Source organism: Rattus rattus, chromosome 16, assembly GCF_011064425.1.
Source record: "Rattus rattus isolate New Zealand chromosome 16, Rrattus_CSIRO_v1, whole genome shotgun sequence".
Lineage (NCBI taxonomy): Eukaryota > Metazoa > Chordata > Mammalia > Rodentia > Muridae > Rattus > Rattus rattus.
This window is the reverse complement of record NC_046169.1, coordinates 16,480,856-16,537,919: the sequence shown is the minus strand read 5'-3', so window position 1 is coordinate 16,537,919 and position 57,064 is coordinate 16,480,856. Positions and strand designations below refer to the sequence as shown.

Below are 57,064 nucleotides of genomic sequence, written 5' to 3'. Positions count from 1 at the left end.
TGCTCAGATGGCTGAGGTAAAACGATTTCAAGTTCAGACCAACTCAGGCAACTGAGGAAGACCTTATCCCAAAATGAAAAATGGTTTGTTGTTGTTGTTGTTTGTTGTTGTTGTTGTTGTTGTTGTTTCACGGCTTTGATTATGTATTTCTTTTTTCCTCCTCTCCCCCTTCCCTTCCCCCCCCGTGTGTGTGTGTGTGTGTGTGTGTGTGTGTGTGTGTGTGTGTGTGTGTGTTATGCAGGGCCTCTGATTGGCCTGGAGCTCTCCTAGTAGTCTAGGCTAGCAGGCCAGCGAAGCCCAGGGACCCACTCTCTCCTCCTCTTCTTGCCATCACTGGGATTACAGGAATGCACCACCACGTCCATCTTTTTCCATCATTCTGGACACTATACACACACACATATAAATACATACACACACATACACACATATACTCACATATACGTACACATGAATTTATATATATATATATGTATACATATATAAGATATACTTATCTTGTATACAAGATAAGTCCAGGTAGCCGGCAGTGGCTGGCTCATTTCAGAAATCCTTCTGGAATAAGCGTCCAGTACTGAGCATGGAGGAGAGAGGATGTCACCAGTGGACCAAAGCCGGGGCAGGGCCATTTATATTCTCATCGTATACTCTAAAACCACTAGGTGGGGCAAGCGAGATCTTATTGAAGCGTAAGTGGCCATCAGCAGGTTGTTAAGGGCAACAACCCATTGTTTTAGCTGCTCCTCCAGGTCATTCTGTTCCTGATAGCAAGTGACGTCACTGTTGGCAAATAGGCAGCACTTTAAGTAAGTCACCCAATAAATCAATAAATCGGTATCTAATAATTGCTCTTTTCTACCTAATTCTACTTTCAATCTCACACTAGAGAGACCAAGAACCTAGCAATCATTCAGTGCGTGAGAACAGTGTCTCAATGATCCTAATCTGACACCAAAGGCCCGACCCTCAGTCCATGTTGGAGTCCCAAGGAAGGCGCGGCTAACATTGGTGAAGGGTTGCCGCAGCAACGGAAACACAGAGTGGTCAGCAAGCAGGCAGAAAAGCAGTTTTCTTCTTCCGTGTCCTAGTCTGTGGGCTGCCAAGACACTGAAGCCAGGCCGTGGTGGCTCATGCCTTTAGTCCAGCACTTGTGGAGCAGATGCAGGTGGATCTATGGGAGTTGGGGCCAGCCTGGTCTACAGAGCAAGTTCCAGGACAGTTAGGGCAACACAGAGAAACCTTGTCTCAAAAAAAAAAAAAAAAAAAAAAAAAAAAAAAAAGAAAAAGAAAGAAAAAAGAAAAGAAAAGAAAAAGAGAACAAAGAAAGGAAGGAAGAAAGAGGGAAAAAGGAGAGAGCAAGCTTAGTACCAGCGTCCATCTGTCTCTGCCCACTGACTGTGGATGCCATAGGACCAGCTACCTCATGCCCCTGCTGCGCCACCTTCCCCACCATGATGGACTGTGCTCCCCGGAAGTATAAGCTAAAATAAACCCTTCTCCTCTGAGAGGCTTCTTGTCTGTATTTGTTATGGCAAAGAGAGAAAGGGACAGGATGTTGGTTGATAAATGGTCAGGTGCCGACTGTTTTCGCTGCTCTTCCTTGTACTAAAAAGCAAGACTGAAGCCCAGCGGATTAGTCCACACCTTTAATCCCAGCAGTCGGGGGCAGAGGAGAGCAGCTCTGTGTGAGTTCAAGGCCAGCCTGGTCTACAGAGTGAATTCCAAGACAGCCAGGGCTACATAGTGAAACGCTGTCTCAAAAGACAAAAACAAATGAAGCAACGAGTGGCTAAAAGTGCAGACAACCAGAGATCAGTTCCTGATACCCACATGGGTAGCTCACATCTGCTCATAAATCCAGTTCTAGGGAATCTGACACCTTCTTCTGGCCTACACACACACAATAGAATGAAATAAATCTTTTTAAGAAAAAAAAACCAGCAAAAGTAAGCCAGATGTAATGGCCCAGGCCTGTACGCCCAGCACCTGGGAAACTGAGGCACGAAAATTCTAAGTTCCAGGCTTGCCTGGGCAATTTAGCCCGTCTCAAAAAAAAGACAAACAACAAAACAAACTTCCCCCTCAAGTCTTAATAGATTTGATATAGAATTAATACGCCATCTCCAACAACCCCAGAAAGATACTTCACCCTTGTCTTCATAGCAACGGAGGCAGCTGTTGTGGAAGCCTCAAATCAGCATAGAGGCGTGGGGGTTCCCAGAGCAAGATTTCTGGTAAGGTTCTCTAGCAGTTCCCAATCGCGCCTGAAGAGGGCACTGTAGTCCAGGAGCTAAGTTCACCTCCCCCAAAATTCTTTTCCCGTTTGCTGACTCCTCCCATCTTGAGTATAGACACGTGAAAACACACACACACACACACACACACACACACACACACACACACACACTCCTAGCCAATTCCCTCCAGCCCCCAACTCCCCAGCCTACATGTAATTTCTCCTGCAGTGGACTACAAAGGCTTTCAGGCTGGAATCCAAATGTCTTGTTTTTGGAAACAATGAACGGCAGCCACACAGAATCAGAGCCGGGACGGGGTCCTGGTACTGCGTGTGACATCTGTGACTGGTTGCCTGCGTGGGTCTCTCCCCTAAGCATACTTTCCCACATGAAGCACCATGGGGAAGGAATCTGAGGAACAATTTGGAGTCACCCTTGTCCTCTGGCTGTGATACCTATCACTTCCCGGTCTGTTGACTCTCCTTCCAGCTGCAAGGAGAAGTCCTCAGAGCGACACCCATCATGGCATGAAAGGTGGTTGGACTCATAAGGGGTTTATGTCCTGAGGTAAGTGACTAATGCTACGGGGTACGGACAAACTGATCCACTAACCAGGGTTGCTCATTGCCAACCCCTAATGGGGAACCCCTCCATACTAGCTCCTGTTTCCTCAGTGGTGGCCCCAGCTCACTCAGTGCTTGTCCTGTCGGTTGGCAGCTGCCCACTAAGAGACAGCCTTGAATGGAGCCTGCTTATTGACCAGCGTGGGCAGGCATTGTGGCCTCAAGCCCAGAGGGGTCAAGAGGTCAGACAGGCCATGCGAGGCAGCACGTAGGGCCCAACCCCCTCCACCTCTGGCTTCCCAGATCTGATGCCTTGCTATCAGAAGGGGGGGGTAGGTAGAGCCAGGAAAGTTGGGGGTGCACACTCATGAAGATAGACAAGCCGGGAGTCTGGTTGGTGGTTTTGGCTGTTGCCAGTGGTATTTTTTAAAAGACACAAAACTTCAATCCCCTTCCCTCCCATGAAAGCTGAGAGTCAGTGGCCACTCTGTCTTCATGGCTCCGTGACCCTCTGTTGTCCAGTGCAGGGCCCGTGCTGTCTGGGGAAACCCTATGAGACCTAAAGAATCCATGTCTTGCCCCCTAAATTCTCCAGGCCCTGTGTTCTCCGTAGATGCCACAAAGATTGGAGCCCAAAGCTTGCCCTGTGTGTGTGGGTGGGTGGGGAGGTGGCTGGCGTGGATTACAGTTCCGGCAGGGCACTAGATGAGTTTGGCTGTCTCTGCCCCTGAGTTCTAAGTCAGTCTCTGGGAGCTGACTGCTCACTCACGTAGCATCAGGAAGCCCCAGCTTCCACGTCCAGCACCCCGTAAATAGGGCCAGGGCATTTGTAATCTCAGCACTCAAGAAATGGAAGCAGAAAGGTCATGAATTCAACGACGTCGTCCTTGACTACATAGCGAGTTCCAGGCCAGCCTGGGCTATGTGAGACCTTCCTGTCTCAACAAAAACTAAACAAATCCGAGCTGATTCTCTCAGTCTCTCCTGCTCTGGGGCCTCAGGCTCAGAATGGAGCTCTGGGAAGTTCTTCTGGCCCCCAGAATATCACTGCTGGTGCTGGAGTGTCCGTAGGACAGGCCGGTAAGAAGGCAACAACCCCGTTTGATGAGGGTCGGGAGTGGTGGAGGGTTGGCGTGACACAGTGACGGTGAGCGAGTTGGCAGGTACACGGCAGTGGCAGGTCACCTGTCCCCCCTCCTGCAAGCCTCCCCCGTGTACAGCTTCAGTTTCCCCCGGAGGAAGTTGGAGTAGACCCGGAAGAGCTTGCAGAAAGTATCCGCTGTGAGTGTTCGGAGTGGAGCGGCTTGGGTGGCGTCCGGAGGTGACATCAATTCCTTCTGTCAAGAGAGAATAGGATGTCACTGGACTGCTGAGGACTACAGATAAAACGTGACCTGCCACAGAATGGGAGGGGTGTGCAAAGAGAGACCTCAGTATTATGGCGGGGGTCACTCTCCACATTATTTATGATGATGTGGGTGTGAATGTATGCAGGTGCCCAGGGCATCCACAATACACCCCCAGATTTCCTGGGGGCGGGGGGAAGGCAGCTATGAGCCACCTGATACGGGTGCTGGGTATTGAACTCTGCAAGAGCAGCAAGCTCTCTTAAGCACCGAGCCATCTCCCAGCCCTGCCACCTGAATTTTCTGAGACAGCGTCTCTCCTAGAACCTGGAGCTCACAGACTGAGCAAGACTGGCGGACCAGTGAGTCCCCAGGAATCCTTATGCTTGTCTCCCCCAGCTCTCGGATTATGTGTACGTTCAACCTCACCTCACTTTTTTTAACAGAAATTCTGGAGATCAAACTTGTGTACATTTGCACAGAGAGCCATTCCCCGACTCATCTCCCCAGCCTGAGCTGTCAGTATTCTTTGTTTTAAACTTGATGTTACATTAATTCACTATTATATGGGTGGAAGTCAGAGGACTTTCAGCTTGTGGGTCCCAGGGATCGAACTCAGGGCATCAGGCTTAGCAGCAAGTTCCTTTCCCCACTGAGCGACCTCCCTGGCTCAGACCTCAATATTCTTTAACCGTTCTTGAGGCGTCCCGTAGAAGGGCAAGTAGCAGGGTTCACACAGACACTCACACTCACCTGAGCTCCCAGCACCCGAAGCAGTGAAGTGAGGCTACGTAGCCCACTGATGGCTTTGTCTATATGAAGCTGAAGACTCTCTGGTGGCTGGGAGGAATTGGCCTGCAGAGCCTGGGCCTGCAGGATGGCTTCGGAGAGCAGGGACAGGCCTTGCCAAACTTCTACAGCCTGTTCTTCCACCTAGGGGAGGCAAAGACTTAGAAACAGCCAGCCAGGGTCATCCTCAAGCAGTAAGGTTTGTTGAATGAATGAATGAATGAATGAATGAATGAATGAATGTGAGCTACTCTATCCCCTCAACTATTGTCTCTAACGTTCTTTCTCCCACTTTATCAAGATCTGAGAATGAGACCCACCAACCTCTAGGAACCAGGGGTGGAGGGGGGGTGAATGGACAGTCAGACAGACAGACAGATGGAGATGAGAACGGGGAACAGACACAGTGCAGCTCACCTTCATTCTTTTCCAAGCGTAGAAGTTGACTTTGGTATCTGGGACTGTAATATTCTCACTCAGCCTGGGACCTTCTGCACAACCCATCTAAAAGACACAGCCCTGGGTCAAGATGTCCAAGGGTTTCATTCCACCAAAAGCCACCAGACACCGTCTTTGAACTTTACCAGCATGCTTTGGGGGCTACTAGCTTTGCCATTCTTTTTTTTTTTTTTTTTTTTTTTTTTTTTTTTTCTTTTTTTTTTTTTTTTTTTTCGAGCTGGGGACTGAACCCAGGGCCTTGCGCCTCCTAGGCACCACTTCTTTGCCATTTTTATTTTAGATAGTTTCATGTAGCCCAGGTTGGCCTCACTACTTGATATGTAGCTGAGGATCACCCTGAATTTCTGACCCTCCCGCCTCCACCTCCCAAATACTGGGATTGTAGGTTTGTGCCACCTAAATGGTTCGTGCGGCACTGGGAATCGAACCTAGGCTTCTTGCACGCTAAAGCAAGCGCTCTACCAACTGGGCCACATCCCCTGCCCAGTTTTTTTCATTCCTGTGGGAGGACGGAAAGTGGTGTAAGGCTAAACATCTCATCTTGACCCTAAAGGTAGTTCCGGGAGGGAACCCAAATTTCCAGATCCCCTAGAACCAGTTTCTTTCTTTTGTGGGGCCAGAGCACTTACTGTGACATTTTCTGCCTCCTTGGCCTCCAAGATGTACCTCTCCAGAACTCGACTGTCGCAAATGAGGCGTGGGGGAGCGCAGAGGACTGGGAGGCCCAGAGGAATCAGTAGCAAGGATAGTAAAAACAGCAGGGTGGGACGTTCTGTAAGAAAGGCAGGCTGAGTGTGAGGAGGGAGGGGAGGGGAGGGGAGGGGAGGGGGCCGTGGGACTGCAGGGGCCGGTTTGCTCAGCGAGACCCCTCTGCCCTTCTAGTCTCTGCTGACCCCGACCTTGCAATTGCTTAGGCTCTGCCTGAGTGGCCTTCATTCAATCCCTCGGCGCTGCACACCCCACCCCCCAACCGACCGGCATCCAGTTCTCGGCCAAACTTCACTGTGGGTGCACGCCAGAGGCTGGCAGATCCAGGGAAGCTGGGACTCCTGAACGCAGGTAATTCTTTTAGCAGCTTTCCACCCACAGAGCAGCGCCTCATCTCCCTAAAACCCTAAACTTTGTCCCTGTTCTGGATCCCCCCGCCTTTTTGTCATTCACAGGGGGCTCCCCAAACCCCTTCGTGCACGTGGAGGCTGCCCCAACCCCCCTCTCTTCCTTGATCCTTGGAGAGTCGCAGGTCCTTGAATACGGCCGTTTCCTGGCCAATAGCTTTAGATGTAAATCCCTGCTCAAACAGGAGCCCTGGAGGTCACAGGTCCCTAGCCTGTGAGTACTCACCGGGCACCCCCATCTCCGCGCCTGGCTGCTGCGGCTCCTTAGCGACCCGGGGCTGGGCCAGTGTCCACGCTGCGAGTCTTCATCCTTAGAAGTTTTGTGGGGCCAGATCACCCCACTAGCCTGGAAGAAGGTGGTCACCGTCCAGGGGGCGCGGGCAGAGTGGGGACGCGGTGGCCCTGGCCAAGGGTCTGTTCGGGAACACAGTGAGACACAGCCACCGGCCGGGGTTGGTCCGGGGACACTGTGGCTCCGGCCGGGGGTCGGGGATGTTATCAGCATGTGTGCGTGCGCGGGTGGGGGTGGGGGTGAAGCTGTGTGTGCGTGAGGGGTCGCCAGAGGTGGGGGCCACCTGGGGTCAGAGCAAGGGGCAGGACGCCTGGGTCGGGTCCTTACTGGGGTAGAGCAGGCTGTTCCAGGCACACACGCTGTCAGGGGGGTCTTGGGAGGGGGGTGGTTCTGAGTTCCAGGAGGGTAGACCAGTGGGGTGCGCATCTGTGAGATGTGCGGGAAGGGAAGCGTGAGGCTGAGGTTAGGATAATTGACCTATGAAAAGCTGGGCACCAGAACACCTCCCCTGGGGGGCGTCCTTGTCTTGGGGCAGGGATTTAGATCAGAAACAGCTAGAGCTGGAGTCTAGAAGCAGCTCAGATACTTTTTCTTCTTACAATCTTAGACTTGTTCTAAGGGTCAGGGTTGACCCTGTTGAGGAATCGGACTCAGACAAGTGGAGTAATGAACATGGGCCTCCTCCCCTCCCTCTCCTCATTTTCTAGAACCCTAAAAACCCAGGAAGGTAACTTTCAGAACAGGAAGCCTGTGGTGCATTACAGAGGACACGTGGGCAGGTTGACAGTAGGTTCTTGCTTTTTGTCTTTTCAGTGCTGAGACGGGAACCCAGTGCTTTCTATTAGGCGAACACTGTAGCTAAACTCCCATTGAGCTGTGGGATTCTAGGCCGGTGCTCTACCACTGAGACACGCCCCCAGCCCCTCACTGGGGGATTCTAGGCAGGGGCTCTACCACTGAGCCATGCCCCCAGCCCCTCACTGGGGGATTCTAGGCAGGGGCTCTACCACCGAGCCACGCCCCCAGCCCCTCACTACCTCTGGGCCACGCCCCCAGCCCCTCACTGGGGGATTCTAGGCAGGGGCTCTACCACTGAGCCACACCCTCAGCCCCTCACTGGGGGATTCTAGGCAGGGGTTCTACAGACAAGTTTGGTCTCCAGGACCAATGTCTATTTTGTGCAGGATAAAACAAGATATGTTTTAATCTTCTTCAAGATCATATACAGCAAGACAGGTTCTGAACATGGCAGGCAATGTATCAGAACTGGAGTGTGCAGATCCGAGGTGTAAGAGCTGAGGGTGAACAAGCTCATATCCAACCAGGGAAGTTAAGGCAGATGGGATGGCAGAAATCACTGAGCTCAGACTTGAGGATTGAGCAGTTTGGGTGGAACATAATTCTATGGGATATGGAGTGGGGTGGGGGGCTGAGGGGAGTGTGGAATGAGGGGATCAGACCAGAGTGCTCTTAGGGAGGAACCAGGTTGTAAAATAGCCGTGAATGCTATTCTAAATAACTTGGATTTAAGAGAGAGGGAGAGGGAGAGAGAGAGCTTCAGTCATCTCAGCACTTAGGAGGCTGGGGGCAGCCAGTGCTACATAGTGAAACTATCTCAAAAGATAAAGGAAGGGCTGAAGAGATGGCTCAGTGGTTAAGAGCACATGTTACTCTTGTTGAGGACCCAGGTTCGAGTCCCAGCACCCACATGGTGGTTCACAACCATCCATAACTCCAGTTCTAAGAAATCTGATGCCCTCTTCTGACCTCTTTGAGCACTGGGAATATGCCCTCTTCTGGACTCCAAAGATACTGTGCACATGTGCTGCACAGATGTCTGAGTAAAAATGCATACGTATAAAATCAAAATAAGTAATCTTTCACTTATAACATGTATGTATACTATAGACATATTACATGTTACACAAATATATATAAGAATAAGGGGAAGGAGCCGAGGAGATGATTTAGTCAGTAAATGTTTGCTTCATATGTACGGGGATCTGATCTAGATTCCCCAGCCCACACACTAAAGCTGGGCATAAATCAGGAGGCGATGGTGCACACCTTCAATACCAATACTCGGGAGGCAGGGGCAGGTGGCTCTCTAGGAGTTCGAGGCCAGCCTGGTCTACAGAGCGAGTTACAAGATGGCTGGAGCTACACCGAGAAACCCTGTCTCCAAAAAAACCAAAATCAAAGCAACAATAAAAAGCATGCTGGAAGGCGCTGATAGCAATCCCAGTGTTTGGGGGGTAGAGGCAGGAGGATTCCTGAGCTCACTGGACAGCTTATATAACCAAATCAGTAGGGTTGGGGATTTAGCTCAGTGGTAGAGCGCTTGCCTAGCAAGCACAAGGCCCTGGGTTCGGTTCCCAGCTCCGAAAAAAGAAAAAAAAAAAAAAAGAAAAGAAAAGAAAATAACCAAATCAGTAACTTCTGTTCACTAAAACTCAAAAACTAAGTGGAGGGACCAATGAGGCGATGACTCAGACCTGGAGACATGGCCTGAGACCCACGCAGTGGACGAAGAGACTCAACCACTGCAAGCTGGTCCTGACCTCCACATGTGTGCCGTGTAGAACTCACACACGCAGATGCACGTGGAATTAATTAACAATTAATTAATTAATGCAAGAAAAATGAAATGGAGAAGCAACTGAGTAAAATGTCTGAAAGTCAAACTCTGGCCTCCACTCTTGCACCACATGCATGTATACACACTCACATACACACACATACATACATACACACACATACACACATGCATACACATACATATAGACATACACACATACACACATACACATATGTACATACATACACATACATACACATACATATGTATACGCACACATACATACACACATATATATACAGACATACACATACATACACACACATACATATGTATACGCACACATACATACACACATATATATACAGACATACACACACATATAGACATACACACATACATACAGACAGACAGACACACATATACATACAGACACACACATAAACACATAAATACAAGTGCAAGGCCCTGTGTTTGGTCCCCAACTCCAAAAAAAAAACACATAAATACACACACATACATACACAACATACACACATACATACAGATATAACATACACACATACATATATATACACATAAATACACATATACACATACATACTCATACATACATACTCATACATACACATTCATACACACATACATATATACACACACATACATATATACATACACATTCATACACACATACATATATACATACACATTCATACACACATACATATATACACACACATACATACAGACATAACATACACACATACATATTATACACACATAAACACACACACCTACACATGCTCATACATACATACACACACACACACACACACACACACCGACTAAGGAGGTGTGCCCAGAAGTGGCAGCTGCCTCTTCAGTCCATGGGCAGTCGGGGTTGCCAGTCCATCATTTCTGACGTTCTGATGTGCTGGAGGAAGAAGGGAGCCATGGGATTCATCTGGGGAGGGGCACAATCAGGACAAGCTGTAGAAACATGAAGAGGGAGACAGGAGGCCAAGCTGGCTGGTGAGCTAACTGGAAGTCAGATGAACCTTAACCTGACTCTTCTGACTCTGCACGGTCGTCTGTCACCTTGGGTCTTTTCAGGGTGTCTTCCTGAAACTGCTGTCCAGGCCTGGCGCCCAACTCTGTTCTCCAACTGTGGCCCAGCTGTGAGGGATGCAAAACGAACACACGTACACACACGTCCGCATGTGAGCTCAGCCCCGACCACCGCACCCCTCCCTACAGGCTGCTCTTTCCAGGGCCCCTGACTCCTGCGTCACAGCTCTGACCTATCCACTGGAGAGAGGGCCAGGGACAGATGGGGGCAGGGACAACATGGCCTGACATGGCCTGAATCTTAGAAGGAGGAGCCTTTTGGGCTGTAGAACCTGTCCCTTCTCTGTCACTAACTTCAGAGAACCCTGGGAGAGGGCCAGGCCCAGCAGCTTCGATATGCTGGAGGCAGGAGGATTGGGCAGCCTGTCCCCTGAGGCCTTGGAGAGAGAGCTGCCATTGTATTTGTGGGGAGTGAGGCAGTGAGCAAGTCTAAGCCCCCTGAGTGCTAAGGGGCTCTGGGGACCCAACATCAGGGTCTGGGAGAGGCAAGAAGGATCAGGAGTTCAGGGCTATCTTCTGATACATAGCGAATTGGAGGCCAGCCTGGGCTACCTGAGTCCCTCTCTCAAAAAGAGAAAGAATGTTTGTTTTCCCATGAATATTCTCACATACGTCATGACCCCAAGCCAGAGTCTTTTACTTTCTTTCTGGTTGTTGTTGTTTCTTGAGTGATAAGGTCTCCTATATCTCAGGCTGGGCCTGAACTCTTTATGTACCCGAGGGCGACCTTGAACTTGTGGCCATCCCTGCCTTCTCCTCCTAAATCCTAGCATTCTAGTCCTGCACTGTCGCACCTGCTTTCTACCACGCCAAGGATCAAACCTGGGATACAATCCAGGCAAGCACTCTGTCAACTGAGTCACATCCCCAGATCCCTTGAGCAGGAACCTGCGAGGATTCCCCACTCCCCAGAAGTAAGACCTGCTGTATCCAGTCGTGCTCTTTCCTTTTAATTAAACTTATTTATTCAGTACGTGTGCGTGTGCATGGGCATGCTCATGTATGCCACAGCATGGGTGGGGAGATCAGAGGACAAGACCTCCACGTATAAGAGTGGGACCCAAGAATTGAACACGGATCATTAGACTTAGCAGCAAGCACCCTCACCAGCTGAACTATCTCACCAGCCACACGCTATGGCCTCCCATCTACACTTTGTGGGGTCTTTTTAGCTGCTGCTTCCACCTGGCTTGCCCTCCCCACTCTGACTCCCTCTTTTCTTCGAATCTCAAGCCCAAGCGCTCTCTCCTCCACCAAGCCTTTCTCGACACCCCAGCAGGAAGTTGCCATTGCTGTGTGCTGGTGTTAACTGTTGCTATCTCAGGGCCAGCGGCTATGGCGAAGTTGAGAATCTGTCAAAGTTGAACACTGCTCAGCTCCAGGAGTTGCTTACTCATAAAATGTCCCTGCTGGGGGTAGACCCCTCTGCGTGTGCCCTGATACAGAGAAGAGAATAGAGGATGGTACGGGGAAGGTCTCATGCATCTCTGTGCCTGCCCCCACACCAGCTCGGGTCTTAGCGACAGTCACTACTCAGTTGGGGGTTGTGTTCTATGATCCCTGCCAGGCCCTTTGAACAGATGGTGGGAGACAGAGAGAGAGAAAGAGAGAGAGAGAGAGAGAGAGAGAGAGAGAGAGAGAGAGAGAGAGAGTAGACTATACCTAGCCACCCTTGCTCACTGGGCTCTCGGGCTGGAGAAGTTGCTATTAATTTCAGAGCAGGTGACCTATGAACTGGGCTCTATAGATATCGCAGAGATGAAACCCACGATGGAGCTAGAAGCAGACTGTACTCTATGGGTCCCAAACGAGGGGAGCAAATTTACAACCCCCATGAGCTGTTGCAAACCTCAGGCAGCACGGAGCCCCAGCTGACTAAAGTTGGGCTGAGGGGGTTGGGGGAGGGCTCTGGGCTGTCCGTAACCAGTTTCCAAGCAGTGGCTTCTCAACTTTGGGAGTCAAGCCAACGGCCTAGGAGACCTTCTGTGCTGGAAAGTGAGCTGGCTGGGCGGGGAGAGGGCTGGAAGAGTGTTTTGAGGAGAGACTTTTGGCCTTTGGAGACCTGGAAGGAAGGAAGAATGCTGGAGAAGGGATTTCTGTCCGTTGACAGCCCGGGATAGTGGCGCACATCTGTAATTTTAGCTATTCGGGAGGCTAAAGAGAATTGAGTTCCAGGCCAGCCTGTACTTATAGCAAGACCCATCTCAAATAGAAAAGAAAGGTTAGCCAGTTGGTGGTGGCTTATGCCTTTAGTCCCAGCATTCGGGAGGCAGAGGCAGGTAGATCTCTGAGAGTTCAAGGCCAGCCTGGTCTACAAAGCAAGTTCCAAGACAACCAGGGCTAGACAGAGAACCCCTGTCTTGAAAGAAAGGGGAGGGGGACAGAGAAAAAGAGAAAAGAGGCTGGGGAGATGGCTCAGTGGGTGAAGCGTTGCTGCAGAAGTATGAGGTCCTGATTTTAAGCCCCAGCATACAACACACTGGATGCAGGAGCCTGTCCTTGCAGCCTCAGTATTAGGAAGCTAGAGGCAGGCCGATTGCTGGAGTTCACTGACCAGCTAGCCTAGCCCAGCCCAGGTCCCAGTGACAGACTCTCGAAAAACACACACAGTGGACAGTTCCTGAGGAATGACGCCTGAAGTTGACCTCTGTCCTCCATGCATAGGCGCACATACCCCCTTCCCCCACACACAAAAAGAAATAAGAAGGGGGAAAAAAAAAACAGGCATAGTGGTAGCCTGAACTACATGAGGGCCTGTCTTCGAGGTAGGGTAAGTAAGAAATTAAATCTACATTTTTCCCCCTTCCTATTAGAGGTCACCCAACCAAGTGTAACTCTTTTGGCAGACCCGGTACCTAATACTCTTACCTACAACAAGCAGATGTTCGATAAGGGTTATAAATGCTAAACAGGTGTCCAGTGGCTAGCAAGATGGCTCAGTGGGTAGAGACGCTTGCCGCCAAGGCTGACAACCTAAGTTCAATCCCCAATCCCCAGGACCCACACCGTGGAGAGAGAGAACAGAGTCCCTCAAATTGTTCTCTGACCTCTACAACACACGTGTGTGTGTGTGCGTGTGTGTGTGTGTGTGTGTGTGTGTGTGTGTATACAAATGTGCAATTATAGATAAATTTTTAACTATGAATTAGTTGAAGAATACATGTTTATCCTGACACACAGTCTTTTCAAATTTTTGAGACAGGGTCTCTAAAATGCTCAAGCTGTCTCGTAATTTACTATGTAGCCCAGGTTAGACATGAACTTGTAACAAACAGTGCTCCTGCCTCAGCCTCCTGAGTAGCTGGGACTGTGAGCTTGAGCCTTGGGGATATGTCTCTACAGGAAGAAATCATCCTTGTTCACCGCGGGCCCTGTAACTGTTCAATGAAAGAAGGAGACACTGCTGTGCTGAGACAGACTTTCTACTCCTGGGCCATGCTGACTGCTTAAGCTTTGATGGAAGTCAAAGGGAACAGCGAAGGTGTCGGCCTCCCTGAAGACGCCTGTGAAAGGCGCCGATCCCCCGGGCTTCCTGGCCTCATACTCCATACAGACCACCATAGACACGGAAACCTTGCTCATAGCTGTTTGTTGTGCCGTCCCCCCGCCCCCCCCACGCCGCACCTCCCCAGCCAAGTTCTCAAACAGGAAATCCCCAGGGTCTGGTCTGCCTTCAGTAGCATCATCGAAGGCTACATGTGCGGACAGTGACCCAGGGAAGCCCTAACTGCGAGCAGTGTGGAAACACGGACTAGAAACAACAAACCGAGGCTGTGTGAGACTGAGCGCTGCCAAGACAAACCGAACGGGCGTACGAGGGATGCGAGAACGGCTGCCTGCCACCAGCCCCGCTGGGCTCTAGCCAGGAGAGCAGAGTCAAGAACACATACGTGCAGGGAGACACAGCTGCAGCCCGGCTTCCTAAGGGCTCTACATCTGCTCCTGGGAGCTTCCGAGGCAAGGAAGCCCCGAAGAAGTTGATGGAGGGCCAGCCAACCAAGCTGGTGGCACAGGCCTATGGTCCTAGCACTTATGAAGTGAAGGCAGGGGAATAGTATGTCTGAGATCAGTCACCCTGGATAATGTATCGAGAAACCCTGTCTCCAAAGGAGAGCGAAAGAGGTGGAGAGATGGCCCAGCAGTTAAGAGCGCGTACTGCTGCTGGAGAGATGGTGAACACCTTTTTTTTTTTTTTTTTTTTTTTTTTTTTTTTTTTTCAGAGCTGGGGACCGAACCCAGGGCCTTGCACTTCCTAGGCAAGCGCTCTACCACTGAGCTAAATCCCCAACCCCGGTGAACACCTTTGATCCCAGCACTCAGGAGGCAGAGGTAGGCAGATCTCTGAGTTTGAGGCCAGTCTGGTTTACAGAGTGAGCTCCAGTGCAGCCAGGGCTACACAGAGAGACCCTGTCCTGAAAAACAAAACAAAAAGCAAAGAATACAAACTGCTCTTACAGAATTCGATTAGCATCAGCTAGCTCACCACCACCCATGATTCCAGTTCCAGGGGACGTAACACCTCTAGCCTCTGAGGGCACTTGTGTGCATAAACTCACACAAAGACATATACAATATTAAAAATAAATTAGAGTCCTTTTTAAAAAAAATAATAAAACCAAGTGATATGGTGCATACTTGCAAGCCCAGCACTTGGAAAGGTGAGGCAGGAGGATTAACATGTGTTCAGGACTAGCCTGGACTGCATAATGAGTTTCAGGCCAGCCTGTATTACATCCTGAGATCCTGTCAGGAAGGAAGGAAAGAAGGAAGGAAGGAAAGAAGGAAGGAAGGAAGGAAGGAAGGAAGGAAGGAAGGAATAGAGGTCTGAGGAAATGGCTCAGTCAGTAAAGTGCTTGCTACCTAATGTGGGAAACCGAGTTCTACCTCTAGTACTCACATCAAAGAGCTGGGCATAGAGGTGTGTGTGTGTGTGTGTGTGTGTGTGTGTGTGTGTGTGTGTACAACCCAATTGCTGAGGTGGCTGAAGCAGGAGACCCTCTGGGCTTGCTGTCTGTCAACATAGCCAAGTCAGTGAGTCCCAAGTAAAATGGAGAGGCCCTGTCTCAAAAAGCAAAGTGGCCAGCACTTGGGAGAAACAGACAAGCAGAGCTCTGTGAGTTCGAGGACAGCCTGGTGAATGAAGAGAGTTCAAGCCGGGGAGGCTGGTGAGACCTTGTCCCAGAAAGAAACAAAGGCAGAAAGGAAGGAAGGGATGGATAGAAGGAGGGAGGAAAGAGAGAGAGGGAGAGGGGTTGGGGATTTAGCTCAGTGGTAGAGCGCTTGCCTAGCAAGCGCAAGGCCCTGGGTTCGGTCCCCAGCTCCAAAAACAATAAAAAAATAAATAAATAAAAAAGAGAGAGAGGGAGAGAGAGAGGAAAGAAAGGAGGGTCTGTGGTGTCTTGTTGAAAAACACTCTCTGGCCTTCACATGCACAGAAACACATGTTCATGTGCACTTTCACATACATGACTAGGAACACACAGATACTACTATGAACAACAATAAACAAGGTTAATGGAGAGGGCTGTCACAATAGAAATGACATCGGCCTGTTTCCTTCATCTCCACAGTCACCCTGTATCCCTCTTGGCCCACAATGTACCTTGCCTGTTCATAGATCCCTCTCTTGTACCTCTGCCCAGGAGATCTTCTCTCCTTTCTTCTGCCCATGAAACTCCTATTCATCCTTCAGTACCCAAGTCAAAGGTTAAAGCATGTTGGTCCCACAGAGAACTTAATCTTTCTATTCCCTCAGGATCACATTGTAGAGGCTGATATCCCTTACATATCTCATCTGTCCACAAGAGATGCATTCCGTGTACACCCTCTCAGCTACAGAGTGAGCTATGTCATAAGCAGAAGCCGTGGGAAGGGATTTTGGCCAACTAGGACTGAGTTTTCGATGCCACACCATGATAATTGAAGTAAGATTCCGTTCCCGACTTTTAGGAGCTATTAAACTCTTGTGACCTCAAACAATAATAAAAGATGCAGTCTACAGCCTGAACTGCGTCATGATTTCAGGCCAGCCTGGATGACATTATCTCTTTGTGTACATAGTGGTCCTTGATATCTGAAAGGAATGGATGTGGGGATCCCGAGAATCCCAAACACGGGATACTCAAGTCCCTGATATAAAACTGTACAAGTGTGAGCATGTACTTTGCAGTCCCAGTACCCACGACTCTAAGGCAGGAGGATCTTGATGTGAAGCCAGCCTGATCTACCAACAAGACTCTACCTCAATTAAAACTCTAAGCAATCAATTAACTAATTAATTAAATTCAGGTGTGGTAGTATATTTCTAGCACTTGGGAGGCAAAGGTTTGAGGAGAGTCCACAAGTCTGGGATTGGCCTGAGCTAACATAGTTTATTCCAGGCCAAGCCAGGGCTACATCACAGGACCGAACACAAACAAGCAAACAGGCTGGGAAGCTGATGCAGTAGATGCACCACTTACTGTGTGAGCATGGGGACCAGAGATTGGGGCGTCAGAACCCACATAAATGTCGGGCAGATGAAGTTGCCCACTGGCAATCCCAGTACTCAGACATAGACAGGGATGCCTGGGAACAAGGTGGCCATCTTTACTAGCTGGAATTAGCAAGCTCTGGGTAGAGAGACAAAGCCTCAATAAAGAAAGTGGAGGGGTTGGGGATTTAGCTCAGTGGTAGAGCGCTTGCCTAGCAAGCGCAAGGCCCTGGGTTTGGTCCCCAGCTCCGGAAAAAAAAAAAAAAAAAAAAGAAAGTGGAGAGTAAGTAAGGAAAACATCCAGTGTCAACCTCAGGCCTGCACACTGATGCACACCTCCCACACATGTGCCTGCGTTCATTCAAATGTGCATGCACACTGCCCACTTTCACACAAACCCCCATAAACCCATATGTACATGACCAAATGAATTCGTACAGGGATCTCCTGGAACCTATGGCCACCTCTCACCTCTAGACTTCTTAAAATACAGACCACTATGTAGCTGATCGATGTGCTGTGTTGCTTAGGGGATAATGGTAAGAAAACAACAGGTGGATAGGTTTGCTTGGACAGCGTCTCGCTATGTAGTCCTGGCTGGGCTGGAAACATTCTATGTAGAGCAGGCCGGTCTTCAACTCACAGAAGTCTACCTGCTTCTGCCTCCTGAGTGTAGGGATGAAGATTCTGTAGTACCATAGCTGGAAGGTTGGTTCGTTTTTGAAGATTGGCTTTGTTTTAAATTATGTGTATGTCTGTGTACGGGTATGCGGGAGTAGGTGCAAGTTCTATGGAGGTATGGGAGGGCCTCAGATCCCCGGAAACTGGAGTTACAGACAGTTGTGAGCCACTCAACACGGGCGCTGGGTAGTGCTCGAGTCACCTGCAAGAACAGTGCTCGCTGCCAGTCACTGGGCCATCCCTCCAGCACATCGCCACATTAGGTATTGAGCCAAGAGTTCCAGGAATGAGCTGCACAACTATGCTTCCCCTGTTGTTGTTGTCTGTGTACAAATAGATGGGTTTCGCTGTGGCAGTTTCTTTATAGCTTATCAATAGATATCGAGAGGGGATCTCATTTATCCCAGCCTAGCCTTAAACTCACCGTGGAACCCAGGATAAGCTTTAGGACCTGATCTCCTGCTCCTACGTTCCAAGGGTTGCTATTACAGGTTGTGATACCATGTTCCATTGATGAGATGCTGGGGATAAAACCTAGGGCTTTGCCTGTGGTAGACCAGAACTCCAGCACTGAGCTACGTCTCCAGCCTTTTCCTGTGATGGTTTTATACATACATACCTATGCTGTCTTCTCATCCACCCTCCCCCATTGCCCTCCCTGATGCTCCCTCTCTTCTTGCTGACTCCTTCCTCACCAAACAACTTCATGTATGTATGTATGTATGTATGTATGTATGTATGTATGTATGTTCTTTATTAATTTAATATATTAGTATCCATATATTTATGTTCTCTCCTTTTATTCCCCTTTAACCTTCCTGGCACCCACAGGAGGGCTGAGGGAGCAGAGACGGGGGATGCCTGAAGCTTGATGGCCAGCTCAACGGCATTGATAAGTTATTGGTTTAGTGAGACCCTGTCTCAAAAGTAAGATAAAGAGTGACTGAAGAAGATACAGAACATCAACTTCTGTCCTTCACACACACAAACACACACACACACACACACGTATGCACGCTCGCACGCACATAAGCACGCACACACTAATAAATAAATAAATCTGCACTCTATATATGGAGGGAAAACACGTGCTTTTTTTTCTGAGTCTGGCTTTTTCCACTCACTGATCTCTTGCTCCCTCCACGTTCCTGCAAATGTCATAATTTCATTTTTCTTTACAGTCAAGTAAAATCCTATTATGTATGTCATATTCTCCCTCTTCGTTTTTTTTTTTTTTTTCTTCTTCTTTTTTCGGAGCTGGGGATCGAACCCGGGGCCTTGCGCTTGCTAGGCAAGCGCTCTACACATGAGCTAAATCCCAAATTCTCCCTCTTTTAAGACATGTTTAAATCTCAGTTTGTGTGTGCGTTCATGTGTGGGCTCATAGCCTCTGCTCAAAGAGGTCAACTTGTAGGAGTCTGTCCTTCGTCAAGCTTGGAGGCGAGAGCCTTTGCCATCTGACCTACCCTGGACCACGTTTGCTTTATCCCCTCAGTTATGGCTAGACACCTATGCTGGTGTTGTGTCTTGGCTACTGTGCGTAGTGCGGCGACAGACATGGATGGGTAGGAGTCCCTGGTGGATACTGATTACAGCCCTTTGAGTATATGCCAAGGCCGGGTCACGTGGTAGTTGTGGTTGTTCCTTCAGCTTTTGGAGAACTCTCCATACTGATTCCCATCGTGGCTGTGCCAGTTCACCCCCCCCCCACCCTCACCAACCATGTTTTAGGGTTCCTCTTTCCCCTACATCCTTCCCAGTATTTAAGTTTGTTTGCTTGACAGCCATCCTGACTAGAATGTAATGCATTTTTAATTAGCATTTCCTGATAGCTAAGGGTGGTTTTTTTTTTTCAAATATTTATTGTCCAAGCTATTACTTTGCACTCGCTCCCCGCCCCTCTCGGTGAGAGAGTGGTGCACATCTCCAGACGCAGGCTGAGCTCTATGAGTTTAAGGCCAGCCTGGTCTTACAGAGCGAGTTCCAAGACAGCTAGGGCTGCACAAAGAAACCCTGTCTCCAAAAAATAAAATTATATCTGTATGTGGTTTGTTTGTGAGTATTACCTGTGCATCATGAGAGTGCCTGGAGCCCACGGAGGCCAAAAGAGGATGCTGGATGCCCTGGCACTGCAGGAGCCATGTGGGTTCTGGGAATTGAACTGGGGTCTGGAAAAACAGCTGGTGTTTTTGACCACCGAACCCATCTCTCCAGTCCCTGCTTTGAGTACTTTCTATTCAGCTTTAATGATTTATCTTCTGTGATCTGCGGAGATCTTTGTAATTCTAGGCATCAATCTCCTGTCAGATGCATGGGTGGCAAAGGTTTTCTCCAAGTGTATAGCGTCTCTTCACTCTGCCGGTTTGCTTTTGAGACAGAGTCTCGCTCTGGAGCTCAAACTGACCTTGAATTAGCCCAGAGGTGTGTCTGCTAGGCGATTTTTAGATCGCAGCAAGCTGGCGAGAAAGATTACACAGCTGAACCAGGTCGATCTCAGACTCTACACTACAGAGGCCAGAAACATACAGGCTCTTCAGAAGCAGGAAGTGTGACAGTCAAGACTGTCCGTTCGAGAGCTGAGGTGCAGTTCAGCAACAATAGACTTAGTGTACAAAGGCCCTAGGTTTAACTCCAGCAAAAAAAAAAAAAAAAGCTGTCAGTTCAGGGAAGCTTAATCCTTAGAAGGCTAGTCTTCATCTTAAAAGGAAAAAAAAAAAAAGTTTTAATGTGTTTGTGAGTACGGGTACATGTGTTAACAGTACACATGTAAGTCACCTTCCACTTTGAGACAGGGTTTTTTGTTAATGTTCGTGCCGGAGCAGCCAGCCCACAAGCTACAGAGGATTCTCCTGTCTCTGCCGCCCATCTCACTGTAGAACCATGGTAATTAGATTCACATGCTACAGTGCCTAGCATAAAATGAGTTCTGGGTATCAAATACTCATGGTTGTTTGACAAATAAGTGCCTTTCCTATTGAGCCACCTCCCCAATCCTCATAATTCTTGGGGTTCCTAGGGATTGAACCTGGGGCCTAAACCGATGCTAGGCAACTAGGTAACACAATTCCCTCGCTAAATTAGATCCACAATCCTTCACCTTGAAAACTTTTTTCCCAAGCCTGGGAACTATGAGAGACAACCCAGCTGGAGCTGGCTCAGTAGATGAGCTAGATGAGTCTGCTCTCTAACCTTCCTGAGTGCACACTGTAACAAGTTAAGCTTCTGTGTTACACTCAACAAACTCCTTATTTGTCATATTGTGGTCTAAGGTGGGTTCCTTTCCTGTGGCCTAAATATTTGCAAAGTTTCCTACCCCATTCAAGTACACACAGGAAGTACCATTCCTATTCAAGCACACTAGGAAGAAGAGGCCATTCGAAGCCCGGTACCAACACAACAATATTTTATTATATGGGACAAGGAAGATTCGCTTCTTGGGCTCTCCGTTTTCAGTTCTCTACGCTGAGATAACAAGCTCTGATAAGCGGTCCACGACAGAACTCAGAACAAGAGCCATATGAACCTCTAGAAACCTCAACCACGTGAAGCCTGGATGTGTGTGCACAAAGGACTTGGTGGATGAAAAGTCAGCTTGATTTCAGTTACTTGGGCGTGACCCTGAAGACTCGGATGTGGATGGCTGAGTTGTTCCTGATCCTAGTCAGTGGCTCTCGAGAGTCAGTCTCTGGCTCCAACTCATCCACCAGCTCCACCGTGGAGGTATTAGCAGCCACCTGTAGGGACCCAAAGCTGCCTGCCTGCAGCTGCAGGGCGATGTTGATGGCGCGGTTGATGGCCAGGCCCAAGCCATGAATGTAGATTTCAGTGCATGCGTTCTGCCCCCTAGTGCCTCCGTCCAGCAGCTTTTGGCAGCGAGCTAGCTGAGCCTTAAAATCAGTCTTCATGTTGACATAAATATCATTGGGCCTCCGCGGCAAGCGGTGGGGAAGTCGTTTCCGAAGGGTGTACTCCACGGGGTCCAGCTCAGCCTCGATGGCACCGCGGGGTTCTCTGTTTTCTGCCATGCTCTGAGTCCTGGCATGGAGAAGGAACGAGATTCAGGAAGAATGACAGAATCCTTTCTTGCCCAGCTTTCTAAGGGTGCAACCAGAAGGGGGCGCCCTCAACGCCCTCTTCCTTCCTAGCGTCTCAATCCCTTCCACTTCCGCTTTCTCCACTCCCAGTTTTAATTCATTCATCACGTGGCTCCCATTCCCGGCGTTTCCACGCCTACCTTCTTCCCTCCACAGTGCCCTTCACTCGTGTGAACCTCGCCGACCGATCCAAGTGAACCCCGCTGCCCACGATATGCAGAAGAATAAAGAATCGGAACAGGAACGCCGGGCAGTCTCTCCAGCAAGGGCTACACACTGCGCACGCGTGTCCCCGCTCCAAGCCGGAACCCATAAGCTTGTGGCCTTCTGGGCCTCCGTTCTCTCCGCCCCTTTTCTCGTGCGCGTGTGCGAGGGAATAAGTCTCGCGAGATTTGCGAATTCGAAGCGTTCTATTCTTGAGCGCTTGAAAGGGCGGGACTAGCTAGCAGAGGCGGGACTTATTGACAGAGGCGGGACCAAGAGGGGCGTGGTGTGGATCACTCAGTTTTCCCCTCCCCTGGAGGGGCGGGACTCATGGATCTAGGCGGGAAGCAGGGTTGGTAGAAAGGGTTCGGAACTTCAGCCCCGGGTCAGCCTAGGAGCTGGGATCGCCCAGGGGCCGGAAGTCTGTAATCACTTCAGAGCAGTGGAATTGACAGCTGACCTCCCGCCCGAGGTCCTGTCAGATCCGGAAGCCGACAAATCGAAGGGATCGAGTTAAGGCCGGATGTCCACAATGGGCTCCTCCCTCTGCAAGGGACCCACATTAGGTGCCAAGCGTTTGCAGCTTCCCGCCACACCTCTTAACTGTTTTCTCCCGCCGCACTCAAGCTGCTCCCCCACGACCGGCAATCATGACCAGCCGCTCCCTGGTGGAAGGGACAAGAACTGCAGTATTTGGGTTCCTAACCCCTTAAAGTTAGTGAGGACTGGATCTCTGCCCACATTGTTAAAGCCTTTGGACAGTTCCCTGCAGATGTGAGTGAGACCTGTATTTCGGACCTCGTCCTATAGCTCCAGACCACGTATGTAGGCAGAATCTGACTGAAGGCTGGAAAGAGAACTGTGCACCCTGCTGTATAGCCAACCTTGAAGTTGATTCCCCTGCCTCCACCTTGTGAGTGTCAAGATTATCGACCACTCACCCAACTGAGCTACAACCCATAATTCTTGGGATTTCGGTTAAAGTGGAAGGTTTAACATTTTAGACCTCCGTTCGCTCCAAGTTGATCTCTATATTTAATGAACATTTTAGGGGAACCTCAGGAAGAGTTGCACATATAAACCAAAATATCTTTTTTGTGGTGGGGAGGATAGGGTTTAACTATGTAGCTCAGGCTAGCCTAAAACTCATGCTCCTGCCTTGGCCTGCTAGTGTTGCAGGTGTGCATGACTGCACCATATTAATGTGTTTATCCTAAAACTTGTGGCAAATAAATAGACTGAATTTAATAATTCTGTATTGTTGTTGGACTCATAATCATCTCAGCAATTAAGAGCACTTGCTGCTCTTCAAAATGACTCCCAAAGGACCTAAGTTTGGTTCCCAGTACCCATGTTGGGTGGCTAACAGTCATCTGTAACTCCAGCTTCAGGAGAGCTGATGCCCTCTTCTGCCCAGACACAACAGGGCATATATATATATATATATATATATATATTACTTTTACAGCTATGGCTATTGTGTGTACAGTGATTCAATGCAGGGAACATACTATGGCACGTTGTGGAGTCGATTCCTCAACTTTTACATGGGTTCTGAGGATCAAAGGCTCTCATGGTAAGCACTTGACACTCTGAACCATCTTGCCAGCCCCTTAAGACTTACCATGTAAATACAGTCATTAAGAAAAGTGTGCTGTTGGCAGATGTCTAGATACGAAAAATCAATAAAATAGAGAAGTCAGAACCACACAAGTACAACCAAGATTGGAGAAAGGGTCTCACAGCCAGGCTGGCATGGAATCAGTGAGAGTGCCCTTGCAGGTCTGATCGCCTACCTTCAGCTGCCAGATATGGGAATCACAGGAGAGGCCAGCCGGGCTGATTTATGCAGTGCTGGGGAAGGAGCCCAGGGCTTCGTGCTTGCTACCATTTGAGTTATAGCTCCAGCCAATTCATTTTCTTGACAGAAATGCAAACATAGCACAATGCAAAAAAGACTGTGTATCAAGTGCCTGAAACAGACCAGGGAAAGAAAAGGGTCTTAAGACCACAGCGTGGCCAGTGGCTCTGAGTATGAAACTGTTAGCTATAAACCAACTGGAGAAAATGTAAGGGAAATTTTCAGGAGGCTAGTCAGGCAACAAGTTCAGAGACAGGGCCGGGGTGGAGTGGGAAATAAACTGTCATTTATCAAAATTTCAAGGCTGGAGGGTCTACAGGTAAAACTACCCACTGTGAAGCCTAAGGATCTGAGGTGGGTCCTGGGGTCCACACAATAGAAGAGGAAAGTGTACTCCCAGAAGCTGTCCTCTGACCTCCATGCATGAACACTCCCCAAACACACTCAAAATAAATACATTTAAAAATCGCAGAAACCTTTAAGGCTGGGCACGAAGACCCATACTGTAATACAAGCAAGCACTTAGGAGACTATGGCAGGAGGATTGTCATGGGTTTGAAGCCAGTTTAAGTTAGAGAGCTCCAGACTACACTGTAAGACCCTGTCTCAAAAATAAAACCTTTATGAAAGACCAAACTAGTATGAAAACAGGATGCACAAAGCTGCACTTGGTACACAGGAGGTCCAGGCATGGGAGGTGGAGGTCAAAGGCCAGCTTGGGTAAAAACCTGTCTAGAGGGGTTGGATCTCAATGGGTCAAGGGTTATTCTGTACAAGACCCCCAATTGAGGCTGGTCCCCAGGACCTAAAGAAGAGACATAACACCACATTTGTCCTCTGACCTCCAAACAGTGATGTGTGGAACATGTATGCTGCCACCCACCATAACCATACGCACATGCACACATAATAATAGTAATATAATTATTAATATAAAGGGGGAGAAGGTAAAAGAAGCAATGGGATTATATTTGCAAATCATATATTTTAATAAAAAGATTTGTATTTAAAAACTTGGAACTGAAGAGTTGGAATCCAAGTACCAAGGTACCTGTAAACCCAGCTTTCTGAAGGCTTAGGTACCAGGGACATGACTCATGAAAGCAAAACACACATGTACATGCACACGCACACGTCTCAACAAGTAAAGAGAGAAAACAACCCAGCTGGCAGTACTGACCCACGCCTGTAATCCCAGCACTCCAGAGGCAGAGGCAGATGGATCTCTGAGTTCCAGGCCAGTCTGGTCTACACAGTGAGTTCCAGGACAGCCAAGGATACACAGAAAAACCTTGTCCAGAAAAAGAAAGAAAAGAAGGAAGGAAAACAGAAAGACAGGAAGGAAGGAAGGAAAGAAGGAAGGAAAGAAGGAAGGAAAGAAGGAAGGACTCAATTACAAAATAGACAGACATTCTGAACATTTCAGCAGGGGCACAGGATGATAAGTACCTCACAAGATGTTCAATATGATTAGCCATTAGGGAAATGCACATTAAAACCACAGTGATGTGAGGAGCTGGAGATATGACTCTGTTGGTAGAGTGCCTGCCCAGTGTACAGAAAACCTTGCATTTTACCCCTAGCAAGGCATAAACCAGAAACCTGGGCACCTGTAATCCCAGCACTCAGTTGGTAGAGGCAGGGGGGATACGAAGATGAAGTTCATTCTCACCTACACAGTAAGTTTGAGGCTCTGCTTTGAAATGAAATTAAGCAAGAAAGAAGTAAATAAGTCTTGACAATATCACGTACAGATGAAAATGCAGAAAAATCAGGATCTCACTTGTTAGATTTCTAGAAATTGTTCAGGCATTTATTGTGAAACTTTTCCCTCAAAATTGAACAATCTTAGAAGGAGGCTTTTTAAGACTCAGGAAACATAGAAGGCTCAGAAAGTTCCTGAAACTAACAGAATTCATAGGAGATGGATCTTGGAAAAGCTAGTTCTCAGTCCTACCCCCAGTACACAGTAGATAGATAGATAGATGATAGATAGATAGATAGATAGATAGATAGATAGATAGATAGAGAGCAATAGATAGAGATAGAGATATATATTTCTCCACAAGTCCCACAAGGAGCTTCAAGGATGCAGATTTTGTGAGTTAGCACCCATTGCAAGGTAGCCCTTCCAGTGTTACAGTTGCCTTTGAGTCCTTCATGATCTTTCAAGTAACCCTAAGAAATTCATTGGTTCTCCAGGTTGAACTTTGGAAGAATTGTTTGGTTTGTGGGTGAATAGACATTTGTGTGTATCTCTATAGGAGAAGTTATCCAGGTATCATTCTAGAAAATACTCCTATAGTTTCCCCTAAATGACTCAAGAAGAGCACTTCTGACCATTTAAATGATTTTACAGCATGGCGGTATACTCCTGTAATACCAGCATGCAGACAGGAGGATTTCAAGAGGTGGGCCAGCCTGGGCTGAGCAATAAGGCCCTGTCTCAAAACCAAAACAAACCAACAACAGAAAAACTGTACAAGGCTGGGGATGTAGCAAAGCATGCTGTCCAAGCCCCAGGACTGCAAGACAACAGCAGTACCTCAGACAAATAAAGGGTGATAGGGATGTCCACGGTAGTTCTGTATTGAAGAGCCCACAGTTGGAAAAGCCAGATGCCTTTCAGGTAATGAATAATAAAAGAACAGACTGTGGATTGTCCACCCACGGAATATTACTCGGCAACATGACTTGCACCGAGGAATCCTCTTGAGCTATGAGAACACCAGTTGTTAATGCGGCTGGGAGCATGGCTCAGTTGACACCGGCCGAGCACGCTAAGTCCTGAGTTTGATCCCCGGGATCCACATGAAATCTCTAACCGAGCATGGGAGTGTGTCTTGTAACCCTGGTGATGGCGAGGTCCGAAGTGGAGACAGGAATTTCCCTGCACCTCAGGATCACACACCCAGGCTTAAACATGGCAATGGCTAGACTTGGTGGGTCGAAGAACTTGAAGGTCCGTTGTTATATTCCATCATTTGTAATGAACAGTTTTCAATGCAATGGTGCACGTGTAACGGCAGCATCGATGAGGCTGGAGCCGGGACTGCCACTAGTTCAAGGCCAGTCAGCGATACCTTACAGCACCCAGGCCCAAGGAACTAAGGCAGCGAACAAAAAACAAACCAACCAACCATACCAAACACGTCACCACCACCACAAACAACCCCTCCCCCACAAAATAATAAGGACGGTTTGTAAATGAGCTCTCCATGCCCCAGGCTGTGTGTGCCTTTGCAGGGTCTCTACAATCCTATTTTACAAGCTGTTCTACAACCATAAGGTGGTTCCTGCCTGTAATCCCAAGACTCAGACAGCAGAAACAGAAGGGTTCCTGTGGATTTAGGGCCAGCTACATACAGAGACACCTTGTCTCAAGAAAACTGAAAACCGGGGTTGGGGATTTAGCTCAGTGGTAGAGCGCTTGCCTAGGAAGCACAAGGCCCTGGGTTCGGTCCCCAGCTCCGAAAAAAAGAAAAAAAAAAGACAAAGAAAAAAAGAAAACTGAAAACCAATTATTGGGGACTTATCTCAGTGGTACAGTCCTTGTTTAGTACACCTGAGGCCCTGGGTTCAATCCCCACCACTGCCAAAAAGAAAACAAGTGTGTGTGTGTGTGTGTGTGTGTGTGTGTGTGTGTGTGTGTGTGTGTATACTCAGCATATATATTTACATATATTTACAAGCTGTTCTACAACCATAAAGTGGTTCCTGCCTGTAATCCCAAGACTCAGACAGCGGAAACAGAAGGGTTCCTGTGGATTTAGGGCCCACTCCTGCCAGTTGTCCTGTGTGACCTCTTCATGTGTGTTGTAACCGGTTCATGCATGCATACCCACAGATACCCACATATACGCACATATAAACATAACTAGCTTTACCATGGAAACAAAGATCTCAACCAAAGTTTAATTTTCATCCTTTTCCACTAGATTTCTTCTCCCATCACTGGGCACAGCTATATACTACAGTCCATGTCTGTCCACTTTTACCACGATCAATCCACTTTTCTTAAACTAACAACCCATCAGACATGTCTTTCCATCTCTAAGTCTGGCACCAACACTCTGTGTGTGTGGTGTTTTCTTGAATTCTTGCACGAGCTAGGCAAGCACTCTTGAGTCGCATCCCCAGCCCCTCACGGGGTAATTGTTCTACCGCTGAGCTACATCAGTGCCCCCAATGAAAGCTTTAGATAAAACTATCATGGCGCTAGCCCAGCGGTTCTTAACCTTCCCAATGATGAGACCCTTTAATACCACCTTGTGTTGTGGTGACCTCCCAACCATGGAGATTTTATTTCATTGCTACTTCATAACTGTAATTTTGCTACTGTCATAAATCATAATGTAAATAATGGGATTTTTCCCATGGTCTTTTGGGGTCCAGACCCACAAGTCTAGGGCCACTGGGCTACAGGCTGGGTTAGCCATTAAGATTACATACTGTGCTGGGCAGAGGTGGCATAAGCCTTTGATCCCAGCACATGGGAAGCAGAGGCAGGTGGATCTCTGAGTTTCAACACAATCAGCGCTACACAGAGAAACCCTATCTCAAAGCAAAACAAAATAAAGAAGTGTGTACTGTAAACCGAGGACCTAAGTTTAGTTTCCAGCGCACTTGTCAGGAAGTTCATAACTGATTGTAACTCCAGGGGATGGGACGCCCTCTTTTGGCTTCCTTGGACACCTGCACTCATGTGCACAGACCCTTACACCGTCACCCACGTTTGCAGAATTACATTTTTAAAAATTGTTTTTACGAAGAAGAAAAGGGACCCCTGTGTCGACTCCATCTTTGCTTTGGCTTGGGGTAAAATTATATGAACCTTTTGTGCGGTTTTGCTTTTTTTTTTTTTTTTTTTGGCAAGGTCTTACGTTGCCTGGAACTCCTGCCCCTCGTCTCCTACCTGCCCCTCGTCTCCTACCTCCTAACCACCAAAGCTGCAGGAGTGCATCACCACACCTCGGGCCCTTCTTGCATGGAAAGCACTGGACACAGCAGCTAATGGCACTTCCCTGAAACAGTGGTCAAAACTGCGTGGGGGCAGGGTGGGTGGGTGGGGCAAGGAGTTACATACTGGTAGTGGAGTGGCAGGAAGGCAAGGGCAAGAAGGTGACCAACATTTACAGGCTAGTGAGTTCAAAGGCCACCCTGGCTACAGGGGCTGAGACTGTTTAAAAAACAAGGCACAGGGAGGCAGAGGCAGGCAGTTCTCTGAGTTCAAGGCTAACCTCGGCTACATAGGCCAGTCAAGGTTAGTGAGTCTGGAAAAGAAAGGAAGAAAGAAAAAAAGGAAGGAAGGAAGGAAGGAAGAAAGGAAGGAAGGAAGACAGAAGAAAAGAAAAGAAGAAAAGAAAAAGAAAACCCCCCACAACAGAATACAAGAAGGAAGAATGGAAGGTTGGGAGTGGGGGGTGGGGGTGAGTACACAGACTTCCAAAGAAAACCATGAAGGTTTTACATACTGAGTTCATCAGTCTTGAGGGGACGTCATTCTTAAATCTGCTTTTGAATTTCTTAAAAACCCTTTCAGAGGCAATAATTTGTAACCAAGGCTGCCCTTGAACTCCCGACCCTTCTGTGTCTACCTCCCAAGTGCTGGGATTATAACACGCACCACCTTCAACTTTCTCTGATTTATATTTCGAGACCATGTCTCATTCAGGTAGCCCAGGCTACTCTAGAAACTGTTCCTAAGGGCTGGAGTGCAGAATGTACTTCTCTTGGCATGTTCATTTGCTCGGTTGGAGACGGTTTTACTCTGTAGCCCGGGCTGGCTTTGAATAACTGATCCTCCTGCCTCTACTTCTCACCCTACCAGAAATTCTTACAGCCTAAAGAACCGCACGCTGTTTGGGGACAATTCTGGATTTGACTCTGTTCTGTCTAACCCGGGCGAGCTCCCTGGAAGAAGCGGGACTTGGCCAGGAGAGGGCGGGGAGCGGGGGAAGTGGGGGGACTCCCCCCACACCAAGCCTCAGGTTGCACAGGCACCCCGTCACGTGACGGGTTGTGGAGGGGGCTCCCGGGTCACGTGCCTGGGGGGAAACCTTGCATTAGGTTGCGGGCTGCAGTGGAGAGCTGTGGGAGGCGAGGGTCGTGGCGGGTCGCAGTCCAAGAGCGAGGTGGCAGTGGGAGCCGCGGCCGGCCGCGGTGGCGTTGGAGGGGGCGGCCCCGCGTCCGTGTCACGTGGTACAAGGCGGGCAGCCATCTTGCTACAAACACAAACAGAGAGGAGCGGCCGCCGCGGGAGCGCCAGCGCCCCCCCAGTCCCCCCCTTGCCGCCGCCGTCCCGGCCCGCCGCGCGCCACCCGCCCGTCACCGCCACCACCGCGCCCGGGTCACCAACGCCCCGGGGGACCGGGAACCTCGCGCCCCCGGTAAGCTCTGCGAGCACCGGAGCAGGCCCGCCCCCGACGCCAGCGGCGGCCGCCCGGGAGCCTTTGCGGGCAGAAGCCGGAGCCACGGCGCGCGGGCCCTCCTCCTTATACACCTCGGTTGCCGGCGCGCCAGCCCTCCCTCCGACCCGACCCTCCCCTCCCTCTCTGGAGCGGCCCCGCGGCCTCGGCTCGGGTCTCGTCGTCTCTGGTGGGGGTTGGGGGAGGCCCCTGCTTGCCCCACTCTGTTCCTCGGGGCGGGAGGACGGGGAGGGAGAGGGGGGACGGTGGCGGTCCGCGCGCGCCCCGCGCACCTGGCGCCCCTCCCTGAAGGGCACGCCGTCCTCCCGGCCCGTGCTTTCCCGCACCCCCCGCGCTCAGTCCGAAGTAACGGTCGCGTCTCTGGGGTCCCCTGCAAGCTCCCCGAAATGTCCCGCTCGGGCCCGGCCTCTCTGCTGTGTGGCGTGTGCGCACCCCGACCTCCCCTTTTGGCGGTGTCCCCTCTTTCCCCCCACCCCCACCCCGCTACGTGCCAAGCACGATTCTGGTCGCCGAACCGGGGCCTGGCGGGGGCTTGCAGGTCCAAGCGGTCCACCACTTTCGCCAACATGGTAGCTTTATTCTGCCCGAGCACCTCTTCTTGGGTCTTCACCTCGGTTTCTTGCGTTTTTAAGCGGCCACCTAAGTGCTTGGTCATCGATGTCCCTTTTCCCTCCTCAGTTGTCCGGCCGCGTGAGACACCTGTCTGTGTCTGAACTGGGGCTCTTGGGCATCCCTGACCAGGGTTCCTAGTCCGTATGTCCCAGCTAATTGGGACAGCTGCAGGTCACTGCCTCTCACAGTTTGTCTAGAATTCTTGTTAATTTTTCAAGATGAAAGACCCTCTGTGTCCCCTCTTAGACCTAATAGTTACTACAGTTCCCAAGCAGCTTGCAGTGCTGAGCCTGGGAGATGCTAAATAAATAGTTGGTGGCCAAATCTCTCCTCCACCCACCCTTCTTCTCCTCCCGACGCCCTGCTCATACGCTCCCCTTCAGGAAAAGCCCAATCCCAGCAGTCACCGACCCTCTAAGCTGGCAAACCACTTTTCTATCCAAATCCCCAACCCTTCTAGGACCAGTGTCTGGTTGGCTGTAGCACCTACCCATTCCACTACTCCCCTTCATACCCAGGCGAGCCACCCTCCAGCCCAGCTCAACTTTTATTTCATAGTTGTACATCAGTATCCCAAGTTTGGGGAGAATTTGAGGAAGAACTTGGCTTATCTTTCCTCTCCATTGATTGGGGATCCTGGGGGGGGGGCCGTGAGGGGCGGCTTGAATCCCACATGAGGATTCTAGTAAACTTTTATGGTATGTTGTTCACCCTTATTGACTGGCTTTGTCAGCTAGTGGATGCAAATTAGTGGTTTGTAGGGATAATGAGTAAGGGATCTCAAGTTTACCCTAGCCTTTGACCTCTGTTTTGGCATTGAGATAGCCCCAACGGTGAGATGGCCCAGCCAGACAAGGTACTTGGTTTGCAAGCCTGTTGACCAAGAACACACTTCAGGGTGGGAATAGAAAACAGACTCCACAGAGTTGCCCTCTGACCCTGCATGTGCCCCCCTCAGCACCATACAATTACAGTAAAGAGAAGATGAAAAACAGCTCAGCTTTAGCAGAGAGGGTGACCCCAAAGTTTGAAAAAAGGACTCTGGTGGTTAAAGCACTTCAGGAAGCATGAGGGCCAGAATTTGGATCTCTAGAGCCACTCAAGTGTTAGGTCACCACAGAGCCATCCCAGGAAGACAGGGAACCCCTCTTACAGGAGGGTTAGCTAGACCAGCCAATGGTGTATTCTGCCTCAGCAAAGAGACCCCGCCTCTATAAATAAGGTGAGAAGCAACTGAAGACACTTGGCATTCACCTCAGGCCTCTGCATTCGTGCATATATGTGTGTGCATATGAATCCACATACATACATGCACATCATACTCACACACAAAACATAAAAGTTCTGAGAAAAGTCTTGGCTTGCAAGCCCACGCCTACCCAAACATTGAGAAAGCAGAGGGCTGCTGTGTGTCTGAGGCCAGCCTCGGGTACAGCAGGAGATGCACAAACCTCAGCCCCAAGGTCTAAGAAGGAATCAGAAACAACTTGAGACTCAACATAGGAAGCCTGAACACTCAGGGTAACTCCTGCCGCCTTACACATCTCTCCCGTCTTGGGTGGTGTCAAGGGTGTCAGGGTGCCCCGTCAGGGGAGCTGTAACTTTATTTTTTATGTTCTGGAGTCCCCGGCTGGGCAAACTGGCAGAAGGGATCAAATGAGGTAAGGCGTGAAAATACTTTGAAAACTGTGAAGTCGGTTCATAGTTGCCAAGCGCTGCTCGTCAGCGTGGCTCCCAAGTTGAGCAGGGGTAGCTGCTGCCCCACAGCTGATGGGGGCCTGTAACCCTTCCTCCTGCCACTACACATGGAGGGAGAATATTTATATATGTGCATATGTCTGTATAAATGTACACACGTGTGTATCTGCTCGAGTTTGGGGCATTTGGGGTGTTGGCTCTGTTAACCATGGTACAGGAAGTCGCCAAGTTACATTGCTTTAGGTTGGAACAAAGTTTGAGAGGACAGAGCAAGGAGGTGTTGCCCCTGATTGTGGCCAGCTTGTGCTTGGAGTTCTGAGCACCACAGCAGCAGCCCAGGGCCCTCTAAGGAGGCTGCCAGCTCCTAGGTCCAGCCTGTGCCTCCAGCAGGGGTCAGTCTTTGAGTAGCAAGGGAACTCAGGTCCTAGGGAAGTTGAGGGGTAGGCTGTGGGGGAGAGGGGGTCTTGCAAAGCAGAGAGAAAGGCTGAGATACAAACTAGGGTTGGCCTGGGAGGGAAAGACTGGTACTTAGCCTAGGTAGTCAGTAAAAGGGGGTGGGGAGGCTGCGGCCCCCAGCCCTGCTGCTGCCCATGGGTTTTCTTCATTGAGCCTCAGATGCTTAGCTTTGAGGAGCTGGGATGGGCAAACTTCGGCTTTGATTTTTTTTCCCCCCTCATTTTTAAATGACAGTGTGTGTGTACACAGGCACGTCCCATGATGTTTGGTGGGGGGACACAGGTTGGAGGAGTTGGTTCTCTCCTTCCACAGTGTGGGTCCTAAGGATCAAACTCAGGTCATTAGGCTTGGCCACAAGCATCCTTATCAGCTGAACCATTTCACCGGGATGATGCTGTGGGGTTTTTAATCTATTCTTTTCCCCAGGACTTCCTTTCTGGCAGGACTTTGACTTTTCTCACGGGACAGTGTGAGAGGGAACCCTTTCCTTGCTGCTGAGCCATGGGAGCTCGCGCATGGCTTCTCTACTTTGAGCACTGCAGTGTCTCCCCCTGGGCTTGTAGGTAGCGGGAGTTTCTCAGTTTTGTCACCGTGGGCATCTCAGTTCACTGTCTGCACCTGGCCACATGCCTGCCAACAGGCGCTCCCCGTACTACCTGCCTCGTTCAAAGTGCTGGGGACAGAGCCCAAGGCCTGTGCACACCAGGCAAGCACTCTTCAACTGAGCCAACCATGTGTATGCTTTGTGTGGGGCTGTCCTGTGGCTTGTGAGCTAGCCCACAGCATCCCTGGTCTCTGCCTGCTCCAAGCCAATAGCATCCTAACATTCAGCCAGATCTCTCGGCCGCCATTGTCCATACTCCTCAGGGAGCAGGGAGCATTATCCTCAGCCAAGAGCCCTTGGCTTCAGGCAGCCCACAGGTCAGAGACCTACTTGTGGCATGTGAGGAAACCACACAGTAGACTGCCTGCTGCTTTCTGGGTCCCTTCAGTGTGAGGAAGAAGCCCAGTGCTACCCAGGTCCTGGCATTGGGCCTTTTCTCTGGCTGGTTTGTAGCCTGGGAGCTTCCCCACATTCCCTTGGGCCTTGTCCTGCCTCTGCAGTGGCTCCATGTTAGGGCTGCCTACGCTTCTTTCCCCTTTTCTTTTTGTAAATTAAGGGTGTCATCACTGTCATCATTCTGTCCACCACTACCCCACCCCTGCTTAGTGCATTGGGGGGCACACATGCGCCATGGCATGCATGTGGAGGTCTCAGGGTAAGTGGGTTCTCTCCTTCCACCATGTGGATTCTAAGGGATCAAATCCAGGAGGTCAGGCTTGGCAGCAAGTGTCCTCACCAGGCTGAGCCGTGTTGCCAACCCACCTTCCTTACTCTTTCCAACCAGGGCAGCTTCATGAAGGAGGGTACCCAAAGGTGAGGGTGGGACACCCCATTGATGGGTCCTACCGGGCAGCCTTTCCACATGGTCAGTGTCTGGTCCACTGGAAGAAATTAACTGAGAAGGTTCCAGATTGTCCCTTTGGAGGTTTGAGGGGCATGTGGGTTCTTTGTTTGGGGATAGGGAAAGTGCAAGCATGAACTGTACCCCCACAGTGGCTTTTCCCCTAAAGTTTTGACATACTCACAAGTGCAGGTAACTGTGTAAAGACCACAGGTTGGTGTGATTTCTCTTTTGGTGTCTAACTTGCTGCCTTTTTAAATCTGTGTGAGTGCGTGTGCGCGCGCACGTGTGCATATGGTGGTCAGAGGTCAACCTTGGATGTTAGCCCTTCTACCTTGTTTGAGACGGGGTTTCTTGAAGGTTTCATTCATCTGATTGACTGGTCCATGAGCTCCTAGGGATCCTCCTGTCCCTGTCTCCCCTCTTCCTGTAGAAACACTGCCTGTCTTTACCTGGGGTCTGGGGATCTGAACTCTGGTCCTCACGGTTGTGCAGCATGTACTTTAGCCACTGAGCCATCTCCAGCCATCCACTTAAGCGTCCCCAGGATGCTCCTCTCTGCCTCGCTGGTGCTAGGGATATGAGCAGGAAGGCTTGGCTTCTACCTGTGTTGGGGCTTGAACTCAGGTCCTTCTGTTTGTGCAGCAAGCACTTTTCTGACTGAGCCATCTACCCTGCCCTACAAAACTTTTTGTTGTGGTGGGGTTTTGTTGTTGTTGTTTGTTTTTTAAAATAAATGCTGAGGGTTGAAGCCCAGGGCTTGCACATGCTAAGTAAGCTTTGTTAAATGATTGTTGGTGTGATGGCTCAGTGGTTAGGTGCATGTCATACTCCTGCAACTTCCTACTCCCATGTCAGGGACTCATAGCCACCCGTAACCCTAGCTCCAGGGGATCCGACACACATCGTCATCAATGCCTGCCACCTCCAAACGCATATATGTAATAAAGCTAAAATGGTCAGTGAAAGCCAGGCATGGTAGTGCATGCCCATAATCCCAGCATGCAGGAGGCTGAGGCAGAAGGATTCTCTAGAAACAAGAAGTAAAATCTACCACTTTAGGCATTAAAATCTTTTTGATATTTCCTTTTTTAAAAAATAAAAGTGCCTTGGTGTTTTACCTGCAACTATGTCTGTGTGAGGGAGTTGGATTCCCTGGAACTGGAGTTACTGGACATTTGTGAGCCGCCATGTGGGTACTGGGAATTGAACCCGGATCCTCTGGAGGAGTAGCTAGTGCTCTTAACCATTGAGGCCTCTCTCCAGACCCACTTTAGTCATTGTTTAGGTGCGTGGTTCTGTCATGTTAATACATCTGTAGTGTTACACAGCTGGGGTGTGTGTGTGTGTGTGTGTGTGTGTGTGTGTGTGTGTGTGTCCACACCCTTCTGGGCCCAGCTCAAAGCTAGACCCAGTCAGTGTTTGCAGGCAGCCCCATCCACCTCAACTCCAGGTCTTTGACTCTGCCGTGCCCCAACCCCCAGCTACCCTATGAGAAACATTCTACAGGGGTTTTCTTTCTTGGGGTCCAGTCCTCTGTCCCCCTCCTTCCTGCTGGGAACTGAACACAGGTCCTTTAGACAAGCAGCAAGCGCTCTCATCTGTTGAGCCATCTCTCCAGCCCCAGGTCCCTTTTTTTGCACAAACCAGGGTCTTGTGCGTGCTAGACAGGTGTCTGGCACCTGAGGGACCTCTCCAGGTCCTTTAGGGTGTTTGGTTTGTTTGTCCTTGGGGCAGGGAGCTTAAATATCTGATCCTTGCACACCGCCACATGTGGTTTATGCAGTGGGAAGGTGAAACTCAGGGCTTTGTACATGCTAGGCAAGGCCCCTGGCTGCTTAGCGACGTCTCCAGCCCCAGACTTTGACTGTCCGTGCATGACTTAGCATTGTGTCCCCGAGGGCTGCCTGTCCCCAGATCCCCTCAGTGGTAGTAGGGAAATATGTGATTGTGGAGGCCTCCTGAACATAGTGCAGCTATGGGGGTCAGGGGAGGGCAGCTCTGTGCAACCTGGGCCAGTCCAGGCTCTTGTAGTTAAGACACTTACCTCGCTGTGCCTTTGGGATGCTGTGATTCTGGATTACCCCATTGTTCACCATGGGGTCTTGGTTTAGTTACAGAGGAGACCCTCTTTCTCAGGCCCCTCTGGTGGACACTCTGTTCTTCTTTCCTCTAGACTCCTGGCATCCTGCAGCGGATGGGGACTGCAGAGGCACACTGGTCCAGCCTCCTGCTCAGCCAGTGATAAAAAAAACCCACGTACTCCCCCTGGATACTGCCTGCCCTTCCTCCTCTCCTCTGCCCTTGCTGGATGAACCCCTTCCTGAGAGTCTCCTACCCAGGCCCCTAGAGGAACCTTCCCCTGTTGCTGCCACTGCCGCCTCACTAGCCACTGGAGACTGAACTTGCCTCTTCCCGTATGGTGAGGGAGCCTCCCCCCACCAGCCGCTGTCCGACCACTCTGGTGCCAGCTTGACCTTTCTGTCTGAGGAGCAGTTCTAGATGGAGGAGAAGGACTTTAGGACTTGGTTCCCATTTAGTAGATGAGCCTCGGACACTGGGGCCACACCCACCTGCTCTGAGCCTGCCATGAGTGGAGTGCCCGGGACTGGGAGTCCTGTCTGCTCTCATTTGTTTTGTGTTTTGTTTGGTTTGGGCTGAGACCCAGTCCCCTAAGATAGATGCATTAGGGAAGTCAGCTTGTTCCAAGACTCGTCATACTGCTCTACAGAATGTACCATTCCTCTATAGGACATAGGTGGCCCCAGTGCCTTCCTGTTTTATTTTTTGAGACGGGGTCTGATATAGCCCAGGCTGGCCCTGAACTCGTATGTAGCCAGAAACAACCTTAAATTTCTGAACCTTATGCCCCTTCTCCCAAGTGTTTGGGATCAAAGGTGGGTGCTACATTCCGTGTCGGTGTGGTGCTGGAGACCGAGTCTAGGGCTCGGGTTTGATGAGTAAGTGTCTCCCCAGCAGCCGAGCTATATCCCCGTCCACTTACTGTTTCTGAAACAAGGTCCTACTCTGTGTTGTCCCAGGTTGGCCATGAACTTGCAATCCTCCTGCCTCTGCCTCCTGAGTGCTGGGATTGCGAACATGGGCATTATAAAACAGGCGTTAAGTGCCTGTTTTGTGCTGAAAGTCCTCACTGTATTCTGGGCACAGGTTACCTCAGCCAGCCCATGCGAGCACTGCTGACCAGTGACCGCCTTGTACCTCTCTCTGGAGGTCACCGTACTCAGCAGCTGTGGGCCAGAGGTTGGGAGGCCGTCTGACTCACTGGCATAACCGCCCTCCTTCTCTTCTTCTCCCTAAGGATCTTTCCCAGATGTGAAGGTTTCTCCCAGGCACTTCTGAGGCTAGAGCTAGTTGCTTGGGGATTCCCCCCCAGCCCAGGCCCTGCTAGACAAGAGCCTTGTTTCACGGACAGGACTGTCAGGTGAGTGCTGGGCCACCAGAGGGCGTCCCACTGAGCTTCCTTGTTCCCTCACTTCCCTGACTCAGCTTTGCTTAACTCATGGTGTGAGTGAGTTCAATGCCAAAATGGCTCACCATCTAGATGGAGGACTGTCACTGGCCCAGCAAAGTGCTGGCACCATGACTGATCTGCAACAGCTTACTCATGACCCTGCCTGTGGTCCTACAGGTATTTGGACAGTACACGCCTGGTCCTCTCTCCTCCATTCATCCTTGACCTGTGAGAAGCATCCGATCTCCACGATGGCAGCGGAGACACTCAACTTTGGGCCTGAGTGGTGGGTCGCTTAAGCTCCAGCCCATGGGAAAAGCTGGTGTAGAGGGGAAGGACCATGTGATCTTTGTCTCCCCTTTTCCTTTCTGTGCCTGCGTTAGGCTGAGAGCCCTTTCCAGTGGTGGCAGCGTGGCCTCTCCACCCCCATCCCCTGCCATGCCCAAGTACAAGCTGGCAGATTACCGCTATGGGCGAGAGGAGATGCTGGCCCTCTATGTCAAGGAGAACAAGGTGAGGTCTGGGGATTGAGCGCAGTTCCCTCGCCCAGTTGCCTTATCTGTGAGTCGCCTCTGAGGGGCTGATGATTTGGGCCTCCTGCCCCGTCCCAGGTTCCAGAGGAACTACAGGACAAGGAGTTTGCTGCAGTGTTACAGGAGGAGCCGCTGCAGCCCCTGGCTCTGGAGCCTCTCACTGAGGAGGAGCAGGTGGAGCTGGGCCGAGGGTGGAGGAGCGAGGGGCTGGGCTTGGGAAGATGGGGCTGACTGCGATGGGTCCTCACTGCCATTCCTGGCTCCCTCCTCAGAGAAACTTCTCCCTGTCGGTGAACAGTGTGGCTGTGCTGAGACTGATGGGAAAAGGGGCTGGGCCCCCTTTGGCTGCCACCTCCCGTGGCAGGGGCAGCACTCGGAGCCGAGGTAGAGGGTGACTCCTCATGTGCTTTAGGGGAGGAGGTGGCCAGAGTCAGAGTGGGCGATACTAAGAATATAGAGGGACACTTGTGGGTTCCAAACCCATTGTGAACCCTCTTCCTTCAGGGCGAGGCCGTGGTGACAGCTGCTTTTACCAAAGAAGCATTGAGGAAGGCGATGGGGCCTTTGGACGCAATCCTCGGGAGATCCAGCGAAGCCAGAGCTGGGACGACAGGTGGGGATGGCAAGATGGAGGAAGACAGGCAGAACAAAGGGGTACCACTGAACGGGCAGTGGAATGACTAGAGGGACCAGAGACGCCCACCAGGCCAGCCCTGATTAGAGCCTCTGGGTCTTGTTTACCTTTTTTTAAAGATTTATTTATTATATACACTGTAGCTGTCTTCAGACACCAGAAGAGGGCATCAGATCCTATTACAGATGGTTGTGAGCCACCATATGGTTGCTGGGATTTGAACTCAGGACCTCTGGAAGAGCAGTCAGTGCTCTTAACCACTGAACCATCTCTCCAACCTCCCTGCCTACCCTTTTCATTCTGGTTGTTTGGAGCCCTATTGTTTTCTCTCTAGCCTAGCAGCCCCTAGTCCCCTCAGGAGGGGATGATGATGTATGTGTTTTGACCAGCGCCTTTCTTCCACAGAGGTGAGAGGCGGTTTGAGAAGTCTGCAAGGAGGGATGGAGGTATGAGAGTACTGAATGTGGTGGCCAGTAGGGTAGGGAGGCAGCCGAGATGGGTTCCCAGGTAGAGTGTGGGAGAGAGACTGGAGTAAGCTATCTTGAGGCTCTTCCGTATTTACTGTTTGTCTCCCCTGTGCCAGTACGATCTGGCTTTGAGGAGGGAGGGGCTGGCCCGAGGAAGGAGCATGCGCGCTCAGACAGTGAGAATTGGCGCTCACTTCGAGAGGAGCAAGAGGATGATAGCAGCTGGAGACTTGGGGCAGGACCCCGGCGAGATGGTGATCGCTGGCGTTCCACCAGTCCTGGTAAGATGGGGGCAAGGTGGGGTTCAGGATATCTCGGTGATACTGGGGAAGGGGTGGACCTGCACGGGAGGAATGAGAAAATTCCAGAGGAAGCCATGCTAGTTGGGAAGGCCTGGTGAGCCAGAGAAGGTGGGTCTTGGTTTGGCTGAACACTGGAGCTTTTCCCCCCTTCTCTAACTTTCTTTCAGACGGTGGTCCCCGCTCTGCTGGCTGGCGGGAGCATGGAGAGCGGAGGCGCAAGTTTGATTTTGATTTGCGAGGGGAACGCGGAGGTTGTGGTGAAGAAGATGGGCGAGTTGGGGGAGGCAACTCACACCTCCGAAGATGCCGGGGGCTGGATGGCTTTGAAGATGACAAGGATGGGCTCCCAGAGTGGTGCCTGGATGATGAGGATGAGGAGATGGGTACTTTCGATGCCTCTGGAGCCTTCCTGCCTCTGAAGGTACCGTCTTGGACCAGTTGGGGTTGGCGGAAGCTGTCCTCCAGCCACCCTCCCACCGTGTCTGCTCTGCCCTTTCCCTCACAGAAGGGCCCCAAGGAACCTATTCCGGAGGAGCAAGAGCTTGATTTCCAGGGCCTGGAGGGAGAGGAAGAGGAACCATCAGAAGGGGTGGATGAAGAGGGGCCTGAGGCCGGTGAGCCTTTAGAGCGTTGCCGGATGAGCTCTGAGAATCTTGGGCTGGGGCAGGTTGGCAGAGAGATCTGTTACCACCTGTCTGTCCGTAAGGTCAGGCCACTCAGAAAGGTTAAGGCAGGGGCGGTGAGACAGCTTGGCATGTAAAAGGGCTTGCCGCCAAGCACCGTGATCGGAGTTCAATCCCTGGAACCCACATGATCATAAGGGAGAAGAACCAAGTTGTCCTCTAACCTGCAACACATGTCACATGTGCTGTGTGTGGAGAGGGTGCGAGGTGTTGGGGGGTCTTAGGGTCCGGTGTAGGAGAGCAACCTTTGTCAGGTGTGAACGGATGACTTCCGGAAGCACTGTGGACCCTGCAGGTGCCCACAGAGCCCCTCCTTACATGTGGGTCCTCCCATCTCTCACAGCAGAGCCGGGAGTCAGTGTGTTCAATGAAGACGGGTGTGTGGTTCTCCGCGTCTGTGCTCATGCTCAGTTAGGTGTTGACCAGGGTTAGAAGGATAGACTTACTGTCCAAGGCCATGGAGCCATGCACATGCTGACTCGTGTCCCCTGCAGTTTTACTTTGCCTGTGTATGTGGGCAGGTCAGGGGACACCGTGGGCATAGGTCCTTGCCTTTCACCTTGTTGAAGGTAGGGTCTCTGGGGGCGTTTTTGTGGCAGATCTCCGTCTCTTCCATGTTTCCATAGGAGAACTGGGATTACACAGACATGGTAGCTAGCACATGGGGCTTTTATATGGGTTCTTGGGATTTCACCCGAGGTCCTTATGCCTGGGAAGCAAGCACTTTTATGCGTCCAGCCGGCTCCGTGGCCCCAGCTCTTTTGCGTCTGCGTTCTAGTAATCATCTGTTTCTTCCAGGAGGGAAGGAAGCGACCCCATTGCCTCCTTCAGAGAAGTCGAGCTCCCCATCCTCACTGCCTGCCTTGGGCCCTCTCTGGACAGCGAATGAAGATGGTGAGGCAGTGGAGAAAGAGCTGCCCCCGGCTGAAGGTAGGCTGGCACGAGCTGTGCAGAAGGGAGTGACGGGGCGTGGCTGGTGAAGGGCAGTAGTGGCAACCGCCTGTTTTCCTAGAAGCTACAGGAGCCATCTTGTCCCTTCTCCACCCCTCCCTGCTTTCCCGTTTCTTCCCAGGAGACGAGATGAGGGGACTGCCTCTAAGTCCAAGAATCAGCTCCCCGCCTGCAGGCCCGCCTGCAGACCTAGAAGATGAAGAAGGCTTGAAGCACTTGCAACAGGTTTGGGGGTGCCTGTGCATGCTCGGGGCCTCCCCTCCAGGGCTGCAGAGCACTTTGTCCTATGTGTCCCAGATTTCTTTGACAGGGTTTCTGGCCTGCCCTCAAGCCCAGCCTCCTGAGGCAGCTCAGACTTGCCTTTCTTCCTGGACTTATAGGAGGCAGAGAAGCTGGTGGCCTCCCTGCAGGACAGCTCTCTGGAGGAGGAGCAGTTCACTGCTGCCATGCAGACCCAGGGCCTACGCCACTCCACAGCCGCCACTGCCCTTCCCCTCAGCCATGGCGCTGCCCGAAAGTGGTTCTACAAGGACCCACAGGGGGAGATCCAAGGTAGCAGCGGGTAGCAGACTGCTGGAACTCTGGTGCTCAGGCAGATCTCAGCGTGCCCTCTGACCATGCCGCGGCCACCTCCTAACCCTCTTGACGCCCTTGTTCCAGGCCCTTTCACGACCCAGGAGATGGCTGAGTGGTTCCAGGCTGGCTACTTCTCCATGTCCCTCTTAGTGAAGAGGGGCTGCGATGAGGGTTTCCAGCCTCTGGGAGAGGTGATCAAGATGTGGGGCCGTGTGCCCTTTGCCCCAGGGCCCTCGCCACCCCCGCTGCTGGTGAGCACTGTCTGCCTGGCAGGCTGCAGGGAAGGCCAGTGGGGGCAGCAGCAGGACCGCAGGCTTCCCCACCACCTTGCTTGCTGGGCATGCTCCTGCTGGGCTCCCTCACAGGCATGCTCTGGCCTCCCACAGGGGAACATGGATCAGGAGCGGCTGAAGAAGCAGCAGGAGCTGGCCGCGGCAGCCCTGTACCAGCAGCTGCAGCACCAGCACTTTCTGCAGCTGGTTGGCAGGTATGGGGAACCCGGGGGCTTGCTGTGGACAAGGCAGGGGCCCTGTGGGGCCCACTGTCTGAGCCCAGTATGTCTGTAGCCGCCAGCTCCCGCAGTGTGCGACACTCCGGGAAAAGGCAGCTATGGGGGACCTGACGCCGCCGCAGCAGCAGCTCACTACGTTCCTGCAGCAGCTCCAGGCTCTCAAAACCCCCAGGTCTGTCACAGTCCCAGCCCGTGTCTGAAGTGGTGTGTGTAAGAGTGTAAATTCGTGTGCTGGTGTGAGGTAGAGGAGGGCAGGCCACAAGAGAACGGTATCCTGAGGACCAGTGGTTTGTTTCTCAGAGGTGGGGACCAGAACCTGCTCCCGACAATGAGCCGGTCCTTGTCGGTGCCAGATTCAGGCCCCCTCTGGGACTTACATACCTCAGCTTCATCACAGTCAGGTGAGTGGCCACCCTGCCCCAGTCCACTTCTTGTTAACACCCTTGTCTCCTCAAGTCTCTGCTGCTGCCCCCACTCTTGTCTGGCCTGCCCCACAGTGGCCCAGCCTCAGACACCCAGAGGGGCAGTGCCCAAGCGCCCACAAGCTGCTGCAAACGGCAGGAAGTCAGGGGGCTCTAAAATGGACCCTGGACACCTAGGCAGGGAGGCTCATTTGGGGGCAGCTTCCTATCTGGGCCTCTGCAGTTGCCCTTTCTTTCCTGCCTGCCACAGGTGGTGAGGCCAGTCTTTGGGACATACCAATTAACTCTTCGACTCAGGGTCCAATTCTAGAACAACTCCAGCTGCAACACAAAGTAAGTAGTAGCAGGCTGACCTGGCAAAGGCTGGCTGAGGCAGGGGCAGCCTCCCTGTTGGCTAATGTCCCTGTCACCTCAGTTTCAAGAACGCAGAGAAGTGGAGCTCAGGGTGAAGCGGGAGGAGGAGGAGCGCAAACGCCGGGAGGAGAAGCGTCGCCAGCAGCAGCAGCAGGAGGAGCAGAAGCGGCGTCAGGAGGAGGAGGAGCTCTTTCGACGCAAGCAGGTTCAAGTCTTACCTGTCTCCTGGGCCTAGGCTGGGGCTGGAGCCAGTGGGCCACCCTCACCCACTGTCCCCACGCAGGTGCGGCAGCAGGAACTGTTGCTGAAGCTGCTACAGCAGCAGCAGGCGACAATGTCCCTGTGCCCCTGCACCCAGCTCCCCACCCCCACTCTGGGCTGGCCCTAGCCAAGCAGGGCCTGTCCATGAAGACTCTGCTGGAGCTGCAGATGGAAAGTGAGCGCCAACTGCACAAGCAGCCGGCACCACGGGAGCCTCTGCGGGCCCAGGCCCCCAACCACCGAGTGGTGAGCACCTGCCCCAGGGAGCCCCTCTGCTGCAGCTCCAGGAGCACTGTGGTTGGGGGGAGGTGTCCCTGAGCTCAGACGCCTAGAGCTGAAGACCTCTTCCTTTCATTATTGGAAGGATGGCCCCTCTCCTAGTCTTCACCTCATCCCCTCCCATTTACCCCCAAATGAGCCTCCCTGCCTAGGTGTCCAGGGTCCCATTTTAGAGCCCCCTGACTTCCTGCCGTTTACAGCAACTTGGGGGCTTGGGCACTGCCCCTCTGAACCAGTGGGTGTCTGAGGCTGGGCCACTGTGGGGCGGGCCAGACAAGAGTGGGGGCAGCAGCAGTGGCAACCTGGGACTCTGGGAAGACACTCTCAAGAGTGGCGGGGGCCTGGCCCGAAGCCTGGGCCTAAAGAACAGTCGGAGCAGCCCGTCTCTCAGGTTGGTGAGACCCCTGCTTAGCCCAGTTTGTCGGGGAAGAAGGGATGCTAAGGTCTGGGCTCATCTGTGGCCTCCAATTCCCCACCTGCCTCAGTGACTCCTACAGCCACCTGTCAGGTCGACCTGTTCGCAAAAAGACCGAAGAGGAAGAGAAGTTGCTGAAGCTGCTACAGGGCATCCCTCGGCCCCAGGATGGCTTCACCCAGTGGTGTGAGCAGATGCTGCACACTCTGAGCACCACAAGCAGCCTGGATGGTATGAGGTGCTCCTTGGCGGCCATGTTGGCACTAGGGACTCTAGACCTGTCCAGTACGCCTGACTGTCCCTTCTCCATAGTTCCCATGGCTGTAGCGATCCTCAAGGAGGTGGAGTCCCCTTATGATGTCCATGATTACATTCGTTCCTGCCTGGGGGACACGCTGGAAGCCAAAGAATTTGCCAAACAATTCCTGGAGCGGAGGGCCAAGCAGAAAGCCAGCCAACAGCGGCAGCAGCAGCAGCAGCAACAGCAGCAGCAGCAGCAGCAGCAACAGCAGCAGCAGGTAGAGTCTCGTGGGACGTGGGAAGGCAGGATATCCCGGACTCTCCTGACTGTTCTCTCGTGCCTCAGGAGGCCTGGCTGAGCAGCAGCTCCCTACAGACAGCCTTTCAGGCCAACCACAGCACCAAACTGGGCCCTGGGGAGGGCAGCAAGGCCAAGAGGCGGGCGCTGATGCTTCACTCTGACCCCAGCATCTTGGGTAAGTGTCGGGTGGGACTGGGAAGCTGTACTTTCCCTGCACAGGTCAACAGGACCTGGTGAGCTCACCCTCACTCTCCCGGCTTCAGGGTACTCCCTGCACGGCCCTTCCGGTGAGATCGAGAGCGTGGATGACTACTGACCAGCCTGTCCCACCAGCCCCCTGGGCTCTACACTCGGGTGGCGGCAGCATAGACCCTTGGGTCTCCGGCCTGCAGGCTCCCAACAAGGAGCAGAGGAGGAAGCAAGCGGGGCAGGGTCCCCAGCACTTGTTACAAACCACACGATGCACCTTAACTCACCCACCACGAGGCACTTTACAGATGGGGGAGGGGCTTTTTTTTCTCTTTAATTTTAAATCTTAGGAGAGACAAAAGTATCATTCAAAAGCTAGACGGTAGGCCCCTTCACCCCTTTGGGGATAATGGGTGTGACATTGGAAGGTCCACAGAGGTTTGGGGGTTCTTTTTGTTTTGTTTTGTTTTTATTTTTTATTTTTAGAAAAAAAGAAAAAATAATGAAAAAAAAAAGTTAGGCTGAAAGGAAAAAAAATCACACTGTTATTTTCGGCCAGTGGGTACCAGGCCCCATGGAACTGTCCTGGCTGGCTCCCCGGAGGCTGCACTTACTCTGCTGCCTGCCCCTAGAAGGTGGGTCATTGGGGTAACTGTCAGCTGGGTGCTGGCAGTCTGCACAGCGAGGCCCCTCCAGATGCCCCACCCGCTGGACCCGCTGCGGTCCGCTTCCTGGGGCAGGTACCATGGCAGGTGTCCTGGTCAGGGGCCAGAGTCGCCCCTTGCCTCAGCTGCTTTGGGAGGAACGTTGCACAAATTGGATGAGCTGCCTCAGCTCCCTCTTCCCCAAGCCCCCTCAACAGCCGTCCCACACCGGCTGAGGGGAGCTGGGGAAAGACCTGTCAGTGCCAGCCTGTCAGGTAGGCTCTGAACTCAGGCCTGCTGAGGGGCTGCCCCCCACTGCTGCCATTCCGGGGGACAGCCTGGGTGACACTGAAAGCCCCAGCTCCCTGCCTTTGCCACATGAATGTATTCTCTGGCCCCCAAGCCTGTCTCACCCCCTCTGAGAAGGGACACAGCCCTTCCTCCAGGAGCTGGAGACCACCACCTCCTTTTATCATGGCTGAGGCCTTGCTTGTGTGAGGGGAGGACCCTGAAGGAGTGGCTTGGGGCTGAACCTGTGGCGGAGGGCCTGGTGGGAGCGCCCTGATCTGCAGCCAGCGGTGTGGGAAGCAGACCACAGCTCTGTACCTGGACCCCTCCATTGACCAAATGGGAGAGGAGTTAGCAGCCCCTCTCCTTGATGTTTTCCATGTTGGGTGTAAGGCTAGAGGTTGAAAGCGCCTGTGTCCTGGGCTGGGGGCTGCCTTGCCTGTTGCTCACCGACTTCACTCCTAGTCCCCCCGCCTGGGCTTGTCTCCATCTTGTTTGGCTCCCCCCAACCCCCTTTTCGTTTTAATGTACTGTGTTAGTGAGCTCTCCCATCGGCCTCATTGCTCAGAATGCAGTATTAGGGCGAGCCTGTCACTGCCTCCTCCATGAATGTATTTGTATTTCTCTTTTCTGCCCTGGGGAAGTGGGGAGTGGCCCCAGGTTTCTTTCCCATCCATCCCCAGAGAGGTGACCTTCTGTTTTCCTTTCAACTTTTTTTTTTTTTCCTTTTCCTTTTTTTTTTTTTTTTTTTTTTTTTTTTTTTTTTTTTTTTTTTTTTTTTTTTTTTTTTGCACCAAAGTGGCAACTGGGTCAGTGTTGGGGATCAGGCTGGCTCTGGGTGGAGTCCCCTCCACCTGCTTCTCCCTGGCTTTGACAGTGTTAGCGTCTGTGAAAAGACAATATTCTCTCTAAAGCAATAAGGGGGTGATGGGCCAGGGGGAAATGTCTTGCTGCTGCTGGCCCCCCAGCTCCCCTTCCCTCTTGCCACTGTGGTGGCATTGGAGGGGTGGGAGAGACTCCTGTTGTGACTGAATGTAACCTACCCTGCCCCTGCCACAGCCAATGCAGGGGGAGGGGAACACTTGTCTCTTCCTACCCCTTCCCCCAGCTAAAGAGACTTTGAACTTGGGGGCCCATGAGCCTGGAGAGGCCTTAACCCTGTGAGGAAGTGTAGGGGGAGCCCTCTCCCACCCCATCCCCTCTGAGAGTGGTCAATGTTTACAAGCCCTGAGCCCCTAACCCAGGGACTCAGATGCTCCCCACCCCATCTTAATCCTTTCCCCATCCCAGTCTTACAGGGCCCTGCTGCTCCACCCTGGCCCCCTTGGGGTTCAGGGTAGTGTAGGTATCCTGTGTATCCCAGTTTACCCTACCTCTACCCTGTGTGACTTCCCTAATACCCACTCTTGTAAATACTCCCAATAAAACTTGGTGTGTTCTCCCAGTCTACCTTGTCTGCTGGCTTTTCCATGGTACTAAACTGGGGCAAGGGCAGTTGGGTGGGGTTGTATGCACCTGGGAAATGCTGGCCTTGGCCTTATGTAGAACAAGAATGGGGTACCCTCTGTCTAGCTTAGAAGAGCCTAACACTTGCCTGCCTGCTTTCTGGAGAGAAGGGGACAGCAAGCAAGAAGACTAAGGTACAGAGTTGGAAGTGGTTCCTTTATGGAAAAACTGAAAATATAATAAAAATTAAAATAAAACCAGTTAAAAAAGCCAGCCCCTGGAGTTTCCACCTCCTGCCTCTGGCCCTCCAGAGGGGTGAGGCCCTGGCCCCAGGGCAGCAAAGGGTGAGGGCTTTCCTGCCCTTCCTCTTCCCCCATTCCATCCCCGACTTTTATCTCCACAGTGGGGGCCCCCCCCGAGAGGAACCAAACCTGGGTATGGGAGCAGGACCCAAGGCCCTGTAGCCCAGGGAGGGAGGCTTGGCATGTGTGCCCAGCCCCAAAGCTCCGGGCCTGTAGTGTGGGCATGGGCAGGGCTGCTCCCTGCCTGGGCCCATCTGGGGTTGGGGAGGTTAGTTCCAGATCTTGAGGAAGGAGTCCCAGGAGCCTGTAGCCACAGCCATCCCATCATCTGTGACCCCAAGGCAGCTCACACGGTTATCATGGCCAGCGAGGACACCTGGAGAAGAGAAGGACGGTGAAGTAGTCTGGTCCACACTCCCCACCTCTACCTTCTGTGGGCCCCAAGTCCTCACCTGCACGGTCACCCTTCATGGCATCCCAGATGTTGCAGTTGAAGTCGTCATAGCCAGCGAGCAGCAGCCGGCCGCTGCGCGAGAAGGCAACCGAGGTGATGCCGCAGATGATGTTGTCGTGGGAATACATGAGCAGCTCCTGATCAGCCCGCAGGTCAAACAGGCGACATGTGGCATCATCTGATCCCGTGGTGAAGGCATAACCATTGGGGAAGAACTGCAAGATTTGGGCCAGAGATGAGGGTGTGGGGCAAGGCCAGGGCATGGGATAAGGGGGCAACCCACCGTGTTCCTGACTTACAGCCACAGCATTGATGTCCGATTCGTGACCTATGAATGTCTGTCGGCACATGGAATCCCGAACATCCCACAGCTTGATGGAGGCATCGCAGGCACCTGACACAAAGGTGCGGCCATCGGGGGCCAGGGACAGGGACATCACATCCCCACTGTGTCCAGCAAACCCCACTGTCTGCTGGCCTGTCTCAATGTCCCACAGGGCACTGGAGAGGCAACAGGAGGAAGGATCAGGGATGAACTGAAAGACAGAAGCCCTGGCTTTCCTACCACATGGAACCCAACCCTGACAGGGCCCTCTGGAAAGAGGGCCTGGAACCCGAAGAAGTGGGGGAGCCACTTAGCCACCACCCGGAGAGGAAGACTAGGACCTGCTGGGCCCTGGACCACCGGTAGGCAGGGAGCCCAGCCTGGCAGAGCCTCACCAGGTGGTGTCCCCAGAGCTGGTGATGATTTGGTTGTCGTCCAGGAAGCGGCAGCAGGAGAGGTACCCTTGGGAAAGGAGGCATGGTCAGGCGTGTTAGGGAGGACAGTGCGTCCCTCCCCCTCCCCGACCATCTCCCCGCCTCTTCTTCAGGCTCCACTCACCAGTATGGCCAGGCAGCTCTCTGCTGACCCTGACATTGCCCTCTCGGGTCTTGAGACTATAGATGGAGCAGATGTTGTCCAAACCCCCACAGGCCACGAAGTTCCCCGAGGGGGCGTAGGCACAGGTCATGACCCAGGAGGAGCGCAGAGGGATGGCGTGGACCTTGTTAGTGGTGTAGCTGTCCCAAATGATGAGCTTTCCGTCCTGGGAGGCGCTGACCAGCAGCCTGCTGGGCCAGTGGCGGGCAAGGCAGACAGCTCAGGGTGTGAAAGATGAGGCCCCTAACCCTTCCCAACTAGAGAAGCTCTGTAGAGGAATTCCCCAAATTCTCTCAGGACCCTGGCTCCCTGGTCTTCTAGGATACTGGGAATCAGTCTTCCTAAACTACAAAGGGTCTTCCTACCAGACCTCAGGGTCCCCCCACACCCTGTTCCATCATTCTGCCCATTACATAAAATCAACCTAGAACCTAGGGACACTAAAGCAGAGGCCACCCACACACACCTTGAGTCTGTCCCCCAGTGCATGGCATAGATCTTTGCCAGGTGTCCACGGAGGGTCCTCCGTGTTCTCATCTGAATTCGCCCCACTGGGTCCAGCCCAGCTGTGATCTGGAACAACCGAGAGACTGGGGTGGTACAAGGAGACCAAGCAACAGAAGGCCATCCAACACCCGCCATTCTTCAGTGCCCCAGGGTAGCTCTGTAGTCACCTCACCTGGGTCAGTGTGGAATCCCCGCATGCTTTTCTGGCGTCCTGTAAGTGATGGGCAGTGCAAGAGAGGGGGGAAGGAGAGAAGCGAGGGCAGAGGTGAGGAAAGAGTTAAAACAGGAGACAAGGGGAAGATGAGCAGGAGACATTTGGAGACTAGGATCCCATTTCTCCTCCCACCCTGCAACACACAAACACACACTGCCACAGGCAATTCACTCTGCTCAGGTCAAAGGGAAGCAGCACACTCAAGCCACGCCTGGCCGGCTCGGCCTCCCCATCACAGCCACCAGGCCCTCACCCGGATCTGGTTCCGGAGCTGCTCAGCCTCCTGTCTCAGTTGCTCCAGCTCACTCATGGCGCCGGGCCCGTGGGGCGGGGTTGGGGGCGGCTGGGGGCCGCGGGACGGGGGCTGGGGGAGGCAGCTCCTGGCCGCTGGCCCGAGGCCTGGGAGGGGGGGGAATGCAAGGCTGACGTCAGGCCCCAAGACGGCCCGGGAAGCAGCAGGGAAAGGCGGGGTGGAAGCGCACGGCCAGGAAAGGGTCTGCTGGGCAGGGGGAGCAGAGGATGTGGTACCCGGGGAAGGTTCGGGGTCTCCGGCACCCGAAAGACGTTGCCAAGGAACAAATGACTTCCCCAATCTTCCTCCCGGGCCCCCGGAAACAAAGTGGGAAGTGCAAGAGGAAGAGCAGGGGAAACCCCTCCCTCGGACAGCAGCCCGGGCGGGACACTTGGGCGGCAGGAACTGGGGATGGGGTGGGGGGGAGTCCCTTCGAAAACAGACCTGGCGTCCGCCCCAGCCCGCACAAGGCGCCGCCCTCCCAGCACCTAATTTTAAAAAGGGGCGGTGCCTGTTTAAATTCACCCCCACACACCGCACACCCTCCACACACACCCCCAGCTAAGACAGAGGTGGTGATGGGGGGGGGGAATGAGGGGAAAAGCTAGGCTGTTCGTGGGGTTGCCTAGGCAACCGTCACCCGGACTGAGAGCACCTCATTGGTGAAGTGCCCCCACCCTAGCCTCGTTTCCAAGGCAACCGCATCCGCGGCAGAGACCTGTAGGGTGGGTGACCCCACCCCCGGCCCCCATCGCCCCCGCCCGACCTAGTCTCCCGCCTCTTACCCAGAACCGGCCAGGGTGGCTGTTTACAGGATTTGGGAAAAGCCGATTGAGCACTAATAGGTTCGGGACGGCTCAACCCGGGATAATCCCCATTCCGGGCCGGCTGCACCCCATTAGCCGCTGGTCAGTGCGGAGAGCGGGAAGGCAAACCCCAAACCGCCAGCCCCTTCAGCACCGAGGTCGCCCGCCCCGCCGCGCCCGCACAAAGCCCGTGGGAGCCTCTCAGAAGTAATTAGGGCTCCGAAGAGAGGCCCCTGGTCCCGGGGCGCGTAGCTGCTCTCTCCCAGGCGCCGGCGAGCAGCCCCAGGCGGCTCGGCCCGATGCCCCTAGGCACCCCTAGAGCCCAGCTCTGCGCCCAGGAGCCCCCGAGGCCTAGCTGGCACCACTCCAGCCTCCGACGTCCTGCCTTCCCGGGACACCTGTGCGATCTGGACGTGATTATTGCACTCTGGCGACCCAGACGTCCCCCACCCAGCTCCCACTTCCCCCAGTCACTGGGCGTTCCTCTTCCCCGAAGATGTTTCCCCTCCATAAGTTCAGCTTTCTGCGCCAGTGCCAGAGGATGCCCCTCCAAAATGAAGTGGGAGGGGGGGGCAACGACACAGCTAGTACCCCACTCCAGCTGTGGACAAAAGCCCCTTTCTTCCAGCTGCCAGCAGCCCAGGTCTGGCCCCAATGACACAGGCAGAAGGAAAACAGGCCAGGAAGAAGACACTGGGTCGGGGACCACGCTCCCAGCCCTTGATCCCCATTACCCTCCAAGGTTCCCTCAGCAGCTCCTCGATTCTAGGGATAAAGCAACCATACCCCACAAACAAACAAAAAAGGTGCCACCGCCTCCGCAGGTGTGAGAGGAGACAAGAGAGGGTCCTCAGATCTAGCAGCTGGACGGCGCAGGCTGGTGCCGTGCTGCGAAGTGCAGTGGGCCAGGCCCTCCAGTTCGTAGGACCTCCATTTTGCCCAAAAGAAAGCTGGGTGAAGGGGACAGGCGACTAGGTGCCAGACCTGGGGTAGGGATTTATAAAAAGAATAAGGAGCTGAGATCTCCAGTTTAGGGTTCGGGACTGAGAAAACACTGCCAGAGCCTAAATCAAGGGACAGTAGGGTGGAGACGAAGACAAGGGTGGCCTTGAGGCCTTGGTCGTATCTCCTGGGATTCTGGAGTTCTGCAAGGCTAATGCAAGCAAGGGTGTGAAAGGAGTGGGCACGAGGCTTGTAACCCAAGGGCAGGCAGCAGGGTGGTGGTGGGGGAAAGGGGGCGGGACAGGACCTAGAAGAAACCCGGAATTTAGCCCCCCAACTATTAAGGGAGCAAGAGGCAGGCGGGGCTGGGATGGGGGTCTAAATTAGAAAAAAATTGCCACTGATACTGCAGGGAGCGCATGCATTATTGAAGCCGAGGGTCCCCCCCAGTTCCCCTTCCGGGTTTGGAAACGACCGGGCCAGAGGAAGGGAGGGGAGGTCTGGGGAGTTACGTCCGTTTCCCAAGAGCCAAACCCGGGAGACGGAAGGAACCGAGGCTTCCCCCTGCCACACACACACACCCGTGAGGATTTGGGGCTGGGGGAGATGAGGACTCCTTTTGTCAGCGGAGGTACCTGAGGTGGTGGGACTCTGCCAAGGGGTCGCTTGGAGGAGCGCGGGAGGTCCTGTCTTCCTCCGCGGCGGAGGCGGCAGCGGCGGCGACGCGGATGGATTTCCTCAGTCACCCCAACTCAACCGTCCAGCGCAGCTCTCCCCAGAGCGGAGGGATCCCGCCCGCCAGTGACGCGGCCGTCGCCGCCGCGCCCAGGGCCAGGCTGGACGAGACCAACTACCCAAGTTGTGGGGGGAAGCCTAGAGGCGAAAATACCACTCCAGAGGCAAAAACTGACTCAGCCACAATAAAAGCACAATTTCACCTTTTTCTAACTCATCAAAGATCACAATACATGGTTTACTTCCTGAAAAGGAGAAAGACATCCTCCCTAGGGACAGCAGAAGTGGTATAGGCATAAGGGAGGGTGAAAAAAAAAACTCCCGGTCACGTGATCGACCTCCTTCAACCCCCCGGATTGGGCGGCTCCAGACTGGAGGCAAGAAGGCCCAATTCTCGGCTTGTACACGCCCCCTCTGGTGAGGCCACGCCCTTCCCCGGAGGCGGAGCTTGAGAAGTCTTAAACCAGTGCAGGACAGCGCGGCAGGAAAAGACAGGGAGTAGTTTGGTGACCGCTAGAATCCCATAAAATGCAACTCAGAGGGAATTACGCCCATACGATTCTTCAAGCGCAGCACTGTGAGGGTTTTAAGCTCCCTAGACTACGCCTCATACCACTGCAATAAGAGTTCCTAGTTATTGATTTGCATACTTAAAGGGTTTTTGTTTTGTGATAGAGTATCATGAGCCCAGGATAACCCTAAACTGATAATCCTCCCGCTTGCACCTACCGAGTGCTGGAATTACAGGTACACACCCCTGTGCCTGATATATGCAGGGTGGAACTAGGGCTTCATGCATGTTAGGCAAACACTCTACCAACCGAACCACATCTCCCGCCAATATTTTTGTTTATTAATCTTCATGATACTGACTATGGACTCAGGCTGAAGAGTTGAGATACGATCTCAACTTTAATAACTTCAACCGTTGGGGTTGGGGATTTAGCTCAGTGGTAGAGCGCTTGCCTAGCAAGCGCAAAGGCCTGGGTTCGGTCCCCAGCTCTGAAAAAAAGAAAAAAGAAAAAGAAAAAAAAAATAACTTCAACCATTGAAGGAAACTACACTGTGGAGCACCCCACCAAGGGGGTACCCGGATTTCCATGTTTCAAAAAGTGTGTTGGGGGAGGGGGTTGGAGAGATGGCTCAGGCAACAGAGTGCTTACCATGCAAAAAAGAAAGACCTGAGTCTGATCCCAGAAAACCAAGTGAAAGAAAAGAAATCCAGGCACAGTGGTCTTGCCTATGCCCCCAACGCGTGCAAGGGTGGAAAGGTCCCTGAAAGCTTGCTGGTCAGCCTGTCTGACTCAGTCAGGGAGTTCAGGTGAGAGGTCTTGTCTCAAATATTAAAGCAGGAGCAGCTGGTTCAGCAGTTAAGAGCAGTTGAGAGAGGACCAGGGGTCGGTGGCCTGGCATGGTGGCTCATAACCCTCTGTAACTCCAGTTCCAGGGAATCAAATGCCTTCTTCTGATGCACCAGGTACGGACACATGCACACAAGCAGAAACGGAAAACATTCATACATGTAAACTAGACCTTGAAGGAATTAAGCCGCAAAGCAATTGAGGAAGATCCCATCCACCTCTGCCCACTTCAACCTCCTAGGCACCAGATGTGGTAGCCCACATTTGTAATGCCGGACCTCCATAACAGCACCCTGTCTAAAAAACACAGGACAGAAAGCAAAACGACACCAGCAATGCCACCTCGTTCACCTTCTCCTTTAATTGACACATCCCATGACTTATACAGATAATGGATTCAACATTACAATTTGGAAAAGACCTTATGCATAGTTTTACTCTAGTGTCCTCAAGGTACACAGGGCCAAAGTGACTTTCTTAAAGCCACATAAGTGAGCTAGCTGCCTAGAGCCAGTCTCTGCAGAGCTGCGTCCTCTCATCGCTCGTTTCGGTGTTAATGGGTTTCCCTGTTTTAGATCATCCAGCCAACGTTTACTGAGCCCCGGTAGTGTACAGACTCTGTCCTACTCACCAAGGGTGCAGCAGCTCACCTTGCAAAGAGCCTGTGGTCTACAGAGGAGAAAGAAGGCTGGCATGGAAATAAAACGAGTGCCAGTGCTCGGCTGCTTGGCTTTTATGAAGAAGCAACATAAGGAAGGGTTCATCTGGGCTCGCAGTTGGAGGGGATACAGTCCACCGTGGTGGCAAGAGCTTAATGGCAGGGGCATGAGGAATGGGTCACAGTTGCTTCCACACAGTCAGAGAACAGAGAGATAAACACTGGTGCTCGGCTGGCTTTCTCCTTTTTATTCAGTCCAGAGCCTCAGCCGTGGTGCCTCCCACACTCAAAGTGGGCCTTCCCATCCTCCACTGAATCCCTCTGGAAACACCTTTTCAGACACGCAGAGCAGCTTGTCTCCTATCAAGTTGGCAATCAAGATTAACGATCATGGGGCTGGAGAGGTTGGCTCAGCGGTTCAGAGCACTTGTTATTCTTGCAAAAGACCCAGGTTCAATTCCCGGTACCCTACACGGAGCCTAACCACTTATGTAGGCACCAGGTGTGCATCTGAGGCGCAGACGTACATGCAGGAAAACCGCTCACACACAAAACAGTGGTGTGGTGACACACATCTCTGTTCCCAGCACTTGGGAGGCAGAGGCAGGTCAATCTCTCAGTCGGAGGCCTACATAGTGAGTTCCAGGTCAGCCAAGGCTTCACAGAGAGACCATGTCTCAAAAACAAACAAATAAGTAAATAAATAAACAAAAAAAATCACACGGTCTGGAACTACATATATCTTGGTGGAGTTTGTTATGCCATCCTCATACATACGTGCTATTGTGTTTGGTTTTTAATTCATTCTCTTTCTCCACTACATCAGGGAGTGCACTACATCTCAAAGAGGAGACACTTTAGGAAGAAGATAAGAGCTTTCGATTTGAGGTGCCAAATGTTTACTGGGTTGTGTGGAAGCTAGTCTAGGACTCAGCACAGAAATCTGGCTTGGAATAGAGCCCCAAGAGTGAGTGGCACATTCAAGCCGATGAAGTCATTTAAAAAAAAAAAAAAAAAAAAAAAAAAAAGTTCAGGAAAAGACAAAAATGGCCTAAGACCAAACTCTAAGGAAATCCAGCATTTAGAGGTCAGGCACTGTCCAAACTGCCAAAGCGGAAGCCAGGGAGCTGCGGAGAAAATCAGGAGAATGTGGAGTTCTGGAATCCAAAAATGTCCTCAGAGGAGAACAGGAAAAGGACAATGTTCAGCGCTGCAGACAGATGAACCAAGACTTCTCTGCGATGCGTGCATGGGGCTGAGCAACACAGAGGCCACCGGGAGCCTCGTCCATTGCCATTTGCAATGGGTTGAGAGGAGGTGTGGAGTGGAACTGGGTAGTTCTGTCCTCCAAATGGAAGCTCTCCTTGCAGCAGGGAGGAGGGAGGCTCCTAAGACCAAGGAAGCTGAGGAAACCCTGCAAGGCTCAGGACACTCAGGAAAATAAGTCCCACAAGGCCCCTCCCTAAGCTTATCTAAGCAACTCACGACTGCTGAGAGGAGAGACTGGGGAGGAGCTCCCCGAAAGCTGGGCAGGCAGCTCCAGAAGTGCCACTTTGTGTGTGAGGGGGCGGGTGGCGGCAGCAGTGGGACAAGGTTTCTCTGTACCGCCCTGGCAGTCCTGGAACTCGCTCTGTAGACGAGGCTGCCCTCAAACTCACCGAGATCCGCTCAGCCTCCTGAGAGCTAGGACGAAAGGCGTGTGCCACCCCATCTGGCCCAGATTGCTTTTTTGTGTGTGTCTGTGTGTATGAGGCTATAGGCAGGCGTGCACGTGTGTACACATTTGTGAAGACCTTGGTGTTGTTCCTTAGGAACATCGTCCACTTTAGCTTTATTCCTTTCTTTGTATGTGTGTCCTGGTGCTTGTGCATATGTCAAGGGTCCCTCGAGACAGGGTCTCTCACTGAACCTAGAGCGAGCTAGGCTGGCAGCCGCCAAACCCCAGCTCTTTGTGTCTTTACCTCCCATAGTGCTAGAGTCGCAGGTGCATGTATGTGGACACCCCCGTTTGTTTGTTTGTTTGTTTGTTTGTTTGTTTTACAGGAGTGCTTACGTTTCAAATTCAGCTCTTGACACTTTCATAGCTAGCGTTCTGACCCAATGGCTTTTCACAGAAGCCCCTCTCCTTGTATCTCATTGGCTCGCTGATTCAATACGGCTGACCACCCGCCCAAGGAGTCGGGGACCCTCCTGCTTCCACCTCTCTGGTGCTGAGCTTTCTAAACACCATGCTCGGCTTTTCCACGGGGCTTTTAGGGATCCAACTGGAGTCCTCGTGTTGCTGTTGAAGCTGTCTTCCCAGCCCCGCCCCCCGGGGGGAGGAGCTTGTTTCCGTGTTTATCACTGGTCTCACATCCGGACAAATGGAAGCTTTGTTCACCTTTACCCAGGAAAAGTCACACAATTGAGATACATGTGCATGAGCAGTGAGCCAACTGGAGGGAA

At 52.1% G+C, this 57,064-nt stretch overlaps 4 protein-coding genes across 5 annotated transcripts; 1 reads left to right on the top strand and 3 right to left on the bottom strand.

Moving 5' to 3' along the window:
* Window positions 1-3,194: 3,194 nt before the first annotated feature.
* On the bottom strand, window positions 3,195-6,764 carry Epo (erythropoietin). 2 transcript variants are annotated; one of them, XM_032887132.1, is made up of 5 exons: window positions 6,736-6,764; window positions 6,024-6,166; window positions 5,353-5,439; window positions 4,900-5,079; window positions 3,195-4,137 (listed from the first exon to the last, which is right to left on the bottom strand). In XM_032887132.1, exons 1-5 carry the CDS (start codon window positions 6,746-6,748, stop codon window positions 3,982-3,984), a joined length of 579 nt encoding a protein of 192 aa, XP_032743023.1. In that variant the 5' UTR covers window positions 6,749-6,764; the 3' UTR covers window positions 3,195-3,981. The 2 variants fall into 2 exon arrangements, with proteins under 2 accessions (XP_032743023.1, XP_032743024.1); XM_032887133.1 differs by having other exon boundaries at window positions 3,982-4,134; window positions 6,736-6,748.
* Window positions 6,765-21,046: 14,282 nt separating this feature from the next.
* Pop7 (POP7 homolog, ribonuclease P/MRP subunit) lies at window positions 21,047-22,168 on the bottom strand. Its single transcript, XM_032887051.1, has 2 exons — window positions 21,895-22,168; window positions 21,047-21,695 (listed from the first exon to the last, which is right to left on the bottom strand). Exons 1-2 carry the CDS (start codon window positions 22,065-22,067, stop codon window positions 21,263-21,265), a joined length of 606 nt encoding a protein of 201 aa, XP_032742942.1. The 5' UTR covers window positions 22,068-22,168; the 3' UTR covers window positions 21,047-21,262.
* Window positions 22,169-30,015: 7,847 nt separating this feature from the next.
* On the top strand, window positions 30,016-45,532 carry Gigyf1 (GRB10 interacting GYF protein 1). The gene is given in 29 exon segments (XM_032886321.1): window positions 30,016-30,208; window positions 36,635-36,880; window positions 37,778-37,900; window positions 38,108-38,216; window positions 38,314-38,443; window positions 38,542-38,637; window positions 38,736-38,847; window positions 38,968-39,076; window positions 39,503-39,543; window positions 39,681-39,845; window positions 40,034-40,287; window positions 40,372-40,480; window positions 41,348-41,479; window positions 41,622-41,725; window positions 41,881-42,052; window positions 42,161-42,327; window positions 42,463-42,563; window positions 42,643-42,759; window positions 42,888-42,988; window positions 43,260-43,342; window positions 43,425-43,568; window positions 43,647-43,696; window positions 43,698-43,746; window positions 43,748-43,870; window positions 44,104-44,294; window positions 44,389-44,549; window positions 44,631-44,836; window positions 44,905-45,034; window positions 45,123-45,532. Coding segments are annotated over 26 exon segments (3,135 nt in total). The 5' UTR covers window positions 30,016-30,208; window positions 36,635-36,880; window positions 37,778-37,900; window positions 38,108-38,181; the 3' UTR covers window positions 45,176-45,532.
* A 2,089-nt stretch (window positions 45,533-47,621) lies between these two features.
* On the bottom strand, window positions 47,622-52,666 carry Gnb2 (G protein subunit beta 2). Its single transcript, XM_032886320.1, has 9 exons — window positions 52,501-52,666; window positions 50,079-50,224; window positions 49,784-49,822; window positions 49,571-49,677; window positions 49,066-49,292; window positions 48,903-48,969; window positions 48,482-48,683; window positions 48,181-48,397; window positions 47,622-48,104 (listed from the first exon to the last, which is right to left on the bottom strand). Exons 2-9 carry the CDS (start codon window positions 50,133-50,135, stop codon window positions 47,998-48,000), a joined length of 1,023 nt encoding a protein of 340 aa, XP_032742211.1. The 5' UTR covers window positions 50,136-50,224; window positions 52,501-52,666; the 3' UTR covers window positions 47,622-47,997.
* Between the last annotated feature and the right edge of the window lie 4,398 nt (window positions 52,667-57,064).

Coding starts and splice junctions, on each gene's coding strand:
- Pop7 (XM_032887051.1), bottom strand. CDS start 22,067: ATGGGTTCCGGCTTGGAGCGGGGACACGCGTGCGCAGTGTGTAGCCCT. Junction 21,696..21,894: donor GGCACTGTGGAGGGAAGAAG/GTAGGCGTGGAA, acceptor TCTCCATGCCAG/GACTCAGAGCATGGCAGAAA.
- Gnb2 (XM_032886320.1), bottom strand. CDS start 50,135: ATGAGTGAGCTGGAGCAACTGAGACAGGAGGCTGAGCAGCTCCGGAAC. Junction 49,293..49,570: donor CACTGGGGGACAGACTCAAG/GTGTGTGTGGGT, acceptor CTGGCCCAGCAG/GCTGCTGGTCAGCGCCTCCC. Junction 48,398..48,481: donor CGGACATCAATGCTGTGGCT/GTAAGTCAGGAA, acceptor CAAATCTTGCAG/TTCTTCCCCAATGGTTATGC.
- Epo (XM_032887132.1), bottom strand. Junction 5,080..5,352: donor ACGCTTGGAAAAGAATGAAG/GTGAGCTGCACT, acceptor TGCCTCCCCTAG/GTGGAAGAACAGGCTGTAGA. Junction 4,138..4,899: donor TTCGGGTGCTGGGAGCTCAG/GTGAGTGTGAGT, acceptor CTCTCTTGACAG/AAGGAATTGATGTCACCTCC.